The sequence below is a fragment of the Schistocerca serialis genome, chromosome 6 (genome assembly GCF_023864345.2).
Source record: "Schistocerca serialis cubense isolate TAMUIC-IGC-003099 chromosome 6, iqSchSeri2.2, whole genome shotgun sequence".
NCBI classification, from domain to species: domain Eukaryota; kingdom Metazoa; phylum Arthropoda; class Insecta; order Orthoptera; family Acrididae; genus Schistocerca; species Schistocerca serialis.
Genome location: NC_064643.1, coordinates 717692226 through 717764314, shown reverse-complemented (window position 1 = coordinate 717764314; position 72089 = coordinate 717692226). Strand labels below are relative to the sequence as shown.

Below are 72089 nucleotides of genomic sequence, written 5' to 3'. Positions count from 1 at the left end.
GATGAGACATCAAGAAAGCGAGTGTTAACTATTTTGGGGACACTATACGATTTCCACAAAGTCGACTCGGTTCTTATTTTTTACATAGTCACGTGACATGAGTATAAGATTGAGAATATTGTTAGAGGTGTTTGCGAAGGTTTGTAGCTACTCTGTCATCAATGGTAAAGACATGTGCTGCCTGGAGATGTCTTGCATATGAGGGCTGCGTGAGCAAGCCTTGGAGTTCTGTGACGTCAGCATAACAGCGACTGTATACTCGAAAATAGAGGCAACTTTCACATGTGTATGGTGGCGGCTCGCAGCTGTGACTGCGCGCGCATCAGGTTTCGTCATCAACGATGCCTAGGTGATGACGTATTTCGCGAGGAATTTCTCAGGTGTCAAGTATGAAAGGGGCACCACCACATCACGCGTGCAGGACCTTAGCGAGCATATATTTATGTGGTTTATCAGGTGATGGCCATGTCACTTCACCGTGGATGCCGTTTACTTCCTGTGCTCTCTAGTGGACAGGGGGTGGCTGACAGTGCTTGCATGCATTTATTGCATGTCTGTTGCATAATTTTGTGAGCAGATCTATAGGCTGTTCTATGCATTATTTGGACATTTTTTGATTTCGTGTCTGCACATCACTCTGCTGCATTATTGTTAGGAGTTTTGAGATCTGTACTGAAATTATTTCGATGTAGTAGTTTGCATATGTGTAGGCTGTGGATTGCATTACTTTGACAGTCTACAATTAGTGAGCGTGTCTGTTGCATTATTTATGAGTAGTTGGAATGTCTGTAGACAGTGTATTCTGACCCCAAGCACATCAGGGCGAGTGTTTTGTGTCAGTGTGATAAATATACTACATCCATAAATAAATTGTTCCAGAATAAATAAAGCACAGTCCTTCCTCTCTCCAGCAGCCCAGCACAGGCTGAGTCATTTTACCACCATTCCCTAGGAGGAGGTGGCGGTCAGGTGACTTAGGTTAGTGGAGGTGAGGTTTGTTTCCCGCAATTTTCTTGGGTTGGTAGAGAATCCCCAAGTGACCTTTCTTTACCGCCAAAATTCAAACTCTGAGCGAGTTCCTAGGATGTGGTGGTGTTCGAGTGACTTACGTTAGTGGGGGTAGCCAAAGTGATGTATTTTCTTAGGTTAGTAGAGATAACCACGGTGTGATGCATTACCGTGTTGGAATTTGAACTCCCCGCCGTTTTTTGTGAGGGAAGCCAGGGGGGTATGGCACTTGCATCATCAACTGACGTCGCAGCCGCCATCTTGGATAATGTCATGCTCTGTGCACGTTAGTACACGTTAGTGCACGTTTGTACACATCAGTACACCTTAGTACACGTTAGTCTGTCAGCTTGGGGTTGGTAAAGGGACGTGGCGGTCCATTGAGGATCGTGGTGGAAGCTTTAACTACTTCCTTTTAAGTGAGGGTGGGTGTGGCATTCACGGAAATTCATTCCAAGTCCACGATAGCGCTCTCTGGTGGTGTCAATATTTACTAGGCCCTGTGGTAAACATCTTGTTTGCCGCCATCTTGGATAACGGTACTTGCGTCATCATGTGACATCATGGCTGCCATCTTGGACGACAGGGCCCTCTGGTGGTGGCACTGTGTACTAGGTCAATTTGAGTCCAGACCTCGTGGCGAATGCACTGTTTCCCGCCATCTTGGATTACATCACAGATGAGAGCGTCCTCTGGTGGTGGACTTTGTACTAAGTCAATTTAGTCTGGAGCTGGAGGTGAACACAGTGGATGACTGTGCTGCATGAAATTGTTTAAGTAAAGACTGGTACATGCAAAATAAAGACTTAGTCCAGCAGTGGTCGATTCCTTTTCCGACGAATCCTTAGAAGGAGGTGGCGGTCAGGTGACTGAGGTTAGCCCAAGCGCCCTTTTTTGCGCCATTTTCTTAGATTAGTAGAGATACATGAATCGACCTTACAGCCAAAATTCAAACTTGGCGCCAGTTCATAGGAAGAAGTGGCAGTCGGATGACTTAGGTTAGTGGAGCTAGCTCAAGTGACCTATCTTCCCACGATTTTCTTAGGTTAGTAGAGATAACCGTGGTATGAAGCATTATTGTGTTGGAAGTTGAACTTCCAGCCGTTTTTCTGGGAGAGGGCGGGGGGGGGGGGGGGGGGGTTTGTGGCACTTTCCCGCCAAAAGCCACCACCTTGGATAACGGCACTTGCGTCACCATCAGACGTCATGGCCGCCATCTTGGATGACGTCATGCGCTGTTGCCCAGTCTACATGCCACCATCTTGGATGACGTCATTGCTGCCATCTTGGATACATCTGGCAATAATGCAGAGTGCTCCAGACCTGGATTTTCCCCATTACTAAAAACTCGTCGAGCCATGTTTGAAGCGCATTTTCAACCGAAATGGAAGTTTCTTGGATGTTGTTTAATAGAGAGCAGAAAAGGTGAAAACTGAGGGGGCAAGATCAGGCGAATAAGATGGGTGCACAATTACTTCCAAACGCAACCACTGTGTAGTGTTTTTTGTCAGACTGGCAGAATGTGGGTGGGCGTTTTCGTGTTGCAGCATCACTTCACACAGTCTTCCTGGTCGTTGTTATTGGACTGCAAGGCGTCTCACTTGTTGACAGTAAATGTCAGTAGTGATGGTTACACCTCAGGGAAGCAAATCATAGTACACCACACCGTCGCTGTTCCACCAGATGAATAATATTATCTTTTGTGGGTGTGTTCCTGCAACAAGTCGTTGCTTTCTTTGGGTTCAACCTTTTATTTCTTTTCCTTGTGTTAACTTAAAGACAACTTTTTTCGTCTCCAGTAATGATACCGGACGGGAATCGTCCATGTTGTTCGCGAGCCCAATTGAATGACGAGTAAGCAGAGATGCACATATGGTCACCTGCTGATTTTTGTGATTTTGACTTAGAACATGCTCTTCCCACACACACACGATTTTTGAAACCTCTCCACTGCGTGCAAATATCGCACGACGGTGTAATGATCACAGTTCATCACATTTGCCAGTTCTCGAGCACACTGACAGGGATCATTATGGATTAATGGGTTTAAACGATCTTCATCCAACGCCAAAGATCTTCCTGAAAATGGAGAGTAATTAGTGTCTAAACGATGCTCCTCAAAACGAGAAACCATTTTCTTAAGTGCACTGTCCAAGGGCATTATCCACATATATGGTGCAAGTGTTTCTGACTGCCTTCGATGCTGTCACCCCTCTATTGAATTTGAACTGTCGAAAATGTTCCGATTTCTCCACTTAACACTCCATTTTCTAGCGTCCACAGACAAAATGACAATATGTAAACTCAGATAGCAACAGTGAACTACGAATAAAAAATTACAATCGATAAATAAACCAACAGCAATCAGAATACCAACATGCAAAGCAAAAACGCTATGACCTTGCACCAACCTAATACTTTTTGTGGTAACAATTTTAACCGTATTCCCGAGTCTGCGTATAGAACCCTGTTATATAATATGCAAAACTCAGAAAATTTTTAATAGGTTTAATGAGCTTTCATAACGCTGCAAGCGAGTCACGGATTTGCCACTTAATTTTCGTAAAATGGCAATTAAAAATCAGCTCTGACATAAGTTTTGGTTTCCCTGTTGCATTTCTGTAATTCTATCCTTACAATTATTCTAAATATCGAATAAAAATGCCCGGCCTTTTTGTATGGCAAATTTGAAAATTTTGGTGCTAACATAAGAACAAATTCAACTAGTATAAACCACCCTGCTGAGGGCGACAGTTCTAGCTGCAACTGCTGGTGGCTTCCTGTGGTGCTGCTGTGGTCGTCATCTTTGGTTGGTACTGTGGTTGGAACTGCTTGGACTGCTATGACGTTGCGAAGAGTAGATCGTCAGTTAAAGTTACGAATGAAACTGAGGCTGTTGTGAGGTGTAGAACCTGATGAATCATCGAACTCAATGACCAGCTAGCAGCCAGGCAGCGTCTTAAGTACGTGCCTAGTTGATGGATAGCGGCTGTTCTCTTCTCAGTGGACATGTGACAGGCAGACATTAACTTGCGCCTGCGAATGCAGTGCTGCTGATGGTGATATGCGTGCAGTGGGTGGCAAGCCTGGCACCATATACACTCCTGGAAATGGAAAAAAGAACACATTGACACCGGTGTGTCAGACCCACCATACTTGCTCCGGACACTGCGAGAGGGCTGTACAAGCAATGATCACACGCACGGCACAGCGGACACACCAGGAACCGCGGTGTTGGCCGTCGAATGGCGCTAGCTGCGCAGCATTTGTGCACCGCCGCCGTCAGTGTCAGCCAGTTTGCCGTGGCATACGGAGCTCCATCGCAGTCTTTAACACTGGTAGCATGCCGCGGCAGCATGGACGTGAACCATATGTGCAGTTGACGGACTTTGAGCGAGGGCGTATAGTGGGCATGCGGGAGGCCGGGTGGACGTACCGCCGAATTGCTCAACACGTGGGGCGTGAGGTCTCCACAGTACATCGATGTTGTCGCCAGTGGTCGGCGGAAGGTGCACGTGCCCGTCGACCTGGGACCGGACCGCAGCGACGCACGGACGCACGCCAAGACCGTAGGATCCTACGCAGTGCCGTAGGGGACCGCACCGCCACTTCCCAGCAAATTAGGGACACTGTTGCTCCTGGGGTATCGGCGAGGACCATTCGCAACCGTCTCCATGAAGCTGGGCTACAGTCCCGCACACCGTTAGGCCGTCTTCCGCTCACGCCCCAACATCGTGCAGCCCGCCTCCAGTGGTGTCGCGACAGGCGTGAATGGAGGGACGAATGGAGACGTGTCGTCTTCAGCGATGAGAGTCGCTTCTGCCTTGGTGCCAATGATGGTCGTATGCGTGTTTGGCGCCGTGCAGGTGAGCGCCACAATCAGGACTGCATACGACCGAGGCACACAGGGCCAACACCCGGCATCATGGTGTGGGGAGCGATCTCCTACACTGGCCGTACACCACTGGTGATCGTCGAGGGGACACTGAATAGTGCACAGTACATCCAAACCGTCATCGAACCCATCGTTCTACCATTCCTAAACCGGCAAGGGAACTTGCTGTTCCAACAGGACAATGCACGTCCGCATGTATCCCGTGCCACCCAACGTGCTCTAGAAGGTGTAAATCAACTACCCTGGCCAGCAAGATCTCCGGATCTGTCCCCCATTGAGCATGTTTGGGACTGGATGAAGCGTCGTCTCACGCGGTCTGCACGTCCAGCACGAACGCTGGTCCAACTGAGGCGCCAGGTGGAAATGGCATGGCAAGCCGTTCCACAGGACTACATCCAGCATCACTACGATCGTCTCCATGGGAGAATAACAGCCTGCATTGCTGCGAAAGGTGGATATACACTGTACTAGTGCCGACATTGTGCATGCTCTGTTGCCTGTGTCTATGTGCCTGTAGTTCTGTCAGCGTGATCATGTGATGTATCTGACCCCAGGAATGTGTCAATAAAGTTTCCCCTTCCTGGGACAATGAATTCACGGTGTTCTTATCTCAATTTCCAGGAGTGTATATCTCGTGGCAACAGACACAGGCTAACTCCTAAACAGATTAGCGTGTTTTGGTCGTCCAGTGGTTGATATAGAATCTTGTCTATGTTGTGGTCGATATGCTTACCTGCTGGCCTGCATTCTGTGATTCCTTGGTGTGAAAATCTGCTTGTCTCGACCATGCTGCTGTGTAATTGTGGTTGCAGGCGATAGCCTGGAATACAGCATCTCTCTCTGCTACAGGAAAGAATGTGGAGCCATCCTGATGTCAGACAAAGATCCTGTATCCCTCTTCCCCCTACCCCCAACTTTCCTGTGAGAAGAGGTGGCAGCGTCATCAGAATGTCAGAGAAAATGGTATTGAAATGGTGTTCACATGTATGAGCTACTCTGGGTCATTGAAGAGGAAGTTCATGGATGTGGGTTGCCCTAATGGGTGTATTCTTGTCTCTGGAATCCTTGACCTGAGGTGTTGAAAAGTCTTCCAGATGATGGAAAGGACAGCCCAGTTGTGTCTGTGAATGCTGGGGCTGGCTCAAATGAGAACCATCTGAAGCATAACTGAAAAGAAGAAAAGGCAGTATAGTTCTTGTGGAAGACTGACCTCATTATAGAAGTTAACAGTAGAGGCATGCTCTGGCATGGCCATTATTTGTATTTAAATTTCTGTGAGGGTGCAACAGAAGAGTCAGGTGTGTCCTCATGGTCATCCTGAGAGGTTGTTCAAGAAAGAGAGCTAGTCACGCTGTGGTAATGTGGGAGGTCCCTGTGGTCGAACGCATTTCCATCGAACTGAGGAAACATGACATATGACCATTACAGGTGTGATTCATGGCATGGAATGTAGGCTGGCATGCTGTGTCTTGCACAGTATCCTTTCTGAAAACAATGGAAGAGCACTGGATGTGTATCTGTGATGGAAGAAGGTATCACAAATTCTGTCAGAAGAGGATGGGTGTCTGTGATGTGTTCGAGCTTGTCGAATACTTGAGTTGTCTGTGAGAGTCAGACTGGCAGGATGCCAAATGAGTTTCATGGATAGTTGAGCCACCAAGTTGTGAATTTAAATGCCCATAACTGGAACATCCAGCTTGGAGAACAAATCCTCGAATAAGACTGCCTGAACTGGAGTAATCTGAATGGGTGCCATGTACGACATTAACGCTGGAACACAATGTCTTTGGTCTATCTGGTGGGCATCGGCTGAAAAAGTGTGAGGAGGTATGTGGTTAAAGAAACTTCCTCCTCATCTGTAGTATTGTGGAGCACATTTACTGTTTAGGAATGTGGATCGTAGTCACCAATTAGCACTGAAACTGATGTCGGTGGCACCAGGGAAATATCCAACACTTGGATGCTATACAGTCCTGGGAGACCAGGAGAGTCTAATGTGTGACAGTTGGATATACACACCACATCCGGAATGGAAGCGTCCTGTAAGGTTGTTAATTCAATTGGAGAAGTGTGCAGAATGACATCTGCAGAAGGAAACAATGGCTCTACCAAGGATATGATTTCTGTAGTTGAAAATCCTTGTCCATCATGCTTACAGATGCATAACAGGCAGTCAGGTCATCGAGCCATGCAGGAACTCCACTACTGCATGGAGTAGGGTGGCCATGGAGCTTGCGTGTGCATTGGGCACAAGAAACAAATTTGTGAGAGAGACAGATGGTGGATCTGTGATTGTGAGTTAATCTGTTTTGGTAAGGATGGTGTCCTTAAACGGCGCAGCAGGGGAACAAAATGCTATAAACAGGTAGTGCAAGAGAACCTTGTACTACGAACTTGTAAAATTGTAATGAGAGGAGGACAGATCTGGGTTCTGTGGTGGCTGAAGCGCTCTGGGTTTCTCGTCTGTTTAATAGGATGAAGGACTGGCAGGGCATCCTGGCATCGTGGATGACGTCACAATGTTTTTTGTGTGTCTGAGCACTTAGAATTTTGCATGAAGCGTAATAGGAGTTCAGTTGTGCCTTTAAATGAACATGTGACTGGGTATGACGATCTGCAAGAGAGTGAAGTCACTCAAAAATCTGATATGTCTAAGCAGCAGAGTAAGCTAAGAGAAGAGGTCGTCGTCAATTGTTAGCTTGAATTGCTTTTCGAACCTTGTGATGAAGGCTGCCATGACTCCTTCTCTACATTAAATGCTTGCAATGGTGGAGGTAACACCATCCTCGCCTGGGGGTAAAGAGGCATGCGAGTGTACCAAGGTTTTCAGAAGAATCTTCTGTTCTTGTTGAAGTTGCTGTAACGAAAGCAGTACCTGCTTCCACAATGTATGTTGCCATACTGGAACGAGAAGCATTATTGGCATGCATGCGACAGCATGTGCTACCGACATGTCCCGCAACGCCGCACATTAAAACTGGATTTTTCTGGTGTTCATACTTCGCATTCTGTTGGTGACAGAAAGAAGGTCCAGTGTTTTGGATAGCCCTTGCGCAGAAGGATTGTCCTGCTGTAAGTATCCTACGGTACAGGGTCAAAACTTGAATTCACACAATACCTCCAGCTTAGGCAAATGAAGCAAATTGGTTGGCTCTTTTTACATTTGATGTGGTCTGCGTTGAGTCTTAAAGGGCTTGTGGAAGCACGATTTAGTTAATGAGCGTTCCTACGAAAACCTGAAAAAACCGATTTTCACCATTTTTTCCCATCAGCACCGGATGTCTAAACAACTAACAGCATAAAATCACATAAATTTTAACCGTATGTTCTGCAGACATTTATCTACATGTGTCATCTGCACGTTTCCAGAAACCTGTATCTTTTATAGAGAAACACCCTACAAATTGGTTTTGGGTACCAAAACCGAGCCACGGATTTGCGGCGTAACCAACTGGCTGGGAACAATAACTGTCAAATAAAAGTAAATCAAAGTAAAAATCTTTACAAATGTTAATCTTGTAAAACATACAGGGTGAACAGTATTTAAACCGACAAACTCTGGGAGGTTGTAGGGGACATCAAAACAAATATTTTTCCCTAATGTCATTTTTCCCTATGAGGATTATTTAAACCAGTGGAGGCCGTACTATGTTCGTCAGTTGTTAGAGGCCAAATTACGATCTTCAGTTGTTAGAGGGCGTATTACGCTCTTCAGTTGTAGGCAACTGCTGTCCACCAGTGTAGTAGTGCGTTGTCTCTGTTTACTAATGGAGCGATACACCTGGAGTGAGTACATTGATATGGTTGGTGCGTACTACATAGCGCACCACAACTGACGAGCTGCACAGTGTGTTTATCAACAACAATATCCTAATCGCCGTATCCCGCATCATACGACCTTTGCTGCTGTGTACCAACGTCTGTGTGAGACCAGGTCATTTAGCAGATTACCTGTACAGGGAAGCCGTCGCACGGTAAGAAAGCTGCAATTTGAGGAAGCTGTCTTGCAGCATGTGCAGCAGGATCCTTCAGTCAGTGCGGTTCTTCGTTAATGGGGGAGGGGGGGGGTGTTATTGGGGACTGTTTAATTGGGCTGTATCTGCTACCTAAGCCATTAAATGGCAGGCACTATTACAATTTTCTCGCCAGAGCTTTGCCAGAAGACGTCCCGCTCCCTACAAGACAACGCATGTGGTTCCAACATGACGGAGCGCTGGCACATTTCGGTCGTCGTGTGTGTCGAGTCTAGGACGTACGGTTCCCAGTAACGTGGATTGGCAGAGGTGGTACTGTACCATGGCCTGCTCGATCCCCAGATATGTCCCCTCTGGACTTTTTTGTGTGGGGCTAGATGCGCAACCCTGTTTACGCAACTCCTGTTGCATCAGAAGAGGATCTTGTTGCCCAGGTAGTAGCAGCAGCAGGAACAATTCAGGATACTCCTGGGGTTTTTGCTTGTGTCAGACAGAACATGATCCGATGGTGTAACCTTTGTTTACATGTCAATGGGGGCATTTTTGAAAATCTACTGTAACTGAAATTGGGTTGTGTTAATGTATTGTCTCTTGGTCATAAAAAAATGGAAAAGTGTTTGTTGGCTTAATTAATTTGCGACCAGAGAAATCTTCCTCTACCGGTTTAAATATTCCTCATAGGAAAAAATGACATCAGGGAAAAGTATTTGTTTTGGTGTCCCCTGCAACCTCCCAGAGTTTGTCGGTTTAAATACTTTTCATCCTGTATATGAACTAAAAAGTTCTTGACGTTGGACGGGTGTAACTCAGACTATGTAGGGAAGCAGCCTACTCACACTGTAGTAAATTCACATCAGTCTTTCCATTGTGTGCCAGCCAGTCCGCTGTAACTAGCTCTGACGTCATAAATGTTGCGCAATACTTTAAAAATCAAGTGAATAACCTGAAATGTTTCTAGCATGTCAGGAGTAATATTAAATTAATATTTGTTGAATATCAGTTCGATAACTTTAACCATATTCGAAATTTGGACTTTTTCTGTAAAAATCATTGGCGCAACAGAAAAGAGCTAGAGATTTAAAAATTTATACTTAGATTCCTTTTCAATGATAATTTAATAGAAACAGTACTTTGGATCTCACAAATTAATATTTTAGTTGAAATTCATAATTTTCTGGTTTTTGTCTTAAAACTTAAGGAAGCAAGATAGATTAAGTATGCTAATAAATAAGGCTAGGATGTTTATATTTAAGTAGAATGGAGATCCGCTATAACCATTAAATGTGATAAGTTTAATTTGAATAACTATAAAACTATAGCGATAGCGTATCTCCAAAGGGCAGGTTCAGAGCTCGTCTACTGCGTGTAGTGTAATTAAATTAATTCTCTCGCCCAAAATAATTGACTTAGCCACGTCAAACTTTTATTATGATTACTTACCTGTGTGATGAATGCACATTTAAATTAAGAGCTTCATCGGCCATCAGCAAAAGAAGCTATGATTTATTCGGTAACTTAATGTGGTGCATTACTAGCCCAGCAGCTAGTCGGGAGAGGCGATTTGATCAGGCGTTCCCTTAGCCGTCCGCACCGCGGCTTTATATATAAGAACGCTGCGCGAGGAAGCAAGGCCCCAGTTCTCTCCAGACGCTGAACAGCACGCCATCTGTGTCGGGAGTCGCGTCGCGTCGGTATCATTGCTACAAACAGCCTCGGATGCCGTATTAAGTTACTCGGGATACGCGTAACCATGAAATCATTTTCGAGAGAAGTGTTAATTCTGGGATGACTTTAATGATATATCTTCAGTTTGCGTATGTCGTATTTTCACGTGCCGCCGCGGGACAAACATTCTACCATTATTTAGCGTGGCGTTTGATGAGCATATTCATCAAATTATGGCGAGCATTCATTCAAATATTTAATTTGGACAGTTATAGTGGCATCAGCGCATTAGACTCTGAACTGCTCTGTTAGTTAGATTGTGTGGATTCTTCTTTTTTTTTCATCTGTGACTTTCAAAATACAGAGAAAGTTTTTTTTTTACGATCGTTTTTGATTATGAATCCCAGACAATCTCCTAATTCCTCTGAGCTATAAGTTGCAGCTATAAGTGTGTTTCTCAGATGAAGTGGGCACTAGGAATTCTAACTACAGGCTTCACGTTTTGCTAATCACTTTCTGGTTGCCAATATTGTAGTTAAAGAGCCAGTGTTGAGAACGGCAAACAAAAGCATAAATAATAGGAACATCTATACAACAGTAAATTTTCTAACCGCCGCCCCACAACTACCAAAAAAAAAAAAAATATGTTGGAGAGTACTTAACTCCTTTCCAGACTGCAGTTGATTGATTCTGTAAATTTCTTAAGGGATGATGGGCCAGAGAGAACCATGGTCCTCTAATAGCGTGAAAAGTCAAAAAAAGTTCTAGGTGTACACGAATTTATTTCACGTTGCGTCACACAGTGCAGCTCTAAATCTCACATTGTATCAGTTCTCCCATACGATTTCTCGCTGGCCTTACATACTCTCGCAAACAATTTGAACATTGTTACGTATAGTAAACTAGTTGATTACAATCACAGAAGCTGTTCAGAACTACATAATTTGTTATCATTTGGAAATCACAACTGAAATAGGATACAAAGTCAAAAACATATCTATCGTGTTCATGGAAAAGTAAGTAAAATGATTCAGATAAACAATGCTGATTACATTTTTGTTAACTTCGCTAAAACTACGTTATCCCAAGTGTGCCTATCAAGTTTCCTGCTTCAAATGTGACAACATTATTTTTTAGTGTAAACAGAATTTCAATATATAAGCCAATAACCTACATAACCACTTTGTTAACATTCTCAATTAGTTTCGTATTGTGAATTTACAGTATATTTGGTACCCAATTGTTTGTAAATGAAAAGTCCTAATTGCAGTTAAACGAATTGACGATGCATGTCCCTACCAATGGATGGATGTAATATTAGCCAATATGTTGCCAAGAAGTTATTGAAAGTCACACTGCAGATTTCAAAAGGTGAAATTACGTTAAGGGTCCTACCTAATGACTTGTGAGAGTCGTTAACGGTGTGGATAGGATATAAGTGAGGCACGACTTACACTTTACTGAACAAATACATACACAGGTAAGGACACACAACTGTATGACATGGACGCCAAGTTAGAACTGAATTCTCTGGTAAAGTCAGAGAAATTGTACTCAGCTCAGCAGCGATGTATATCGTAGTATGTGTCCCACACAGACACTCCCCCATGGTGGTGCAAAACATTGTTGGTAAGGAGAGTGTGCTGACAATTCATTGTCTTTGCACATATTTGCCAGACCAACCATGCCATGGTTGGAGTAGGAACAGGGCACAGCTGGACCATTTCTCGTAGGTGTGAATGTCTTCTGACCAACAGTGTCATGACACGGTTAGGGACCAGGCATGGCTGGACCATTTCTCTTACATGATGCTGCGCAGATGACCGGTCATGCTGTTGCTGGCACCTGTAGAGACAAGGCTGGACTGTTCCTTGATATGATGTGATGCAGATGTGCGTGACCAGTCGTGCCGTCCTGGCACTTTTGCGAGAACGAGTGGACTATTTCTTGACATGATGTGGTGCAGTTGCGCATGACCACTTGTGTCGCTGCTTGCACTTTCAAGAGGCACGACTGGGCTGATTCTTCATGTGATGTGATGTGACACGGATGCGCGTGAATAGTCATGCCATCTCTGGCACCTTCGTGAGACACAACTGGGTCATTTCTTGAAGTCGCGGTGGGCGTGGTATGAGCGTTAATTAGGCGACATAGCTGTGGATGACATGAGAAGCAACCGGTGTGTCCAGACGGGAGGTGACTGAAGAGATAGGCATGGGGTGTGAGTGGCGAGGATGTCAGCAAGTTGAGGTCACAGGTACCAGAGGGACTTTAATCTGATCAAAGTGACGGTGTACGTTGAGAGCGCAGTGTGACTGATGTGAGCAACAAATTTATTAGGTGGTGCAAACTCTGATGGTACTGGCCCGTGAGGTGACTGTCTGTCATGGATTAGAGGCCAAGACGAATTAGGAATGTTGAGTACCACTCCGTTTCGTGTACCTGTTTAAGTCGGTACAGATGGAGATGCAGTCATAGAGTGCAGCATTGTTGTGTTGAACTTGTGTCAGAAAGAGGCACCGAAGTTGTCAGTGACAGCTGGAGACGAACAGCATAGCTGACAGTGGTCGAACTGTGGCATTGTATCATCTCTTCAACCTGTGGTAGGTGTGCTGTAATCGAATGTGAAAACCACTGAATGTGGTCGGTGAGGTCGGTGTCGTCCTGTGATAATCTGCAGCAGATGGTGATCGAGCTACATTCCAGTGAGTCATGTGGAAGAGAGATGGCGACAGTGTGCTGTACAGCCAGAGGGGCATGCCTGGTGGTGCCAGTAGTGGAGTAGCCGACAGTGAGGACAAGCACAGTGTACCGTCATGTGTGTTTTTTGTAAGTTCTGGGTGATCAGTTACAGCATGTGTGACGGGTGGAGGGGCGAACGGGCATGGTTAGACATCGGGTGGGTGTGGGATTGGGATCATGTGTGTGCTCCCTCCGTCATCGTCATGACAGTTGTGTGTCAGGTACACGACCTGCTCATGCGAAAGGGCTGGGGGAGTTGGTGTGTCGTTATTATTCTGCGGGAGCAATGTGTTTTCCTTGTGGAGTGAGTCCAATGATGCACAGCAGCCAGCACAGCGTTGATGTCGTTGGATGTAGGATTTATTCTTGTTGTTTGTCTTGAACGATCAATGTACTAGGTATGTTTGGAGGCCCCAGGACGAAAGGTTCTGGGATGCAGCGGCAGCTATCAGAGTACAGGAATACGGCCTGTTATACTACTGAGGAGAGAGCTGAAATAAGCGAAAAAATTTCTTTGTTAGGTCTGTTTTTATTATGTCCATAAAAGAAATGTCCATGAATGCAGCAAGACAGAGACAGCAGTGGGTTCTGGGTCAGGCATCCGTTTACTGCAACTGACAAACTGGCAGCTTTATGCAGTTGCAATGCCATAGATTTGTCCATTGTCGATGAGCCATCAATTGGTAGTGATCTGATGTCTGCCGAAGATATGTCAGAAGTGGGACGAGCAGCTGTGGAAGTGCCATAGAACACTCGTCAGAATCCGAGTTAATGAGAAGATCACTTTCATATGTGCAATCAGAGATGTGAAATCCAGTGACAGGTATAGTCAGTGGCGTGAGAGAAGAGTCAGTGTCACATGGGACATAAAGGCAACTAGGATAGTCTTCCTGGGCAGGTGAACTTGTTGCAGGCACTATTGATTAGTTACAAGATAAGCGACTGTCGCGCTCATTGTCAGTGAACTGCTCCAGTGCAGACGTGGCATTCTGTGGGGCGTGGTTGCGTGACGTGCACTCATGTGTTTTGACAGGATGCAGCTATGTCGAGCTGTGGTAGGGATGGAGGTGCAAGTTGCTGGGCTGAAGCGAATCTGCTGGGGTGTACCACAGTTTGTCACGTGGAGCTGCTGTTTGGATGGGGCACAGCTGTGCAGGTGAGAATGCAGTGTGTTCTGTGGCGTTCTGCTCAGGCCTAAGCACGACATGGATGGGAATGGTCCCCCCAGGCATGGGTGTGGCAAGTGCAATGTGGCTGGGGTTGTATTCTGCAGGTGAGGTCACTGTGTGTGTCATGGGGGGTTGGGGTTTGTTATGTGTGATGGCCTTCGCTCCAGCCAGGTGCACTGACATACGTGTCAGATGTGATGATCCTCTTTAATCTCAACATAAATCATCCCATCTAGTTCTTTACAAGGCATAACATCATCATGACTTTCGACATCAGTAACATCATCAACAGCATAATTATCCAGATCACCATCAATAACATCACTATTCATAGCACAAACATAATGAACATCATCACTATCACCATAACTACTGCCTATCCCATCTTCTCCCCCCTCAGGTACATGATTCTCAGTCTCAACACATTTAATCTAAGCACAAGTAAGTTCCCACTCCCCTCCATATCTTCATCACTCATTAATGTCACAAAACCCATCTCATCACGGTTATCATCACCAGTATCTTTGATCAAAACTCTGTTATAGCTACAAGATTCATCAAATAAATTTGTGAAGACATCATCATCATCACGATCAACTTCATCTCTCTACTTCCCATTTTCTTCATGTTTCATTTCCCATAATATATCTTCCTAAAAATCTCTGCTGAACTCTGTCCCATTTACATGGTGTGAACTACTGTAATCTCTACTATGAAAACCCTCTGAAATTACCACCGCCTCTTCTAAATTTAGTAGGCTAATTTTGACATCTATGTTGTCTTGCACCAAACTAACAGGCTCCCTATAAAGTGCAGTTTAGTCTTCCAATACATTTCTTCTATTCTCAAAATTCCTGTTATCACACCTTCTTGGGTACATTCCCATTGCCTACTTCTTTGCTCATGATCTCTTTCATCATCCCTTCATCTATCATTCCAATTCTTATTTCTCCTGTCATCATCTCTGTATCTATCATTCCAGTGGTTGTCTATACTATTACTATTATCGTGACAATTGATCCTTTTATTTCTGTCTCCACGGTGATCATTGGGCTATTCCCATTCTGACAAAATCCATGTCACCTTTGACTATCCCTCTGTCTCTCATTTCTTTCTAATGCTACATTAGTTTATCAACATATTTTAAAAACTGTTTGGTAGAGTCATCTGGTCTGTAAATTAACTCACAATTTATCTTATGTGACAAAGGCCTCTTTGTTGCATCTTTTTGTATTATCTCATCTAATAGTTTATCTAAGTGTACAAGTGTTTAAAGTTGCTGTTTGCAAAAAAATTTCACTTGAAAACTACCTTCTTTTCTACTCAAGAACTTTAATTCAATCTTAGCTTGTTTGGTTTCAGATCAAAATTTGTTAAAAAAACATCTTCTGAATTCTAAAAAAGTCATACCTGTACATATGAGTATCTTCTTATTAGCCCATGACAGTTTCTCCACATCTAAAAATTTCTGTACGAATTTAATTTTCGAGTTGTCTGATTATTATACTATACTATTAGTACAATAATGCCTACACTGGAAAACGAAATCCATTGGGTGGAGTTTGTTTTCCCTGGAAAAGTTCTTTATGTTCATACTATTCCTACCATCTTTCCTACAAAAATTTCATCAGTTTTAACAGCTGACATTTCTTTACTAAATATTCTGTTTCATTCATTCAGTTTCAAGTTAATACTGTCACTTTCATGTTTAATTATAGATTGTAAGGTTTTTAGGCTCCTGTTATTTCTCTCTATCTCACTGATCAGATTGTTTTCTACCTTCTTGGTTTTATTTTCTACAGAACTAATAAAAGTTTGAATCTTACAGTGTCCTGTATTTGCATGCCTTTTAAAATCGTTTAAATCCACTTCTAACCTCTCAGTTATCTTTTCAGCTTTCTCTATCTGAATTTGACATCATCTAAATCTTTTCTGATAGATTTTAGTAAATGACCTCTTCGCACTAAGTTTTTATCTAAATGGCCAAATTTTTGTGTGATTCTCCAGTTTGTCCCAGTCTGGCTGTCTACCCTCTGATGTTGTTTATCTAATTTCTCCCAAATCAGTTTTGCAGCATATTAAAAAGGTTGCTACTATCACCAATTATTTCCTCAGCACTGAACCTTTCAATTGGTGAACAGATACTGTCTGAATCTTCACCTACTGCTTCCCCTTCAGACTGTAATCACTCACATTATCTTCAACCACCTCCTCATTGTCTTGCATCGGATTTGCCACCTCCTTCACCTCTCGATTGTTGGCCCCACAGTTGGCATACATTATGAGAATATACGAAAGTAACATACAAGAAAAACACCCCTGAACAAAAAGCACAGCCTACTACTTTGATGACAATGAAGACAGATGAAATAAAAGTACATGATACACCTCAGTTGTTGTGAAGCCCAAATTGGTTGTAACCATTGGTACTCACAGTTCCACAGTCCAATTTCTACGTCCACAAAATCTTTTGGTTCCATAATGTTTCAGTGTCCAGTTTAAAATATTGATTTTGAAATAATATCGTTTTTCAGTCTTGATGTTGGAATGGTACACCTGAAACTCACAGGTTGACTTCAGCACTTTGATCCGAATTAAATCACTATCCCAGCTCATTCCACCATATTGTGGTGTAATTTTCAAATAAATGTAAATCAAAGTAAAAGTCTTGACAAATGTTAATCTTGAAAAACACGGGTGAACAGTTTTTGAAGTTGGATGGGTGGCTCAGATTGTTAAAAAAAAGGGTGAGAACTGAAATCCTTTATGTTGCTCCACTGCAGCTGATTGTTTTTTAAAATTTCGTAAGTGATAACGGTCCAGAGAACACTACAGTAACACCACAGTTCTCTAATAACGTGAGCAGTCAAAGAAAGATTCAGGTGTACATAAATTTATTTGAAGTTACGTCACACAGTGCAGTTCGAAATCTCACATGTAGTCTAAGATGCTGACTTAAACTGACCTGCCCCTTCATCAAATTTCCTAATAAAATGTATGTTTTATACAATATAATGTATAAATAAACAAAATGTGCTAGGGTTGCAACCATACCCCCACACAGCTATTTTTAGTTAAAAATAATTAATAAATAAATAATAAAATTTAAAAATAATGATTAAATAAAAATAATAAACAAAAAATAATCCCAATCCTGAACAATCTTGAAAATTTTGTTGATATCTTTACATGTTTCTGAGATGTTGTTATTGTTGTGGTCTTCAGTCCTGAGACTGGTTTCATGCAGCTCTCCATGCTACTCTATCCTGAGCAAGCTTCGTCATCTCCCAGTATTTACTGCAACCTTCATCCTTCTGAATATGTTTAGTGTATTCATCTCTTGGTCTCCCTCTACGATTTTTACCCTCCACACTGCCCTCCAACGCTAAATTTGTGATCCCTTGGTGCCTCAGAACATGTCTTACCAACCGATCCCTTCTTCTTGTCAAGTTGTGCCACAATCTCCTCTTCTCCCTAATTCTATTCAATACCTCTCATTAGTTATGTGATCTACCCATCTAATCTTCAGCATTCTTCTGTAGCACCACATTTCGAAAGCTTCTATTCTCTTCTTGTCCAAACTATTTATCGTCCATGTTTCACTTCCATACATGGCTACACTGCACACAAATACTTTCAACGACGATTTCCTGACACTTAAATCTATACTCGACGTTAACAAATTTCTCTTCTTCAGAAATGATTTCCTTGCCATTGCCAGTCTACATTTTCTATCCTCTCTACTTCGACCATCATCAGGTATTTTGCTCCCCAAATAGCAAAACTCCTTTACTACTTTAAGTGTCTCATTTCCTAATCTAATTCCCTCAGCATCACCCGACTTAATTCGGCAACATTCCATTATCCTCGTTTTGCTTTTGTTGATGTTCATCTTACATCCTCCTTTCAAGACACTGTCCATTCCGTTCAACTGCTCTTCCAAGTCCTTTGCTGTCTCTGACAGAATTACAATGTCATCTGCGAACCTCAAAGTTTTTATTTCTTCTCCATGGATTTTAATAGCTACTCCGAACTTTTCTTTTGTTTCCTCTACTGCTTGCTCAATATACGGATTGAATACCATCGAGGAGAGGCTACAACCCTGTCTCACTCCCTTTACAACCACTGCTTCCCTTTCATGCCCCTCGACTCTTATAACTGCCATCTGGTTTCAGTACAAATTGTAAATAGCTTTCGCTCCCTGTATTTTACCCCTGCCACCTTCAGAATTTGAAAGAGAGTATTCCAGTCAACAATGTCAAAAGCTTGCGCTAAGTCTACAAATGCTAGAAACGTAGGTTCGCCTTTCCTTAATCTAGCTTCTAAGATGAGTCGTAGGGTCAGTATTGCCTCACGTGTTCCGATATTTCTACGGAATCCCAACTGATTTTCCCCGAGGTCGGCTTCTACTAGTTTTTCCATTCGTCTGTAAAGAATTCGCGTTAGTATTTTGCAGCCGTGACTTATTAAACTGATATTTCTGTAATTTTCACATCTGTCAACACCTGCTTACTTTGGGATTGGAATTATTACATTCATCTTGAAGTCTGAGGGTATTTCACCTGTTTCATACATCTTGCTCACCAGATGGGAGAGTTTTGTCAGGACTGGCTCTCCCAAGGCCGTCAGTAGTTCTAATGGAATGTTGTCTACTCCTGGGGCCTTGCTTCGACTCAGGTCTTTCAGTGCTCTGTCAAACTCTTCACGCAGTATCGTATCTCTCATTTCATCTTCATCTACATCCTCTTCCATTTCCATAATATTGTCCTCAAGTACATAGCCCTTGTATAGACACTCTATATACTCCTTCCACCTTTCTGCTTTACCTTCTATGCCTAGAACGGGGTTTCCATCTGAGCTCTTGATATTCATACAAGTGGCTCACTTTTCTCCAAAGGTCTCTTTAATTTTCCTGTAAGCAGTGTCTATCTTACCCCTAGTGAGATATGCCTCTACATCCTAACATTTGTCCTCTAGCCATCCCTGCTTAGCCATTTTGCACTTCCTGTCAATCTCGTTTTTGAGATGTTTGTATTCCTTTTTGCCTGCTTCATTTACTGCGTTTTTATATTTTCGCCTTTCATCAATTAAATTCAATATTTCTTCTGTTACCCTAGGATTTCTACTAGCCCTCGTCTTTTTACCTACTTGATCCTCTGCTGCCTTCACTACTTCATCCCTCAAAGCTACCCATTCTTCTTCTACTGTATTTCTTTCCCCCATTCCTGTCAATTGTTCCCTTATGCTCTCCCTGAAACTCTGTTTTTGAGACGGAGGTTCAGTTTTGTCTTATTTTTACACGTAAAATATGTACATAAAATCCAGTTTGAGGCGAAAAAGCAGTTTGTAAAGTGATGTAGCATAGACAAATGTGCTGCAAAGCGTCTTTGTTGCCACAGGAAGGAATTTGGGAATCCCTTGTTGTAGTACCAAAGAACATCCAAAATTATTGTGCGCTTAGAATCTAGTCTGAGGTGTAAAATTAGTTTTGTGTTATTTCAGTTTCACATAAGCAAACTATCAGAGTTTTACTGGCACATAAAGCTGTTTCCATATGGGTGCTGTGCCCTGCTGTAGCAGTAAAGAGAAGGGAACTGGCGGAAAAATGCTTCTACTGGAGCACAAAAAAGGCGAATATGCTCCTGTTTAAACTAAAAGACTCTAACTGAAAAATAGGATACCAGCTGTCTCGTACTACTTGTCTTGGCACCTTAAAAGTTCTAAAAATTTTGGCATGTGAATATATTCACACTTTTTATGTTGAGAGAGAAGATGACAGTGGCAGTGGGAAAGAGATCGAAAAGTAATAAACACTGGAAGACTGTAGACACTGGTTGTGGTATCGAAAGAGCGATGGAGACAATGACAGTGTGAGAGAAAAAGAGGGACACCATGGCACTGCAACATAGTCAACAGATGGCCGCTGTGGACGAGCGGTTCTAGGCGCTTCAATCCGGAACCACGCTGCTGCTACAGTCGCAGGTTCGAATCCTGCTTCTGGCATGGATGTGTGTGATGTCCTTAGGTTAGTTAGGTCTAATTCTTTCTAAGTCTAGGGGACTGATGACCTCAGATGTTAAGTCCGATAGCGCCTAGAGCCATTTGAACCATAGTTAACAGTGACAGTACAGTGGTAGGAAAAGGAGATAGTGCCAGTGGGCAAGGAATAAAGAGAAGGAGAAAGTGGAAGAGGTGAAACACAGTATTAATGAGAGAAGGAATATGTGACAATGAGAACAACCAAGAGAGAGACAGAGACAGCGAGGTGATACAGCAGCAGTGGAAATGAATGAATGAGATAGCAGCAATAAGGGGGAGACAGTGACAGTGTGAGGAGAGTAGTAATAGGCTCACTGTGGAACACAATTACCAATTTTTATTGTTCTCCACCTTCCTTTCTTGTTCAGTAGTAGCCACATGATATGTGCAGCTTTCATCTCCATGAGAAATTTCATATCCTACTGTGTTTGGCTGATATCTCTATCAACTAATCACAAATGGCATGTACACAAAAGCCAGTGTTCTGCAGTTATCTCAACTGCTTTATTTCTGCGAATATATCAGTATTTTAAGCACAATTATAAACATTCAAAGATCTTACTTCCCTTCCCAAAGCAGCAGATGTTGACTGTAGTGATATTCATAAAAGTACCATCTCTGTGCAACATATCGTCAAACACCTCCATGGAAGTAAAAAACATTAAAGGTCATAAAGGCCAATCACAGAATATCTTTCCCAAAACTCTTAAATTTAATGTTTTAGATTACTTTATAATCAAAATTAGTGCTTTAATACAACAGTCTTTAGTAACATTGCATTATTTCACTGTATTGGCCATAAACAAAATAAAATGTACATCTTTGATTTGTCTACATCCCAAAGATATTATCCACAGAATATGGCTACTGTAATGTAAAATGTAACAAAACTGTAAACTATGACAAATTGTTCATCAACAAGATACATGCCAAAATAGCAGACTGACATTCCAACTGCCAGAGTTAGGAAAACAAACACATAAGTTCGCAATTAAGATCGAATCCCACCTGATTGAATGCAACAGGAGAAGTGAAATATACAAACATTACAGAATGTACTTCAAATTGTGGTAATTGCACAGCTCAGTGACAGTGTTGTAGTTTACTCGCACAGGAAGTTCAATTTTTGCTGTATGCGCTTGTGTTGTAGTAGTGGATTTGTGTATTCTTAAGGCCAATTCACAGTGGCCATCATGACACTTCACATACCATCCCTTCAAATCATTGCGCAATGCATTTCAAATTGCGGCATCCACAATGGCCATCCCATCCTGTCATGTCATCAGTGTGCGATTTGCAGGGGGGGATGGGGGGATTCCCCCCCCCCCTCTCTGCATCAGACCATCCCCTCCTCTGGTTTTAGTTTATGCATCCCAACCTGGGATATTTATTTCCCACGCACTGGAGTAAAACTTTACATATAATTTAAATTTGTGGAGCCGAACACTGAAAGTTTTTAATAAGTCTTACTATTAATACTATTAATATGTTTCAATTTTCTATCATCGAAATAAGTACAGCTTTTCACAAATGTGCCTCTACTTTTTGAATTCTCCTCGTATACTTGTATATAGATGATCTTGTAAATAAGCTTTACCTATAATGTACTTTTAAAGATATAACAAGGGGTGGCCTTTCTGATAGTGCATACGCGTGAATAGTGAGTTTCGGCATTAACATCTATTTATAAATAGCTGTTTAACCATGCATAACGCCATGGTTCAAGCTAGTAACATACATGATTCTACTAACCCCCTAAGACATCCCCCCCGCTGGTAAAAGCACAAATTACACCTTGCATGTCATGTCACAGCACCGTCAACGTTTCTCGGGAAGAAAGTTTTACCAGCTGACATCATCCATCTGTTGTTGATCACATGACCCAAAAACTCATTTTCCCTAGGTACACTGCCAAGCACAGATCTACTTATATCACTGTTTGTGGTTTTTGTGGTTAATACCAGTTGTTTTTTGCTCATTATTCATTATAATTTGTTTCATTTCATTGTTTCTTATTATAAGCGATGAAAGGTTAACTGAAGCAGTGAGGCAGTGATCTGAGTTGTACGACAAGAGCATACAATATTACTTATCCTCTACTACATTTATAAGGTTGATTCTTATATGGATGACACAGTATTTAATATCTTACAATGAAATGTACTGCACTTGAAGTGAAAAAATTGCTATGGGTGTAATCAGATTGATTGTTGCTGGAATTTATTTGTATGTTGTCAGGCATGTGTGCCGTTTCAAAAAGAAATAGACTAAAACATTTAGTTTGTGGCGTTTGTTTGTGGCAGGCTTATTTGCTGTTAAGTAGCTCTCTGGATTGTGTGTGAAACAATTTAGCAAGTACCAGCAGTAAATATTTATATGGTTTCAGCGGCTAGCCCCAGTACAAACAAGGCACTCGAACTATTAAATGCCAAGTACAAGACATAAAGAAAACTTATGAATATCGAAGAGAAAGGTGTTGAGGGACATATGACTATTGCACAAAAATTTGCACTGGACCAGCAACTAAACTTAACCTTAAACAAACCAATTTTTCGTGGGGTGTGGTGGCAGCTTGTAACACTGTGTTCCTTTTAATAATTCCAGGTGTAATTTAACGTGATGAATGAAGAAACTGATGCTTCAACTTCCTAAAACATAAAATGAAGATTCTTCTTCCTTGAGCTCTTTGTATAGTATGTGAAATTCCCCTTTGTACCACTTAATAACTATTTTCCGACACAAACTCTTTTTTGCGTTGTTTTGCACTTCTGTCTTCTTTCTCTAACATACACAATATCCCTGCAAGTTGAACCCAGTAAATGTCATTTTCATACAAATTTTGACTCCAGCATCCACATACCTGAGCTATCACATTTTGTATGTGCTCTTCGCACGTAAAAACACGTGGAAACCATTTTCTGAAGATAGCAGTTCCGATGGAAAGAACAGAGAGGACAGCCATGTGAGCTAAGATCACATGACTTGAATTGACTTGACGTGGTGGACAGTGTGAATACAACTTGACATGATAGTGCTGAGATGTAACGGTGCTGTGACATGATGGTGCCTTGACGAACAGTGTGTATTGGCCTTTAGTCATTACTCCATAATTTTGCTTTATTTTCATGAGATGTAGCAACTGTTCCTTGACGAATTGGATTTTTTTCCATTGAGTGGTCTTTCACAGAAGAGGCCAGATATCTGCAAGCAACATTTGGACCGAGAAAAGGCATACAAATGCATCAATAAGAACAGAAATTTATACTTTCATTAAATCGCCTTTTTTAACAATGAGAAAGTCATCTCCATTAAAGGAGAAAAATACAGTTGTATTTGAATGGTATTCTGTACTTATAAGGAAAAACTCAAAAGCTAAAGTAGTGGTACTATTTATACCAATCTAAATATTGTCTTTTTTATATTTGTATGTATATATCTACTATAGCAAATAAATGTCGATGATTTGAAATGTTTGGACAACAATGTTTGTGCTCTTTCACTTCTCAGCAATTTACCACATATCTTTAAGATGAAATCTATTATAAAGCACAGCCTGCCATTCCATTTCATTGTGTTGATTTATAATGTGAATCACCCTTAATTTAATGTATAGTCAGGGCAGACCTATGATTCAACAGTTAGATTTTTTGGAAACGCCACCACCAAGAGTGGCTCACAGGAAAGGAATTTTAACAGGTAGAAAAAATCAAAAGATGTCCTAAAGGTGGTCTTAAGTTCTAATTTAATTTAATTTGTTGCATATGTATGTGTATTTGTGTCTAATGAATTTACTATGTATTGTATGATGGACAAGCTGTATTTAGGTCAGCAATATTAACAGCTAATTACGTCTTATATTTTTACCAAAACGTACATGCATCTACAAAATGACATCAGTTACATGTCTTTGATTAGTAATGGACATATAAATACGTAAATGCTCACTTATAAACTGTCTCTTTCTTTTGTAAGATTTAATGGGAGTTGTCTTGTCACTGACAGTGTTTTTATCCTGAACTGCTTATTTCACTGAATCCGTCAACTCATTGTATTTACATGCCACTCTTTTGTTTGCTACACATTTACACTCTGTGGATACAGTTCTCTCATTTTTCTACCACACTAGCTGTCTTGTTTTTCATTCCTCTTTCCTCTAGATTTATTAATTTGTGCTTTTCCTCAATAATTTTTGGAGTTTCGGAGTAGTAATTCACTTCATGTATTCAGCTCCTTCTGCAAACCTTCTGCATTCCACTTCATTCCACTTGTTTATATCACTCACATGACATGTGTCATAAAGACCTAAGTATGATGCTACTCTAAGGAAGGCAATTGTACTAATGTTTACTTTGATACATATAAAATCACAACAAATCTCGAGCACCCACATGACACAATTTCAGTCTACTGCTTGCCTGACACCTTTCGGTCTAGAAAAGAAATTTCAACAATAGGTGGCTATGCTCATCAAAGAAAATTTCAGTTCAACACACACACACAATGCAGGAACGTCTTCAGTGGTCTGTGTCTACAACTAGTTTTTCGATATAAATAAATAAACGCAAAAAAAGTTTGGACTGAATTAAACAGAAAGACAGTGGCTCCTTAAGCATAAGGAGTTTTTATATATTAATTTAATTTGTGAGTTACAGGATGAATTATTAACCAATGAACATGAAGGGATACTAACCAATTTCCTCTGAGAGTGCCTCTCCAAATTCGTCCTCAGTCATGTTTCTGCTGGGTATCGGTATTCTCGATTTGAACAGAATGTACAGAAGATCAAAATTCCAAAAACGTGGCTTGTATATTTGATTTGTCCCTGGTGCCACAATGAATAGATTATGTTGTGAGGATCATAAGATCGATTGGTCGAAGTGCATTGTGCAGTGTAGTGGAAAGTGATATCTCTATATTGCTGGTGCCTTTTGTGTTTGTAACATGCTTATGTTACCGGTGTCTCTTCCAAGGTGCATTTCCTGCATAAATTGTTATCTTATACCGTTTCATCATTCGCACTTAGGATAACATTATGGAAGGTATCCCACATTGGTGACTTTCCAGCTATTTCACCCAAAATATTTACAAATGGTGTCAGCATTTTCGTCATCATAGACAATGGATAGTCCTCCTAAGACATCTTCTACTTTATCAAATACTGACAACTTTCGCTCTGTACTCCAGCCCTGAAACTCCAACCAAAACTGTGCGATCGACTTCTCATTCTGATTCGAATCAGCAAAATGTTTCTTTTTCACCAAACACTGATAATGTGAAACTTTCACCATTCCGGTCAACAGGCTACAAATTGCGGTTTCTTCAGGTGGAGACGATTTTTCACAAGCACAAGGTACACAGTGATTTCCACAGATATGTGTGAAATACACAGAAGAATTGATGACATTGCCTGCCAGTGGACATTGATTTAAATCAACAGGATTTAAATCAACATAGATATGAACCCACGTCTCCTGCACCATACACTGAGAAATACATGTTATCTTACAGAGGCGCAAGCTAAATGGAGCTCTGTAGATAAGGAGCCGCTCACTCTGTACCAGGCCATCAAACAGTTCAGTCCGATTTTGGAGGGCCAACATTTTGCTGTTTTTGAGATCTCTCACCACTCACTTCTGTTTTACAGTGGCCAACTGAAGTTGTTTCCCCATGTCAATGCCATCATGCCAACTTAGTGACTCAGTTTAGTACAGACATACACCACATCAAGGGCAGGACAAGACCATAGCTAATGCCAGCTTAACGATGGTGGAGTGGTCTAAAATTGCAGATGACCAGCTGGTGGATGCATTTGTACAACAGTTCGTCTTTGATGGCGCATCTTCATCGTTTCATTCGACTTGTGTGCTAGTGGATGGATCTGGGAACGGTATGAGGAGCAACTGCAGTGCTGCTGTCTAAGGCCTTTATTCCTGCAAAAACATTGCCATGATGTCTTTAATGCCATTCACAACTTGTCTCACCCTGGCATCAAAGCCACAATGAATCTTGTGCCAAGCAATCTACATCTACATCTACATCTACATCCATACTCCGCAAGCCACCTGACGGCGTGTGGCGGAGAGTACCCTGAGTACCTCTATCGGTTCTCCCTTCTATTCCAGTCTAGTATTGTTCGTGGAAAGATGGATTGTCGGTATGCTTCTGTGTGGGCTCTAATCTCTCTGATTTTATCCTCATGGTCTCTTCGCGAGATATACGTAGGAGGGAGCAATATACTGGTTGACTCTTCGGTGAAGGTATGTTCTCGAAACTTTAACAAAAGCCCGTACCGAGCTACTGGGCGTCTCTCCTGCAGAGTCTTCCACTGGAGTTTATCTATCATCTCCGTAACGCTTTCGCAATTACTAAATGATCCTGTAACGAAGCATGCGGCTCTCCGTTGGATCTTCTCTATCACTTCTATCAACCCTATCTGGTACGGATCCCATCCTGCTGAGCAGTATTCAAGCAGTGGGCGAACAAGCGTACAGTAACCTACTTCCTTTGTTTTCGGATTGCATTTCCTTAGGATTCTTCCAATGAATCTCAGTCTGGCATCTGCTTTACCGACGATCAACTTTATATGCTCATTCCATTTTAAATCACTCCTAATGCGTAATCCCAGATAATTTATTGAATTAACTGCTTCCAGTTGCTGACCTGCTATTTTGTGGCTAAATGGTAAGGGATCTATCTTTCTATGTATTCCCAGTACATTACACTTGTTTACATTGAGATTCAATTGCCATTCCCTGCACCATGCGTCAATTCGCTGCAGATCCTCCTGCATTTCAGTACAATTTTCCATTGTTACAACCTCTCGATACACCACAGCATCATCTGCAAAAAGCCTCAGTGAACTTCCGATGTCATCCACAAGGTCATTTATGTATATTGTGAATAGCAACGGTCCTATGACACTCCCCTACGGCACACCTGAAATCACTCTTACTTCGGAAGACTTCTCTCCATTCAGAATGACATGCTGCGTTCTGTTATCTAGGAACTCTTCAATCCAATCACACAATTGGTCTGATAGTCCATATGCTCTTACTTTGTTCATTAAACGACTGTGGGGAACTGTATTGAACGCCTTGCGGAAGTCAAGAAACACGGCATCTGCCTGTGAACCCGTGTCTATGGCCGTCTGAGTCTCGTGGACGAATAGTGCGAGCTGGGTTTCACACGACCGTCTTTTTCGAAACCCATGATGATTCCTACAGAGTAGATTTCTAGTCTCCAGAAAAGTCATTATACTCAAACACAATGCGTGCTCCAAAATTCTACAACTGATCGACGTTAGAGATATAGGTCTATAGTTCTGCACATCTGTTCGACGTCCCTTCTTGAAAACGGGGATGACCTGTGCCCTTTTCCAATCCTTTGGAACGCTACGCTCTTGTAGAGACCTACGGTACACCGCTGCAAGAAGGGGGCAAGTTGCTTCGCGTACTCTGTGTAAAATCGAACTGGTATCCCATCAGGTCCAGCGGCCTTTCCTCTTTTGAGCGATTTTAATTGTTTCTCTATCCCTCCGTCGTTTATTTCGATATCTACCATTTTGTCATCTGTACGACAATCCAGAGAAGGAACTACAGTGCAGTCTTCCTCTGTGAAACAGCTTTGGAAAAAGACATTTAGTATTTCGGCCTTTAGTCTGTCATCCTCTGTTTCAGTACCATTTTGGTCACAGAGTGTCTGGACATTTTGTTTTGATCCACCTACTGTTTAGACATAAAACCAAAATTTCTTACGATTTTCTGTGAAGTCAGTACATAGAACTTTACTTTCGAATTCATTGAACGCCTCTCGCATAGCCCTCCTCACACTACATTTCGCTTCGCGTAATTTTTGTTTGTCTGCAAGGCTTTGGCTATGTTTATGTTTGCTGTGAAGTTCCCTTTGCTTCCGCAGCAGTTTTCTAACTCGGTTGTTGTACCACGGTGGCTCTTTTCCATCTCTTACGATCTTGCTTGGCACATACTCATCTAACGCATATTGTACAATGGTTTTGAACTTCGTCCACTGAGCCTCAACACTATCTGTACTTGAGACAAAACTTTGGTGTTGAGCCGTCAGGTACTCTGTAATCTGCTTTCTGTCACTTTTGCTAAACAGAAAAATCTTCCTACCTTTTTTAATATTTCTATTTACGGCTGAAACCATCGATGCCGTAACCGCTTTATGATCGCTAACTCCCTGTACTGCGTTAACTGTTTCAAATAGTTTGGGTTTGTCACCAGAAGGTCTAATATGTTATCGCCACGAGTCGGTTCTCTGTTTAACTGCTCAAGGTAGTTTTCAGATAAAGCACTTAAAAAAATTTCACTGGATTCTTTGTCCCTGCCACCCGTTATGAACGTTTGAGTCTCCCAGTCTATATCCGGCAAATTAAAATCTCCACCCAGAACTATAACATGGTGGGGAAATCTACTCGAAATATTTTCCAAATTATCCTTCAGGTGCTCAGCCACAACAGCTGCTGAGCCAGGGGGTCTATAGAGACATCCAATTACCATGTCTGAGCCTGCTTTAACCGTGACCTTCACCCAAATTATTTCACATTTCGGATCTCCGTCAATTTCCTTCGATACTATTGCACTTCTTATCGCTATAAACACGCCACCCCCTTCACTGTCCAGCCTGTCTCTGCGGTATACATTCCAATCTGAGTTTACGATTTCATTACTGTTTACGTCTGGTTTCAGCCAACTTTCTGTCCCTAGTACTATATGGGCGTTGTGACCGTTTATTAATGAGAGCAGTTCTGGGACCTTTCTATAGACGCTCCTGCAGTTTACTATTAGCACATTAATATTGTTATTCCCTGTCGCATTTTGCCTACTCCTACCTTGCCGCATCTCAAGAAGCGTCTTGTCAGGCCTAGGGAGGGAATTCTCTAACCTAAAAAACCCCCATGTGCACTGCTCACGTACTCCGCTACCCTTGTAGCCGCTTCTGGCGTGTAGTGCACGCCTACATTTCTCCACCCGATAGCGGTGGTCGAGAAATTTGCACCCCAGATCTCCGCAGAATCGTCTGAGCCTCTGGTTTAAGCCTTCCACTTGGCTCCAAACCAGAGGACCGCGATCGGATCTGGGAACGATACTACAAATAGTTGTAACGCCGGAAATGCATATCCTCCTATTTCCATCTATTGTACTATTATTTTTTTCCCTGTTTTGTTACCTCAAGATATGACATTTCTGCCTCTTTATATATTGTAATTGCTTTACTGTTTGGATATATATATATATATTTATGCACTTATGTCGATGTATAATTGGTTTGTTTCGTAAATATTATTTGTATTCTTACGCTGGGTCTTGCCTAGGGAAAACTGCTATCGAACGATTACATCGATAGGTCGTGTGAAGACTCAAAGTGTGTAGGATCTTTGGTAGTGGGAACTCTGCCGCGTGGAGCGCGGGCAGGGCAGTGAGAGTCTGGCGGGAGTAGCGAGTGGAGCAGGTGTGTTGTGTGACGCTCCCGCGAGTTGCCGCGCTTTCGGGGTTTGGCAGCATGTAATTGCGCTCGACTCGCGATGATAGTTTCTGACATGGTGTCGCGGACGGGAAGCATTAGCTGGCGCACATCAAGAGCCCGTTTCGCCTGGTGACCGTGTCGAGAAGAAGGCGCGCCAACATCCAGCTACTGCAACAGCGACGGCCGACAATGAGTGACTGTCGCCACCTCCTCGATCGACGGCTTCAAACCTTCAATCAACCAACAAGGAAGACTAAAAGCACGTAAAGTTTCAGAACTGTATGGCAGACCTCAGCTTTTCAAATTGTTCCATTTGCCTCGCAAAATTACAGCAACTTAGCATGAACCTTTGTTGCTCATTGTCCCAATTGCATTGCCAAGCAGGGTCCCTTCCTTTTCCGAAATGAACCCGAGTGTCGTTGAAATTCAAACGCCAGCATTAAAATAATATAATTAGATTTCACTGCTTTAATTTCAAAGTTCAGTAGCTGGCTACAATATTTAGGTTACACGAGCACAAATTTAGAGTGCGAGTTTTGTTAGCATATTTTAGCTTACCTGTGACTGCAGCTCAGCTTGGTGCGTACTAAATTTTACTATTGTTAATAGTTCAGAATCATTTAATTCAAGTTCAAAGTTAAATCTCTTGTTTCTAAATTGCGTAGAGTCAAGTTGCTTTTGAAATGATTGTTGAGGTAGTCCAAGACTAACCGTATTTTACTGGATTTCGATGTGCTTCAGAAAGAAAGCTCACTATTAACTTCAGTCACTAAATTAACTTTCGATTTTCCGGTTTTATTAATTCTTTTGCTAAATTAAGTCAGAGTGTAGCGAAATTTATTACTTCTGACAAACTTTCAGTTTTCACACTACACGTGTCAACCTTCAGTTGCCACGCTTCTAGTGTTAATTATATGTGTAATAACCTTTCTTTTTCAGTTACTATAGTAATTGTCCTTAGGACTGGCGACCGTGATTTCCCCCAAATCTCAAATATCTAATTACCGCTAGTTAATTGTTAACGTAACGGCCGCACATTTACTTTCTTTATTATCTTTACCCCTTTTCAAAATTAATTTCCACCAGTTTCATTTGCATTTTTCCTTTCATTTAGATGTAACCCTTTCCTCCCTCTTTACCGACAGATTAACTTCGGTGACGATTGCTTTTCCCAAATTTCCATTAGGTACACGCGGTTTAATTTTTCACTGTCATTAAGGTCGATAAGTGAGGGGGGAGGTTACACGTGGCGACCTGGTGACAGGACAATCTTCAGTTTTGAGGTTGTTCTGGACACGAATTTTGTATGGTGTAAATCTCGTAACAAAGTATTGGTTACGAACAGGTCGTTACGTCAGCGACATTAAGTAGTGGGAGTAAATCTAATTATATTTGAGATTTGGCAGTTATATTGAAAATTATTAAAATGAGTGAAGGCAACAATTGCCAAAATTTGGTAGACTTGGATACGGAACAATCGGTCGAACAGTGGGAAACGCGCGCCGCGGTACCCATTGTTCAGGGGCAGCCGGCTAGCATGAAAGACGCGACCGCCGAAACGCAACAAAGAGCAGAAATGGAATTCCAAAGTTTAGAAAATATTTCGGAATCAGAAGTGAAAATCAAATCTGAATCCCTTGATGACGAATACGGGGGGACAATTAAAGAGGAAGCCGCTACGGAAGTAAAACCGGTGGTTTCCGGGAATTTAACTGATTTATTGAACGTTTTGATTAACGAAATCAAGAGTCAATCGGTCAAGCAAGAAGCTCAGTCTGAAAAATTTGAACGGATGCTAGACAATCAGAACAAAGCTATTAACGTTGTTAACAACAATGTTGGAGTTGTTAACACAAAAGTTGATAAAATCAAAGAAGATATTGTTGTAATTAATACCGAAATCGGTAATCTTAAACAGGAAATGATAGGCGTTCAGGCGGAAATTGCGAGCATAAATACTCGTTTTAATTCTGAAATTAGCAGAATCGAGAAAAGTGTAGGAGAATCAGTTGCTCCGATCATCGAGAATAAGGTGACGGAACAAATTCAATTAGTGAAAAAAGAGGATCAAAAGAAGGTGGAAACTTTAAAGGCTTTAGTATCCGAAGTAGATACCAAAGTGACGAAGCAGGCTAATACCTGCGAAGAGAAAAAGAGGGAAGTGGAAACGCTTGCGACAACCACTTGCCAAGTGATTACGAGGGTGTCGGAATTAGAAAGGAAACTTGACGAAAAACAGAGCTATGTGCCAATCTGTGCACATAGTTCGGAGTTGTTGACGAAAGAGGAGCGGTTCGACCCCTTGAAAAAAGGCGGTATACACCCGACGGATTTCATTAAAAATTGTGAAAGAGTTTTACCCAGATCATGGACTAATGAGAGAAAAATTAATGCGGTTATTGATGTGCTGGCTGGTGATGCCAAGCGTTGGGGCTTAAACCTCAACATTACGAACCTGACTTTTGACGAGTTTAAAAATTTGTTTCTGGCTGAATACTGGTCAGAGCAAAAACAGCAAAGTGTCTGGCGCGAATTTGTCGTATCGAGGCCTTTCGATGCGAATTCGCGCGGTTCGATGAAGGAGTTTTGTGAGGGCTGGATCCGCAAGTTGGAATATTTGCGTGACCGCCGCTCGGAATCCGAAATAGTCTGGGAACTCTACAAAAAGCTTCCAGATGATACAAAACGCTACGTAGGAAGCAATTACAGGACAATAAATGATTTCCTGGAAAGAGTGGAGGACGAGGACAATTGGCGCAATAATCGCGACAGTGGTAGAGGCCGTGGTAACAACAACGGGTACCACAGCAACCACACCAACGATAACCATGGGAATAATGCATACCGCAACCATGGCAGCAATAACAATAATGGTTCGGACCGTAATAACAATCGGTACAATGCAAATAATAACCGGAATGACGGAAACCAGTATCATACTAGCGTGATACGGGCTGCGCAGAATAGTAATAACGCCAGAGGGTGTGACCAGCCGCCTCAGCAGTATCCGGGGAGCGTATCTGCTGGGACGAGACAGGGAAACCATTAGCCGCGCCGGTGAGGGGCCGAGCGGGCGTGGAGAAATTTTGGCGGCCCAATAACAAGAGAAAACCCAGGTGTCGCCGTTATGAAAATTCCGTATGGAATAATCAACGGCGGGAGAGTGTGCCAGTGTTAAGAGAAAGGAGTGCGCCCACAAGTAGTAGATCAGCAGTATACACGGCAGTAGGTAGTACATTCACTGTCAGTGAGAACAATTTAAGTAGTGTTCCGGAAATCGATTATAAAGTGGCAGCTGTAATACCCACAGCGGAACTGGAGATTGAGTTTAAGAATGATTCGCAATTGTTGAGAGAAGATCAGATGTCGGATAAAACATCCGTCATCGAGCGAGGGGATGCAGAGAGGGATGAGGTCTGGTTAAGGCAGTTCGGTCGCTTATACGACGAACTAAGAGATTATAGGGGCCTGTATGGGAGAAGCGTTTATGGGGAGCGCGTGAAGGATTTTCCGCGTCTCGTCCCGCAGGAAGATAGTGTTTGTGAAATGATAGAAAGTTCTGGCCCTAATCGGCAGACTTTACTAGAAATAGTTGATGTTAAGGGGGAGCACGAGCAAGATTCGTCGTGTTTCGTCCCGCAGGAGTTAGATGTTGAAGTAGTAACGGAAAGTTCTGGCCCTAACCGGCAGACTTTACCGAAAGTTGTAATGGTAGAAGTAGCCGACCCATCCGACGCGAACATCCAGTTTAAACATTGCGAGAGTATTAAGGAGAAAGATTACGAAAATTTTAGTGATAGCCGGACACGATTGGTAGAAAACCACGTAGATTCCAGTGGGTATGAGGTTAGAGCTGACGTTATACGGTCAGACGATAGCAGTGTGGGTTGCGCAGATCCAGAGGAAGTAGTTGCAGATACTACTGGGCACATGTCTCCAGGTAGAGTGGCAGATGAGATCAATCTGACCAAAGAGGAATCAAAGAAGGTGACAATTAATGAATTGATAGCAAAGCAACACTCACTAGTTGACGAGTTACAGGAAAAGGTTTCGGTATTGGAGGCGACGCTGCAGACTAAGCCTCAGGACAAACGTGTTGAAATAAAAACTGTATGTGAACAGAGGCTGAAAAAGCCGCCAGATAAACCGGATTTAGGATCAAAGCCGGATGGTTTTTTTCTGGAATGACCTGGATATAGACGAGGATTTACTGTGGGAAAATAAAGAAACAGTCGAGGACAAGTGTAGACAGATAGTAGTGTCTGTTAATATGCACGACCTACAACTAAACGTGTTGATTGACACCGGTGCAGAATTGAGTGCTGTATCTGGGAAAATATTTGAGTTACTGAAAGACAGACCTGGCATCGTAGTTATGCCAGTAACAGGAGTGAAAATTATCGGTGCTACTGGGAAGGCCAGTAAACCGGTCACAAAACAGATTTTTGTCAACTTCGAGATATGTGAGGCACGATTTGAAGAAGAGTTTGTCGTCGTGCCAGACTTAACTACGGAAGTAATTATCGGGTTAGATTGGCTATTAAAGTACCGTGCAGTGATTAACTGCGAAAGCAAAACTTTGACGTGTATGTCACTAGATAAAACGATAGTAGTTAGCTTTGACGAGGCAGGAGACGGTGTGCATAGGCAATACCAGCCTATACACATTGTTAACTGGCCGGATGACATTGACGTAGGAATGAGTTTGAACTGCCATAACATGAGGAATTTCGGCATTGACAAAAGTGTAGAAAGTGAATTGGAAGAGATAATCAAATTCCCTCCACGGATTAACATTAGTATTGGTGTGAAAAAAGATCGTTTGCGAGAAGTAATGAAGCTAAAAGCCGATGCTCGCATACGTCGTCATGACGCTAAAGCGCGTTTTGCTAAGTTTGCAATCGGAGACTTAGTACTTGTAAAAGCTCATGAGAAATCGAGCGAGATAGACCATGAAAACTCTAAATTTAAGTTTGTTTATAATGGACCATATAAAGTCATTGGTATGCCTCACACAAATGCTTACGGAATATTGTAGACTTGAAATTGTACCAACCTAGGATCGATTAATACCACACAATGGGTAATTTATACAGTATGTAAAATAGAGTGTAAGATTTAACGATTTGCTAGATTGTCATGCTTTTGACTGACCAAGGTCATTAAAGAAGTTGTAATTAATAAGTAATTAATTTTGATTAATCAAATTAATTTTAATCAATTTAATCATGATCTAATCAACTGAAAAATCCAAGCTGCTAGTTTAAGTTTTCAGCTGAGTCACAGTAGATTAAGGAATGTAAATATGATTTTGTAAATAGCTGTAAGATTTCATAAATATGTGATTTACTAGTCATTGCCGATGTACTTAGACGCTGTTTTAAGTTTCAGGCTAGTACATGCGTGTGATGATGGACAGTGTTGAGTTATCCACTGTGATAGTATTAAGGGACTCCTTGAGATTACTCGGGAGTGAGTTGTTCCTAAAGAATTCAGTGAAACGGACGTTCTGGAAACGCCGTCATAAGGGCGAGTGAGATCAAGCGTGCCGCACACGCGGGCGCAACAATACTGGCGAGGCGAGCCGCTGTCGGCTCTTGTGCCGCTGTTGGCTCTTGTGCCGCTGTCGGCATCCTTTGTAATCGCGAGTACGGAATGTGGAGTTGCTTTTCTTCCCGGACAGCTGATGTGAAAGGATTCTACTGTCAATATTTATGTTTTTTTCGATCTGATGTGTGTTATTTTCTTGCTTAGCGTTTAATGGACTCCCATGACGAGAATATTAATTATGAAAGGGTTATGTAAAAATGTGTATTCTATGTAATTAATTATTAATTTGCGTATTTTGATCTACCTGTTTTTATGACCATGTACTCTGATTAATTTTGTAAATAGTATTCCATTTCTTGATACTGTTGGGAATTTTGACAATTTTAGAATAACTAAACCATTTTCTATGTTTTCTATGAATTTTAATATGTTGTCAACCTGTTTTATTTTGTTCAAGAAGACAGAGTGGAATAAGATTAGGAGTGTCTCCACTCAATTATTATGGTCTAAAAAAATTTATTTATGCTTAATTAGACGAATGCTAAATTTTGTTGATGTTTTGAGCATATGCATTTCCGCTGTTTCTTTTTTGGGACATTTTCTGAGTCTGTTTACGTTACACGAACATCCTCAGACAATGTGGGGCACGTGTAACGCCGGAAATGCATATCCTCCTATTTCCATCTATTGTACTATTATTTTTTTCCCTGTTTTGTTACCTCAAGATATGACATTTCTGCCTCTTTATATATTGTAATTGCTTTACTGTTTGGATATATATATATATATTTATGCACTTATGTCGATGTATAATTGGTTTGTTTCGTAAATATTATTTGTATTCTTACGCTGGGTCTTGCCTAGGGAAAACTGCTATCGAACGATTACATCGATAGGTCGTGTGAAGACTCAAAGTGTGTAGGATCTTTGGTAGTGGGAACTCTGCCGCGTGGAGCGCGGGCAGGGCAGTGAGAGTCTGGCGGGAGTAGCGAGTGGAGCAGGTGTGTTGTGTGACGCTCCCGCGAGTTGCCGCGCTTTCGGGGTTTGGCAGCATGTAATTGCGCTCGACTCGCGATGATAGTTTCTGACATGGTGTCGCGGACGGGAAGCATTAGCTGGCGCACATCAAGAGCCCGTTTCGCCTGGTGACCGTGTCGAGAAGAAGGCGCGCCAACATCCAGCTTCTGCAACAGCGACGGCCGACAATGAGTGACTGTCGCCACCTCCTCGATCGACGGCTTCAAACCTTCAATCAACCAACAAGGAAGACTAAAAGCACGTAAAGTTTCAGAACTGTATGGCAGACCTCAGCTTTTCAAATTGTTCCATTTGCCTCGCAAAATTACAGCAACTTAGCATGAACCTTTGTTGCTCATTGTCCCAATTGCATTGCCAAGCAGGGTCCCTTCCTTTTCCGAAATGAACCCGAGTGTCGTTGAAATTCAAACGCCAGCATTAAAATAATATAATTAGATTTCACTGCTTTAATTTCAAAGTTCAGTAGCTGGCTACAATATTTAGGTTACACGAGCACAAATTTAGAGTGCGAGTTTTGTTAGCATATTTTAGCTTACCTGTGACTGCAGCTCAGCTTGGTACGTACTAAATTTTACTATTGTTAATAGTTCAGAATCATTTAATTCAAGTTCAAAGTTAAATCTCTTGTTTCTAAATTGCGTAGAGTCAAGTTGCTTTTGAAATGATTGTTGAGGTAGTCCAAGACTAACCGTATTTTACTGGATTTCGATGTGCTTCAGAAAGAAAGCTCACTATTAACTTCAGTCACTAAATTAACTTTCGATTTTCCGGTTTTATTAATTCTTTTGCTAAATTAAGTCAGAGTGTAGCGAAATTTATTACTTCTGACAAACTTTCAGTTTTCACACTACACGTGTCAACCTTCAGTTGCCACGCTTCTAGTGTTAATTATATGTGTAATAACCTTTCTTTTTCAGTTACTATAGTAATTGTCCTTAGGACTGGCGACCGTGATTTCCCCCAAATCTCAAATATCTAATTACCGCTAGTTAATTGTTAACGTAACGGCCGCACATTTACTTTCTTTATTATCTTTACCCCTTTTCAAAATTAATTTCCACCAGTTTCATTTGCATTTTTCCTTTCATTTAGATGTAACCCTTTCCTCCCTCTTTACCGACAGATTAACTTCGGTGACGATTGCTTTTCCCAAATTTCCATTAGGTACACGCGGTTTAATTTTTCACTGTCATTAAGGTCGATAAGTGAGGGGGGAGGTTACATAGTTAGCTCTGATTCCACCACGCAAGCGAGGCTTTCCGCCTTCACCAGTTCCGCCAACCAACTGTACGAACTGAGGAAGACCTCTGATCCCAGACGGCAGGAGTCATTGGTGCCAACATAAGCATAATTTGCAGTTGGGTGCACCCAGTGCTCTCTATCGCCGCCGGCAGTTCCTCCTCCACATTCTGGATGAGACCCCCCGGCAAGCAGACAGAGTGAACACTGGCCTTCTTCCCCGACCTTTCCGCTATTTTCCTAAGGGGCTCCATCACCTGCCTAACGTTGGAGCTCCCAATAACTAATAAACCCCTCCCCCCGTGTGCCTGCTCAGACCTTGCTCAAGGAGCAGCCACGTGTCCACTCACAGGCAGAGCGGGCGATGCCACACGGCCAGCCTCCACATTTACCCTCCACCTCGTGCGTCGCGAACGCCGCTGAACCCGCCACTCCCCTTGGGGAGACGGTGGCCCAACCACACCCGGTACCCGTGAAGATGTCTCGACAGCAGGGACAGTGGGTGAAGCATGTAACACCTGGGGTGTACCATGCGACGCACCAGACTCCCCACTGCCGCTACACTCTGAGGCAGCAGCCTGAAGACGGCTGACAGCGGCCATCAACACACTCAGCTGTTCGCGAACAGTGGCCAGCTCCTCCTGCGTCCGTACACAGCAGTCACACATCCTGTCCATCCTAAGGAATCAATTTACTGTAGAGAGTTAATCAACTTTTAACTAGACTGCTAATTCACTAAAGGCGGCTGATTGTTGACTAAACTGTGATTGCTAGCCACTTCTTGTAGAAAACAATGTGTAGTCCTGTGTTAAAAAAGACAGCCTCATGTGGTCATGTTCCTGTGTCTTGTGCCAGAAAGACACAGTTTCATGGTACAGTCTGCAACAATTTAGGATTTTCCTCTCTTGACAGCATGTTTTGCACACATAAATCTGGATCTCAATGGCTCATTAACCTATATTGATGGTCACTGCTGCTTATGTACTACCATTGATCGTTATGCCAGATGGCCAGACGCTGTACCACTTGCAGACGACATGGCTGAATCCATTGCCAAGACACTTTTGGGTGCCTGGTTTTCCCACATTGAATTTCACTTGAAATCACTATGGACTGCAACCATCAGTTTGAGGGTTCTCTGTTCAACAATCTGTCACCTTTGTGTCAGTCATCATACTCATATCACAAGCTATCACACTGCCAGTAATGCCGTGGTGGAACACATACACTACTGCCTGAAATCTACTCTCATGTGCCACAGAGATGCTTGGATTGATTCATTGCCATGGGCTCCGCACAGCCTATGGACAGCTGCAAAGGATGATTTGTCTTTCTCGTCGGCACAGTTGGTATTCGGTGAACAGCTGGATATTCCCAGTAATTTTATCCCATCAACACTCTATACAGCACAGCCGCCCTGTGATGACACTGATTTCCTATAAAAACTTGAGTTGCTTATACAAGAACTTTGGCCTTATAACTCGCAACGCCATGACCAATGTCATCCTTTCATTGTCAAAGATTTAGAAACTGTAACACGTTTGTCTGTGTGATGACATTGTTAAGTCCTCCTCTTACACCTCCATATTCCAGCTTATATGAAGTAATATCAAGAGGAATGAACACCTTCATCATCTGCAAATGCAGTGTGCATGAAGCAATGTCCACTGAGCGACTTAAACCTGCTTTGCTCGACAGTTCGACAAATGTAAATAAGAGCAATTTCTCGGTGGTGGCACTAACACAACAGCAACATGCAGCAGCAGCCATGCCCCTCTGTGCACTACATCCGGCAACACGCGTGCAGGGTCAGTCGTACTTTCCTCCCCGTCCTTCCCTCCCTCTCTCTCGCTATATATATATATATATATATATATATATATATATATATATATATATATATATATATATATATATATCCTGTAATGAGCAGACAGACTAATCATGTGCAAATACCTGGATGTTCCAGGCGCAGCAGGCTATCGTGCGGACAGACACTGACAGGACAATGTCACCAAGCTAACCGAGATTCTTACCAATATTTCTGTGCTGTCTGCTTGTCGCTTCCTTCTTCCGCCCTCGACTCATTCTGAAATGACCCAGCTATGTCCCGACCCCAGCGGCCTACCATGGGCATGTGTTGTTTGCTTCCTCATAGATACTTCAATAAATTCAGCAATGACGCTCTAGAGCACTGGCGCGTATCGACCATTTCAGAATTCAGTGAACACGCCAAGACGAGCAGTACTGCACTGAACGAAAATCACGTTTCGCGCGCCAAATTCGCAGCGATATCTAGTCCACAAGGTATGCTTGCAATTCATATCTCTTTTGTCTTAATTTCCTCCCGATAAATCTGAATCAGATGCTGTGTGTCCGATTTCTGATGAGGATATCATTTCGATGAACATTTATGATCTATACGATTTTAAATATGAAATCCACTTATTAATTCTTTGAAGCCAGATAGTCAGTCACAGATGTGGAACAGCCTCCTAGTACGGAATTCTGACACAGCAGCAGCACGCGCACCCAATGAAACTCTATGTTCTAAGCACTGTGAAGCAAAGGCTGCACTCCGTGGCACAGTCCTTTCGCAGGGAGTCCGCCATTGTTGGACGACCGTGTTCGTTAGTGAGGAAGGAAATCCATAGTAATCCAACATGGTAAGAAAGAATTCATCAAAATTAGCACTCTTTTCAGAAGATAACATTTTACTTAATTGGAATATATTATTCTCGATGACTATATCTATTTAATGTGTGTTGTGCGAGTGTCCGTAATGCTACTAGTCACATTGTGTCAGACAGAATGTCATAATGCATGTTTTAGATAATACTAGGTTGAAGTTGAGGTCTAGTAGGCTTGTACAAACTTTATGCAGCTCTAATGGTTATGTAGACTGTCATTGATTAGACTTACTAAAATTAAAGTAGTCGTCGTGAGAAATATGGCTGTGATTGAACCATGCTTTTTCTTGCGCACTATTATCGATCATACTGCTGTGAAATATTAAAATTTCTAATTTATGTTAAATTACATACTTTAATCTGTGCGAATTCGTGGTCATTTTGTGTTTTAAAATAGTTTTCATGGTGTTGTGCAATACATCTTACACTTCATCAAATTTCAGGTGAACTTCACGGTAGATGAGATTCGTGTGATGATGGACAAAAAGCGGAATATCCGCAATATGTCCGTCATCGCACACGTGGATCACGGAAAATCAACACTGACAGACTCCCTGGTGTCAAAAGCTGGTATTATTGCAAGTGCTAAAGCTGGTGAGACACGGTTTACAGATACGAGGAAAGATGAACAAGAACGCTGCATTACCATCAAATCAACGTAAGTAACAAACTATGTTGAAAAAAATGTTTAGAAGTGAACTTCCCGCACGAACATAGTAGCAGCTGTTTAAAGTTATTAACGTTCGTTAGGTGTAATACAGTGTATATAGTGGCAACTATAGGGCTATTGCCTTGTACCAGTGCCTTTGTGATTAATGCACCTGGATAGGAGTTTTAATAGAAGCATGTTTGATTCCAGTGCAATATCTATGTTCTTCGAGCTTGAAGACAAAGACTTGACTTTCATCACAAACCCTGATCAGCGAGAGAAAGGAGAGAAGGGCTTTCTTATTAACCTGATAGATTCTCCTGGACACGTAGATTTCTCAAGTGAAGTAACTGCAGCTCTCCGTGTTACTGATGGTGCCTTGGTTGTTGTGGATTGTGTGTCAGGTTGGTACAGAAATTTCTAATGTTTAATTAAGAAGCCATTTAAATCTGGAAATTTAATTTTATTTGTGATTAGCAAGAGGAGCACTACTTAAATTGTGTTCAGCTAATGGAATGGCCATAGCTCTGTTTTAATCTGTAATGGCTCATAAGAGTATTGTGGATAGGGAAAGCATGCGTGTACATGGGAGGAAAAACTGCATTACCATTGAAATGTTTCCACTGGACCTCAAACTTTGTTCAGTAGTGGATGCTGATGTGGTAATGTTATACAATATAGGTTGAATATAACTCGGCACCCTTTGTTGGGGCTGGTAGGAAGTAAACCCTGCTGTTCTCTTGCAGTCTGAACAGAATATATGTTTCGTGCTGTTATGAAAGCAAAACACTTTTGTCTAATTTGAAATTGTGCAGGGATTACTTATAACCATTATCTCTAATTCTTATTGGCAGCCTCGGAAAACTACTAATTTAGTTTCAAAACACATGGTAGTTTACGCAACTCATAGTATCTCCACCGAAAGAACAGACTGTGGATACTAAGCATGAAAAAGCTTTTCCTGAAGTGACAAAAAATCATGTAACTGTAAACAGTAAGATTGCATCAGGTGACTTGCTTTACCTATTTTGAAACTTACTTTTGTGCTTATCAAAACACAAAGCTGTTGCTTAGGTTAAGAATTTTTGGTTGCAGTTTTTGATGCTATAATCTGCAGAATTTCGCAGTTACCATACAATGGTTGAAAGTAACATTTTTGGTATTGTTTGAGGTGCATTAATCACCCATTAGTATTTGATGTTAAACTGATAGCACTTTATAGTTTTCCATGACGATTGGTATATTCTAAAATTTCAAGGTGAAAGTGCATGCAAACTGACTTACATGATAAGTAGTTATAAGGTTCGTTCGAGCAGTTACCAGAAAGCGCCAGACAACAGGCTGTACTGCGCGTGCGCAGCTACGATGACATAGGCAGCCCGTGCTTGGTGCTTGCTCTGCTCATACGCTTTTCGTCGTATTTCTGGTGGGGCATCACGTGACCATGTGTAGCCGTGCCACCCGTGCGGCATGTTGTTGAGAGGACATACTGAGTTGTACTTACAGCAATTGTTTTATCATATCCCACACAGGTAAAGGATGCAAATAAGGAAGCAGTTCTTGGCTTTTGAGTCATTTCAAAATGAGACTCCACTGCTCGAAGTACCATAAAATTTTGCTAAGGGATGACTTTGACAGGTTGTTTTTTTAATTCTTACTCTGCAATATTATGTAGCATTTCCAACACGTTTACATCTACACAGCACTGCAAAAAGCTACTAGGATGGAATACAAATTACTTGCAACAAAAAAACAGTTTCTTGTGTAGCTTACACTGGAATAAAGGACAATAATATTTCAAAATATGAAAAAATTAACATGGTTGTCTGTGAGGCAAAGAAACTGTACAACTGACAGTTTATATTGTACTCTAGGAATAAATATGAAGCCATGTGGGGAGTTAAAACGATAAAACATGGTATGCTGCCAGTCTAAAATTTAGCACAGAATGGCATTCTATAAATTTAAGAGGTAAACACAAATTAAGAAATAACTTCAGGCCCAGAGGAAGTACTAGACAAGTGCCTTGTGATCGAAAAACACTTTCACAGAAGGCAGATCTATAAAATTCTGCTACAGCTGTCATTATATTTGAAACAAAATATTTAGTTCAAAACTACTGACCAAATTTTCCTACTTTGCTTCGTCTGTTTACATATGTTCGTACGTATATAGCATAAAGAGATCTTAGTGTCATACAAGGAACGGGACATCAGAGACTACTCCAGCAGCATCGGAATTTCATAAACCATACTAAAATGCTTCATTCCGCTCTATTTGGACATTTGTATGTCCAGATAAACTCTGAAGTACCTGATATTCAGCTTTTCATGTGGTTCTCGCGATACCAATTTCTCATGTTTGGTTCTTTATTGTGGTATAACGTCATTCGTCCCAGAAAATGAAAATTTGCACTTTAAATTGAACGAGGTTGAAAGTAACCAATAGTGCGGGATGACACTTAGTTTCAAATAAACAAACTGCCTCAGCAGAAAAAAAATTTAACTGAAGCAAATTTCTCTATAAAACAGCCAGAATAGCTTCATTAAGACATTAATGGTTGATTGCTAATAACCTGGAAATAATATAAAATCAGAAAATTGAAACTACTAACTTATTTTGGTCTTTCATGGTTATGAGAATGTATATTAATTCACTTGATGGCTCCTGGCCACAGAAAGACACGGCCACAGGTCACGTGGGGAAGGACCCCCACTATAACTCAGCTTGCTCTGCGCATGCACGAATCCGTCAGCTTGGGCGCGCCAGGAAAATTTTTCCGGGTAGCTTCTGGCTACTTGCTGCTACTGCTCATACACCAAACAGCCACGCTCCAAGTAGCCAGAAGCGGGTGGAAGGCACTGCTCATACGCGAATTCAGCTCTGCGCACGAGCACGCTGGCAACTGCTCATATGAACCTATAATGTAGATACCGGTTGTACTGCACATTTTGAAGACAATGGAGTTCTCTGGATGATGACAAATATTTCAAATTTACACTTACGTAGTTATCAATGTTGTGCCATATGTTCCTGAATGAATGGGGGCATAATGTAGTTAACTAAGTTGATGCTTTCTCTCCCTCGGGGAGGGGGGGGGGCTGAAGACCTTGTGTGCCAACACCAACCTTGTCATTCCCTCTGGTAATGCCAGTGGTTAGTTTCTGTACTTAAACTATCTATGATTAGGTTGACTTTCTGCATTGGTGCTACCAGTAAATAGTAAATTCATTGTGGGTGGCTTTATATTCAATGCATGCTGACAGCAGTGCTATTCTCAACAGATTTTGCAGTAGGGTTTCCGCATTTATCAAATTATTAATTAGTAAAAAACTTTTGCTAAATCTTTCAGGTGTGTGTGTACAGACTGAGACTGTTCTGCGTCAAGCAATTGCTGAACGAATTAAGCCTGTCCTGTTCATGAACAAGATGGACCGTGCCCTCCTTGAGTTGCAGTTGGAGGCTGAGGAATTGTACCAGACATTCCAGCGTATTGTAGAAAATGTGAATGTCATTATTGCCACTTACAGTGATGATACTGGTCCCATGGGTGAAGTGAGAGTAAGTAAACATTTTGTTTCCTTGTTGTATTTTGTATTAGAAGTCATGTGTGGACTGTTAAGATTATTCGGTTAAGCACATTGGCAGCTGGTGGTATTAGGAGAAGGTAGTGTAAAAGGATTTGTTGAAATGTAAGAAGAGGATGCCATTGGTATTGATTTTCAGAAAGAATGTGATACATTAAGGCAGCTAGTTAATTTGAGGCCAGTGAACAGCAAAGTGCTTTATTGGCTGGGATTTACAAAGTTGTGTGTGTGTGTGTGTTGGCGCGCAAGTCTTAGCCAACACAGCAGTTGGCTGGGTTGCTGTTTGGGCTACTGACAGTAACATCAGTGTTTGCAGTGGGGTGGGGGGGGGGGGGGGGTTACAACCCACTTTCCCAGTGTGGACGTTTTTTCAGTAGTGAGTCAGACTCAAAATTTCCCAAGAAGTCGAAGCACTAGATACGGCATAAACATTGTTCGAACAGTCACATGACATATGGCTTGTGTAGTACTAATGCAAGGAATACATGAGGACCTGTGAACTAGTCACTCACACTTTGCCCTACTTAAAACTTCATCGTTTTCCAAAACAGGATGAAATAGTACTGTAGTCTGTCACCTCAAAACTGTAGTATTAGACCATATTTCCAATAAATTCTTACGTATATTGTTTCTGTGTACAAATGTTAATGCTGCTGTCTAAGTAAAAGGTAACATTCAAAAGCAAATGTGATGGTGAAATTTAGATGAAGTGAGGAAGATGGGCCCTGAATGAAATAAAAGAACTGTAATTGTGGGAATAAATTAGTGGCAAGACCTGTTGTGGAGATAGCACAAACAGATGTTAAGAGTGGGATGAGCAAAATTTTGAGAATTAGATCCGTTTATATATTTATTGCTGTTACATATGACTTGCACTGTAGGAGATATAGCAGTCAGTGTTGCACTGGTGCTCAACACTGCATTACAGAAGTGTTGGGGGGGGGGGGGGGACGACATTGGTACCAATTTGGCAGAGAGCATGATGAGTAGGGGGGGGGGGGGCAGCAGAGAGCAGGCAGAAAATTTGCCAACGATGGGAATTGAATTTACTTTAAAATTGTACAAATGCTTGACAATAGTAGTCATTTCTGCAAGACAGTCTTGATAGATGCCATGGTGTACATGTTTCATGCTGCAATATTGGCACTCGCCATAGCTTAGGATGGGAACAGAGTATCAGGTACTGGTTTTATGCAGTCAATGGAAGAGCAGTGTGCAGATATGTTTGGATGTGCTGCAAGAATTTGTGGGTCTGTTGGAAATGCTGTCGTTATCAAAGAAATGTGGGAAAGGGGAAATATTGGCAATGAAACTAAAGTGATCTGCACATTCTTCACTTCAAAACATAGAAAAGAACTCCACTATAATATTGGATAGTGCATCATATCATTGTGTTCAGTTACAGTCCCTACATGCATAGGCAGGATACAGTGGACTGTCTAGAGTGGCATTGATTCATTTGATAGAGAAATGAAAAAGCAGAAATAGTGAGACCACATGCATGTTGCACAATGTAGGAAGAGATTAGAGGTGAAAGCAGGAGTGAAGATAATAAACATGAATAGGTGTGGCTAACATGTTGTCTATCCTTTTCCATGAGGAGGTGGTATGTGATGCACTTATGCATTAAAATATGTACTGAAACATAGTAATCTTTATTTTGATGTAATTTCTAAACTTTAAATTCTTTAATTGTGTGAAAATTTTCTGATGTAATATTTGTAGTTGGACCATCAAAAGTGCAACAGAAAACAGATATGGGGTAGGTGCTGTCTGCCAGCCATTGTTTTTTGTGTATTGACCATAATATACTACATTCCACAGAATGGGCTGTGGCTGTAGTCTCTTAATGTACATTGTAATGTGCTTCAGTTGATAAATTAAAGACAATTTTCAATAAGTTTAGAAATAGCTTAATTTGTAATGTTGGTTACCTGGAATAATTACAACCCCCAAGATTTTTTGAGGGATATCTTCCAGCACATTCTGTGTCATGCTTGAGTCTTGGCGTGGGTTGCCCTTGCTATTGACAAAGAAAGTAATGACTGTGCATATGGAAGGAGATTAAAACACACATGCTGAATGGCTGTCATTGGACCTCTATCCTTATGTCCTACAAAGGCAGCTGAGGAATGTGTGTTACAGTTTGCTTGAAAATAAATTTTCTGTGCATAAATATGCATTTACAGTTAAATTAAGTGAATTCAGATATTATTAATGATGAAAGCAGATGGATTCCAACAGCACTCTCACAATAGTTTTGTAGAATCTAGAATTTTAGATCTTGAATTGAAAATCGAACTGGAAACTATAATCAGTGATTCTGGAAGAGGGAAAGTCAATTTCAAATCTGGAATTGCATGACAGGTCATTTAGCCTTTCGAAATATGTAATTACTGCATTTGTGGTACTGTTTTTATACTCTTTAAGTATTGTACATATAATTGGAACTGCTGTGGATTTGTTACAGGTAGATCCCAGTAAAGGAAGTGTTGGCTTTGGGTCAGGATTGCATGGTTGGGCCTTCACTCTAAAGCAGTTTTCAGAAATGTATGCTGAAAAGTTTAAGATCGATGTAGTAAAGCTAATGAACAGGTTTGTAATTTATTTACTAATATGTTGAAATCAAATTTAATATAGCAGTGATTGGAGTAAGCTGTGTTCCTCAGGTTGTGGGGTGAGAATTTCTTCAATCCAAAGACAAAGAAATGGTCAAAACAGAAGGAAGTGGACAACAAGCGTTCTTTCTGCATGTATGTCCTGGATCCAATTTACAAGGTAAACATGAAACTATTCTGAAATGAATATTGCTTTAATGATGATAAATACACAGACCTGTTCTGATAAATGTTGAATGATAATACTATCTGATAAATGTTTAAGATATTTCCTTATTTATTAAACCTGCATTCTCTGACACTATAAGATGGTTCACAGGTATTTGATTCAATCATGAACTATAAAAAAGAGGAAGCTGCAAGTCTCATGCAGAAGCTGAATATTGAACTTAAACCTGAAGATAGGGAAAAAGATGGCAAGGCCCTCCTCAAGGTTAGTCAGATTTAATGCTGTCATTAAATATATGAAAATGATGATGAATGTTCATTTTCCTATTGTTGTTGCTGGATAGAAGAACGGCCAGCTGAAATAATGATTAAATTATGTATAATAACTGAACATGTTGTTTGGTGTGTAACAAAAACAAATGTTTAGGTTGTGATGAGGACCTGGCTCCCAGCAGGTGAAGCTTTGCTTCAGATGATAGCAATTCATCTGCCATCTCCTGTGGTTGCACAGAAATACAGAATGGAAATGTTGTATGAAGGTCCCCATGATGATGAAGCAGCAGTTGGTGTCAAGGTTAGTGAGAAGTTATATACAGTTAATGTAACTTCTTTCAGATGTCAGTGATTATAAGACAATTTTTTAATTTGCAGAACTGTGACCCCAATGCCCCATTGATGATGTATATATCAAAAATGGTGCCAACATCTGACAAAGGTCGTTTCTATGCCTTTGGTCGTGTCTTCTCTGGAAAGGTAAGACAAAGTACAAATCTTTTTCTCCACTGTCAAAATTACGTGGTGCTAAGGATTGGTACCATAATGCATGTCAGTGGAAGAGTAAAATGTTCTTGGTTTTGGTAGCTATGCTGTGTGGTTGCCTGAATAGGGGAACATACATTTTTGTTCGTTCCAGTTGGGTACTAGACTTAAGCTTTACAATATGTAATTATAAATGTATGATTATAGTCATTAAACTGAGTACAGCCTGCGGTCACTGACAGTCCTTTCAAATGTTTGTGTCAAAGTAGTTACTCTTAAGCCTGAGATTAAATAAAGACAATAAGTGTCTGAAGCAATTGGAAGTGTCAAACCACAGTCTGGGATGGAATGATGACAATATTATAAAGATTGGTACTCGCCATGTAGAGGTGATTTTAAAGTAGCAGACTGGTGCTCATTTGAGCTTTTGGCCAAAGGATATTCTAAATTCACACTATGCATGTTTCCGTAATATTGTTGTAATTCAATATGTTTAATTAAGTGTGCCGAGTTACGTGTGACAGTATTCCCTCCTTTATTTCTTCTTTGCTATCCTCGGTTTTAACATACTGGTGGAAAAAATGGGGGTTGGAAGTGCAGTACTGTCTACTGTAAATGATGTAGCTGACAGGTGCACATTTGGGTTACATAGTTCTTTACATTCACTTTTCCTGACCCCCCCCCCCCCCCCCCCACCAACACCACCATATAAGCATTTAACATCACCAGTGCACTATTGCTTAACTTTTGATCAGCCTTATTAATAGGTAGCAGGTGAACATCTAAATATTGCTACAGTAGTTTACTGTTGAGCAGGAAAAACCTAACCACAAAGTTCACAATTGAGGAAAAGGTACATATGGAGCACACACTATTGTTTTAACATACAGCCTGTTGGTGTAACATTTATTTCACTGTTAAGTTGATGCATTGTCAGTCTAACCAACAGTTTCCTCGTCTGAAACTATGCTGTGGGCACAGTCTCGTGACCAAAAATCAGGCCCTTATATATCCTCATAATAATAGGTACTGAGACTACACATTGTTTGAAGCTAAATTTACTGAAATTACAATTAAATCATCCATTAAATTAATGGAATACATTGAAAACTTGGGTATGCAAACAAAACTTTAGAAAAACTGTTAATTACTTTGGACTTAAGGGCTGGCTTTGCTAACATGTTTTCAAATAGAGCCAAATAAAAACTTTAAGATCACTAGTATTTTGTCTTCCAAATGTTTGTAATTAGTACAGAATTTGTTTATAAGTCAACAATAGAATTAAAGTTATGAAACAGTTACTGATTTCATCCTATAACAAAAATTACTAACTAGGAATAGTTGAATTAAATTAGGAAATAAATTACATGAAACTTAGCACAAAATTAATCTGGTGTTCTATTCTTTAAAACTGAGGGCCAACCTTCCTCTTTTATGAAATTGCAGATTATACTCATTTATGTTAATGTTAATTAGTTAAAAGTAATGAAATGTATTCTAAGGAGGCTGATGGCAAAATGAGAGGGGGAAGTAAAAGGTCCCATCTTGCTTTGTCACAATGTTGTCTTTGTGTACTCCTTTCAGATTATGATATTCACTTTTCCTAGGCATTGGTAGGGTTGAAACAAGTACTGTCAATACTTTTTGCTTTGCAATGTTTCGTTGGTTGGAAGTGTTTGTTCAGTGATTTCCGAGGTTTGGAGGTACGTGGAATGCTAATCGGTGTTTATTGCACACAATGCATAATTTGTTGAAATTGTTGAGCAAAATGTGAAGTTTCACAGGTATCCCCAGTAATACTTTGTGGTTAAAGGACAGTGAGAAGCAGGATCACCAACACCATTTGTTTGGAATGGAATTCCACTATTGGCTTCGGTATGCATTGTCTTACAGAAAAAAATGTTGATTCTGAAAGTGCCAAAGATTTGGGTTTCTAAGATTTACACATGCAGGTGTCCAGTTGCCGTTGAAGGAGCCATTCTAGTTTAGTCTACAGTAACAAGACCTCATTGCAACAAGGCAAACTTCATTTCTTGTCCTATCACCACAAGACATTTGATCATTTGTGTATCACTGATCATGCCTCTTATGGTACTTAGGAAAGCGCTAAGTAATGTTAACATTATTATGAATTACCATTTGTTAATGAAACTCTTGAACAGTAGTAAGGTGGTACAGTTACTAACACTTCATTTTCTTAGAATGAAAACATGGTCCAGGTATGGCTGTTATTCTTCTCACTGTTTGTGATTTTGAAGCTTGTATCATAAACTTTCAGCTTCATTTTATGTTGATATATTGTTGGTACAGGTAGACGTATTCTTGAGATGTATTCTTGTCCACATGTAGCAACAATGTATTAAACTGCTAAATGAAGTTTAGAGCTTAAAGATAACAGGTTGAAATTTGGTGATTGCACAGAAAATAAAGAATACAACCTACTTAGACAAGTTTCTTACTCTCAAAACATGTTGAGACAACCTCACCCAAAAAATTGTTTAAGAGACTATTTGAATTCCAATGTTGTGGATGTTACACACAAAATAATGCATGAGATGAGATTTGAGGTCCAAATTTAGACCAGGCATAAGACTGTCAGCTCTGGTGTACATAGTGGTTTTTCCTTCTAGTAAAGTACTCTTAACTTAGATGCAAATTATTTAGGGACTAGAGGATGTGGTTGAAATAGTTCAGGCCACTACAAAGTTTCTTCCTTCTTTCTATTTGAATTAGGAATTTCCTTCTCTTCCTCTTGAATAAGTTAAGTTATAGAGAATTGCAGTCTCTTCTAAACCTTGTAATTTTAAAATAGGTGAAACACCTCACTTAACTTCACAATCATAGCATTTGCAGAATAAAAATATTAGCTTTACATTTGATAATGACACATTCAGATGCCCTGTAGGACATGGTTTCTTTTGCCAGTTGGTACTTTCAAACTTCCAAGGATTTTGATTGACCTAGGTCTGACATAAATGGGGTAATGATTTTGTCTTGGTCTGCATAACTCTTAGGAAAGCAGCCCCAGCCTCGGCAATATGGTCTTTGCATTAGAATGCACCTTCTGTTAAATTTTCGGTTCTTGAATCCCAAACGTTCGATTCCCGGTGGGGTCAGGGATTTTATCTGCCTCGTGATGACTGGGTGTGATGTGATGTCCTTAGGTTAGTTAGGTTTTAGTAGTTCTAAGTTCTAGGGGACTGATGGCCATAGATGTTAAGTCCCATAGTGCTCAGAGCCATTTTTAAATCCCAAACCTTTTAGAATCGTTATTTAAATGGTAGCCCCCCCACCCTCCCCCTGTGAAAGCAATCTTCCAGAGCTGTTCTCTGCAAACAGCTGTGAAGTGCATGGCAGAGGGTACACCCCATTGTATCAATTACTAGGTTTCTGTCCCACACAATTCATAGTGTGGGAAGAAAGATCCTTTGAATGCCTCTGTGAATGCTTTGATTATCCTAATCTTGCCTTCTTGATCCCTGTGTAAGAGATGTATGTGATTGTAGAATATTCATAAAAGCATAATTTGAATCTGACTCTTGCAATGTTTGTAGATTTTCTTGGGATAGTTTACGTTGTATCTTTTAAAGATACTACCAGTTCAGTTTTGTAACATTTTCCTATGTGTCAAACAAATGTAATCATTTGTGCACCCTTCTCTGTATATGTGGGTATTCCCTGTTAGTCCTATTTGGTATAGGTCCCACACATATGAGCAATAATCTAGAACCAATCTCCTTTGTAGACAGACTGCACTTCCCCAGTATTCTACCAATAAAATTAAGACTACAGCCTGTTTTACCCGCAACTGAACCTATGTGATCATTCCATTTCATATCCTGACAAAGTGGTAAACCCCCAGGTATTTGTAGGAATTTGCAGATTCAATCAGTGACTCATTGATACTATTGGAAAGTTAGCTTTCAGTCCGAAAGGCCTTTGTCAGAAATAGTGAGCATATGTGCCACACACACACACACACACACACACACACACACACACACACACACACACACACACACACACACTGTGTGTGTGTGTACCTGTCATTTTTTCCCCCTAAGGTAAGTCTTTCCGCTCCCGGGATTGGAATGACTCCTTACCCTCTCCCTTAAAACCCACATCCTTCCGTCTTTCCCTCTCCTTCCCTCTTTCCTGATGAAGCAACCAATGGTTGCGAAAGCTTGAATTTCGTGTGTATGTTTGTGTGTCTATCGACATGCCAGCACTTTCGTTTTGTAAGTCACATCATCTTTGTTTTTAGATATATTTTTCCCACATGGAATGTTTCCCTCTATTATATATATATTCTGGCTGAATATTTATGTAGTTTCTTTAAGACAGTACTCTGTTATAGATAGCTGCATCATCTGCAAAAAGTCTTAGGTAACCATTTATACTGTTCACAATGTCATACAACATGAACAGTGAGGATCCCAACACATTTTGAGGCACACCTGAAGTTTCTTCTACTTTTGATTACTACTGTCCATCCAAGGTAATATGCTGTGGTTTCCTCTGTACTAGAAATTCCTCAATCCAGCCATAGGTTTTACTTGATATCCCATACAATAGAGCCTTTGACAATAACCTTAGGTGTGGTAATGTCATATGGTTCTTGGAAATAGATAAGTACTGTATCTACAGACTGCTTTGATCCATAGCTTTCGGTATATAATGAGAACTGTGGGTTGGGTCACACGTGAGCGATATTTTTGGACTCCATGCAGATTGGCATTGAGGTCATTCTGTTAAAGGTCCCTTGTTTCTCAGATTGTTGCAATATTCTAGAAAAAGTTGTCAACGATATTGGACCGTAATTTTTTGGATGACTTCTATTACCCTTGCTGTAGACGGGTGTTACTTATTTGTTCTTCCAACTACTGGGCATGGTTTTTATTAGAGGGATGTAATCTAGATCATAGTAAGAAGAGGGGCTAACTTGACCACTACTGCAGTATAGAATTTGATAGGGATTCCATCGGGCTGTGGAGCTTCTGTCAATTTTAATGATTTTTAGCTGTTTCTTGGCACCAGTGACACAATACTTTTCATTCATCTTTCAGTGCTATCCGGAATAAATTTGAGCAATTCTCCTGGTTTTTCCTTTGTAAAAGAACATCTGAAAAGTGTTAAGGGCTTAAGCTTTTGCTTTGCTGCCCTCTTTCAGTTAGTCTCATTTGCTAGGGGCTGGACACTTAACTTTCGTGCCACTAACAGCCTTGTGTAAGACATCTGCCTTCTGCCTTGTAGGATGATTACCATTTACAAAATTCCACTGCAGTACAATGAGCATCTTCCTGGAAAGTGTCCAAATATGTTGTGGCCAGTTTCCCATTGATCATTCTTTGGCAGAATCTATACTGTGTGAAACATCTAATGCCTCTGCAGTGCTGGCAGAATTTCTTATAGGCTGACATTGTAGAAATGAAGAAATTTTTATATTTGACAGGATTCCCTTACAATCTTTACCTTTAAATTACCATTATAGCTCACGAAAACTACCAGTATTTCCAGATTATAATCACTGCTCCATTCACAAATGCAGACTTGCTTGCAGTGCATACTCAGGCAAATACAGTGTAGTGAGTGACAGTGAAGTTGCAAAGTTTTACCTGCAGCAGCATGAATGAATTTCAGCACTGCCACATAAACCTGTCGACAGGTGGTAGTTTCGTAATCATTGCTTCTTTGTGTGACCTGAATGACACGAAGTAGAACAATGCTATGGCAACAGGATGAGCTTATTCTTGGACTCAGCCATAGCAGAGCAAAGGCTTTTCACTGGTACTTACTAATTGTAAGGAAGATAAGTGTGAGATCTGATGCAACCCTTGCAGCTCAGCTGCCATTTTTGCTGCTATCTAATGTAATGAAGTGTTTCCTACAGACGGCATTTTTTTGGGTATATAGGCACATATATAGGGTATATAGGGTCATTCCATGTCAAAACACACGTATTTTACCTCACCATTTTAGATTTTGCTAAAATTTAGCATACTTTTAGTGGGTGCTGAGACTAAGAAAAATTCCAAATTTAAATTTTTATCTCAAACAATTCCTGAAATATGGCTATGTAATATATTCAAAAACCTGCCAAAAATGTGTGAATGGACTTTTTAAATTGCCCTAGGAGCTGCTCTAATTGAGCTACAGAGCTGGGAAAGGTGTCATTTTGCATGCTCTTTCCAGGGATACACAAAAACATAGTTTCTAATTAATAACCTTTTTCAAAATACTATTTAATATTTTGATACAATTTTTACAGAAAGTACGTAATTGAAAATTTTCAAAATATTTCCATAACTACTTCATACTGTTGTAAATCACATGGCAAAATATAAATGTAGGATGATGGGCTCATTGTTTAAAAAAAATTCTGGAGTCTTGTTTTAACTGACGTGTAGTTTGACCAAAATGACCTTTAATAAATAGGAATTTCATTAAAATATACTGAAAGGTAAGTAAAGTATTAGAGATATCAAAACATCACCTTATTAAAACAAAACTAATCAGCATATTTTATAATTGATTGCTTATTTTAATTTCATACAACTGAAATAAAGTATGAAAAAGTAAAAGTATTTACATAATAGTTCTGGTCCATTATGTTTGGAATGAAACAATTAAAAACATAATGCTTGTCTTTGAGTAACAGGTATCTATACATAGCTAAATTTAACACAATAGGTACTAACAGTAATTTTGAAACTACTTTCTATAAAATATACATTAACACTAACCTGAGACAGAAATTAAGTTTAGAGTTGGAAGCATTTTCCCAATAAATTGTCTTGGAACTTCACTGATTACATTATAATAAAGCCATCTGGGTTTTGTTTACATCACTTTAAATAAGTGTATGTTCTCCCTGTTGGAATAAAACGATTTTTTGTGAGAACATCCACAACTGACATCCACAGGACATGTACATATGCAGGATAGGAGAATGACTTAGCTCTGGTCCACATTGAAGTTATTTGAACTCATAAAGTTTTTTTCTAAAATGTACCCAAGCCACCAGTTTCTGCCATGTATGGTGATGACATAGCCTCATAGATTGTCTGGTGATGTAGCTACTTCCCTCTCCCAACTCTGCATATCAGTGCGGAATTGCTGTGTTCCTTTGATTGTCCATACCTCTTAAAGCTGGATTTTTAATATTATTGCTGAAGCAGCATAGTCTTCTTGAGTGAAATCCGCAAAATAAACATTTTGAGTGAAATCCGCAAAATAAACATTTGTGATTTTATCTATTGCTCACTCAAATAGTTCTTGTGGGGTTTGGATCTGATTTTGGTATGGCCTTTGCAAACTTGCACAATCTGCCAGTCTCTTAACTGAGCCCCCTAGTCCATCACAAGGCCCTTTCACATGTGCTGTGGCTGAAAAGTGCCACTCAGCTGTTGTGCTGAAGTCTTCCTCATGAAGGCAAAGGTTCAGGAAGTTTATTTTTGTACTGAGCAGCAGAACTGTCGGAATAATAGTATCTTTTTTGGAAGCTTTTGAAATTTGTTAGATAAGAAATAAGCTTATTTTGAAAGGTGTAAACAGCAACTTTGTGCTCCAGGCAATCAGAAACGATGATAAAGCTCATATGCTCAATTATGTACTCCCGTTTGTAATACATAACAGGATGAATGGTAATCTGTTGTGTTGTCCAGTGGTAACTCTGAGCTTCATCCTATAGAACTAAAATATAATTTTCTGAAAAATCACAAATGACAACAAATTCAGATTCCTTAAGGTTTTCTCTTGTGGAGTTAAGGATGTTCGTTGTTGCTTGACAATGAAGTCCTGCCAGATCACAGTGGTCAGCTGACATCCTCTGTTGGAACTGAACTCGTTCAATTAAGTTTTCATCAAAATAGTCTTGTAAAATTTTACGTATGACAGTTTCTCCTGGGCAGTATTCAGTTTCCCATGTTGCACTCAACTGATGGATTGCAAAGAATTTCTGCGTGTGCGCATGCGTGCATGCCGCTCCAGCCAGCAAATAGTGTTGGTCTCAGCTCAGCAAATTTAGAGAAACCTATTTTTATGTTAGGAAACATGTCTTTAAAATGTTTGTAAGCTGCTTAAGGTTTCACAAAATAAGTCTTTTTGATAGTTTTGTTTTACTTGCACTTGTTTCTGTAACTGTCACACAATCTTTAATGCCTGGCATTGCCCGGCTAACTTAATATTTTTCATAAAATGAATGTACAGTTTTGACAGTTTCTGTTGGCAAACACTTCCTTGGTTTTGGGTTTGGACCTTCCAGGAATCCTTTCTCTTTCAAAATTTTTTGGACTGACAATGTAATTAGGAGCATTAAATTCCCTAATTTTCCTGACACTACATTTTTTCAGGTAAACTTGTAAGAATTGTTAGTTTTTTGCTCTACTTACAGAATTATTAGTTTGTTTTGAGATTTTGAAGAACTGTCATCAGTATCTGACGAAGTAGTTTCAGCAGCAACAAAAGTTTACATGTCACAGAGATTTTTTCACTTTTGATTTGGTGTAACGCCTAAATGTTCCTTTTCTCTTATCAATTGGACTTGCCTAGTTCTGGAAGTGATGTGTTAAGTGTTTGAACCGCTGAAGTTTCAGTTAAGTCAGGGTCTTTCTCTGGGATGATTATATCTGATCCACAAGAGTCTTGAACAAGTATCACTGATGGGCTCTGGTGTATTTTTCAATCTTTCCTATATTTGTCACAAATCCTGCCACCACTAGGTATCTGGAAATAATTTGGGCATCTGTGCTGTGACCTTTTTTGTCTAATAAAATGATTTGTCTTCTTTAGTGGATTACAACACTACACTTTTTACTTGGTTTCATGTTGATACAAAAACTACCTACAAACTTTCCTTCAATTTATAGATTCACTTGTAAATGAACTATTAAATATACTAGATAAAAACTCGTCTACACAGAGGTAACAATTGATTTGTACTAAAACCACTGTGCACAATAATGCTGTAGGCACACCAAGCCTTAGAAGGTAAGTTTTATATCCTCTCAACCATGGCCCCAGTCTCTGATTGTACAGACATCAAGCACTGTGCTTGTTTCAACTTGTTCAGCCTGCTGCATACATAGACAGGAACCCAAGCTTGTTCAGCCTTCATACAGTGGCTAGTCTGTGCTAATGAAATGTGCATTTTTGTACCAGAAGTATTACATCAATAGTCTACTTAAAAGTTTTTCACTCATTATTTAAATCTTAGCTACAGGTCCCACACTCAACATTTCATTTTGCCAGTTAAGACTATTAGTTTAAACTGCAAGAAACTAAAAATATAAGCAATCAATTATAGAAAATGTTTAGTTTTGTTTCAAGAAGGTGATACTTCGATATTTTTAGTACTTTTCACTTACCATTCAGTATATTTTAATGAAATTCATGTTTGATAAGATAGGGTGTGTCAAACTACAGCTGTTAGCGAAAAAACAAGAGCCCAGAATACTTCTTTTTAACAATGAAACCATCATCATCCCACATTTGTATTTTGCCATGTGATTGAAAACAGTAGTTGTGAAAATATTTTGAAAATTTTCGGTTATGTACTTTTGTAAAAAAATTTAAATCAAAATATTAATTAGTATTTTGAAAAGTTATTAGAAGCTATGTTTTGTTGTTTATCACTGGAAAGAGCATGAAAAATGCTGCAAAATGACACCTTTCCCACCTCTTTACCTCAATTAGGGCAGCTCCTAGGGCAATTAGTCAGTTTACATGACCATATTTCAGAAATGGTTTGAGGTAAATTGAAATTTGGTATTTTTTTTAGTTTCAGCACCCACTACAAGTATACCAACTTTCAGCAGTCTGAGGGTGAGGTCAAATTTTTAAAGTGTGTTGATTTGACATGGAATGACCCACCCATGGTATTTCCATATTAATTTTTCATTTATAGTAGGCATAGTGTTATTGGTGTAATTATAAAATTGGTTCAAAAAGATGTAAATATTGTTAACTGCTCAGTGATTTGTGAATTGGATAAGTTTGAAGTTTCAAATAATTGGTTATGCTTTGCACAGCCAAAAAATTTCCTGCAAGAATCTTACTAATAGTGTTACCTACATTAAAATGTGGGGAAAATGTTATACAAAAAATGTTCAGTTACCCAACTTCCTTGAGTCTGAATTTGTAATTTTTCCTGTTCATGTGTGAAATCTTACAAAATTTGGGTGGTGTTGGTAGTAGAAAGTAAAATGTCTGCTGCTGCTTACTAGAAATTGTTCTAGTGCTCATGTCACCTCCCCATGATCTTCCAAAAATGCTAAATGCTTGTTGTTTGTACAAACATCACCCTTAGTAAGAGGAATTCAGAAACTTTGAGAGTAGCAAAACTTTGTGTGATTAAATTACTAAACATATGTTACTACTTTCTTAATTGTTTGTGCTTCCAGGTTGCAACTGGCATGAAGGCACGCATAATGGGACCCAACTATATTCCAGGAAAGAAGGAAGACTTGTATGAGAAAGCAATTCAGAGAACAATTCTCATGATGGGCCGTTACGTTGAAGCGATTGAAGATGTTCCAAGTGGTGGGTATTTGGTGTGATTACAGTATCAGTTTGTGAAATAGTCCCCATTGCCACGCTTTGAATTCCTAAATGAATTCAAAAGTGCCAAAATCTATTTGGGGAAAAGTAAATGTCTCCCAGGAAGCATCACAGTTTTGTGATTGTTGATGTGCCGATGAGGAAGACTACACTTACGTTTAATGTACTTACTGTGTATGAAATATCATATTGCTTTGCTGTGAGTATGTAAAGTTTAAGCCAGCAGAGGTGGTACTTATGTTTGCTGGGGTTTTAACACTAACCACTCCTGTTGCATGAGGAGTTTGTATTAAGAGTTTTTATTTATGCATGTTAATATTGAAATTGTTTGTTTATATGAAGTACTCGGGTTCCACAGAGCTATTACAGAAAATAAATGTGTAGTAATATATTGTAGCATTAATCTAGTTGATAACTAGGCAAGTGAAAAGTACAAACTTTTATGGGGTATGAGTGTTAAAAGTAATTGATGGTATGAAACTTCCTGGCAGATTAAAACTGTGTGCCTGACCGAGACTCGAACTCGGGACCTTTGCCTTTTGCGGGCAAGTGCTCTACCATCTGAGCTACCGAAGCACGACTCGCACCCGGTACTCACAGCTTTACTTCTGCCAGTATCTTTAATCTGCCAGGAAGTTTCATATCAGCACACACTCCGCTGCAGAGTGAAAATCTCATTCTGGTAATTGATGGTACTTCAGTCTGATTGGTAATTAAATGGTTTCTCAACATTTTTAGTCTAATATCCTCAGTGTTCCTCTAAAATTTTTAAGTTCTTGCTTCCCATGTGAAGGTACCCACATTTCTAGAATGGAATATGTATTTCAAATAAGCCTATAACCTTGAAGTAATTAAATTTGGTGTTTCATTATATAGGAAATATCTGTGGTTTGGTCGGTGTTGATCAATTCTTGGTGAAGACTGGCACAATTACCACGTTTAAGGATGCACATAATATGAGAGTTATGAAATTCAGTGTATCTCCTGTTGTGCGGGTAGCTGTGGAACCGAAGAACCCTGCAGATCTACCAAAGCTTGTGGAAGGTAAGACTGATAGACAATAAACCATTGTCATTATGATAAATTTTACCGGAGAGTTAATTTGTTTTATTTTCCAGGTTTGAAGCGCCTTGCAAAATCAGACCCCATGGTGCAATGTATCATTGAGGAGTCTGGTGAACACATCATTGCAGGAGCTGGTGAACTGCACTTGGAAATTTGTCTGAAGGTACACTTGTGAATTAACTAAATCAAGAAATTAAAATTTAATTATTTCAGTGTTCGGCAGTTTCATATTAATGTTGTTGAAAGTGAGGTATATATACAAAAATTTGAGCAAGAACCTACACCATTCCAGTGTAGAAGTGTAATGCACTCAGCCTTGGCTTCTAATGTGAGATCCTCAGCAACTTGATAAACTTGTGCACTATAACTTGTCATAGGATGGCTGCAAGTGTACAGGTTCATTTTTCACAAAATGAAAAAGAAACTGCAAGAGTTGTTGAACAAATACAAATTTTTGACATGTTTCAGAACAATCTCATTTTTTCTGGCTTACAATAAAGTGGAAACAAACTAAGGTTGGTTGCAGCTGCTGTGGCCAAGCAGTTCTAGGTGCTTCAGTCCGGAACTGTGCTGCTGCTATGGTCACAGGTTCAAATCCTGCTGTGGGCATGGATGTGTGTGATGTCCTTAGGTTAGTTAGGTTTAAGTAGTTCTAAGTCTTGGGGACTGATGTCAGATGTTAAGTCCTGTAGTGCTTAGAGCCATTTGAGCCAAACTAAGGTTGTCATCCTCACTATCTTGGATCATCTGGCCACACTAACAGGAAAACAGTAAATGCTGTGTAAAGTTTGCCTGTTACAGTGTAGCCAGATGAGCAAGATTGTGGTTGCTATTACTTTTCTGCATTCCCTGTGTAATAAAGTGGGACATGGGACTTAGTTTGTGCTGCAGGTGACAGTGTGGAAGACAACCTTAGATTTACACTTTATTGTATGCCAGAAATTGGAATTATCATTCTCAAACTGGTTATAAACAATAAAATATTTGTGCAGCCACTGTTGCGGTGTCTTCAGTTTGTGAAAAAACACAGTGCATTGCACCTAAGCTGTTCTTTACACTCTGCTCATGGGAAATAAAGTGCCAGCAACAATTTGGGGTGGCAGAAATCTCTCTGGAAGCATCAGTTGTATACTGCTGGTGTGCAATTGTTGAGACCACATTCTATCAGATAGCGCAAAAAGTTATCTTTTCTGTTCCAAATGTAAACATGAATTTAGTTGATAAATTCATTTCATAGACGTTAATGTACACACCCTGTGTGAACATAGTTACTGTAATGTAAAATTTCTTTAACCATGCTTAAAACAGATATAAACATTGTTGCAGAGAATATCTGTATCTGTACTCCGTGAACCACCATGAGGTGCATGGCAGTCATTACATACCATTGCACCAGTTATTAGGAATTCCATTCATGTATGGGGCAGGGAAAGGATTGTTTGAAGAATGTCTCGGTGCAAGCAGTAATTATTCTGATCTTATCTTCATGGTCCTTGGTGACCATTATGTAGGAGTTTGTAGTATATCCATAGAGTAATCATTTAAAGCCAGTTCTTCAAACTTTGACTCTTGGGATAGTTCTGTTTTAATGTGTCTGCCATTTGTTTCTTCAGTATTTCTGTGACTCTCTCCCCTGGATTAAACAAACCAGTCATCATTTGTACTGCCCTTTTGTTGCTCTCGTCTGGTACAGGCCCCACACACTTGAACAATATTCTAGGATGGGTCACACACACACAGACAGACTGATAACATTTCTTTCGTAGAAATCCTTGACGTGTGCTGTTTTCTTTCAACAAGGATTGCCAAATGTGCACAAACTGCACATATTATGTTGACCCATGGCAAGGCTTTTGTCAGACTTCAGGAAATGTGTGCTCATTATTACATTTAAGTGGTTTGTTGGTCAATATGTAACACTCAGTAGCAAAGTTCAAATAAGTGGAGAATCCAGGCTGGAATGTAACAATATTATGAGAAGGAAGATTGCTACTCTATAACAGATGTTGAGTTGCAGATAGGCACAACAAAAGATTCTCACCCTTAAAACATTCACTAATAAGCCAATGTGAAGCACTTAATGATCCCCCATACACTGCTGGCACTGTCAGTGATTCCTTCTCTTCCTAAGAGCTTAGTGCCAAAACTCTTGTTGTACAGAATGTGTTGGGGCTGTATACTAACTTGGAGCTTAAGAAATCAACTGGGATCAGTAGTGCTGATGAATATGGCTGACACCTAATGTGTGGCGTGCACATGTGTGCTATAATTTTTGTTACTACTCTAATCATTGACATCATTTTTAATGTTAAAATGTGTTACCGTGCTGGCTGTTGTAAATTTGTTGCATGTGATATTAACTAATCATAATTTTTTAAAAAATTTCATGTATTAAGACGACAAAGTTTCAGTTGATTTTAATGCTTTAATTGGCCTGATACTTCAGAGCTTTCTTGTAGCACGCTGACTGAGAACTAACACAAATTATGCAGGATATCATACCCCGAAGCCACGCTTCATTTTCTGCTTTGGAATTTGAAGTGCCAATAGTATTTTGGGGGAAAGGAATGTCTTTTAGGAAGCATCACAGTTAGATACTGCTGGTGTGCCAATACAAAGACTACATAAAACTAGCTCTGTGAGTAAATTCGTTTCTGTGCAGTTATGTTACCATATGAAGACACTTCAATTTCCATTTCTTGGCATAATTATATATTTTTACTTAACTGACTTCAATTGAGAATACTGATCTTCAGAACAGTATACAGAATTATCTAATACGAGACATTATTCTCACTGAATGGCCCTCAACAGGGCTCAGGCTAATATGCTGCTTATTGATTTGAGAATGTATTTTTGATTAAAAAAAGCGGCTACTGTAAATATGCTCATGAATTAGTTTTTACTGCCGATTTCTTCGTGTGAATTCGCTGCACGAAAGTGCACTGGATTACATTCACTATAAGAAATTACTTTTAAAAATTGATGATTTATGGGATTTAAACAGATTGTTGCATGGCATGGTGAATTTTGGTGTTTCTAGGATCTTGAGGAGGACCATGCTTGTATTCCCATTAAGAAGTCTGATCCTGTAGTGTCCTATAGGGAGACTGTTTCTGAAGAGTCAGATCAGATGTGCCTTTCAAAGTCGCCCAATAAGCACAACAGGCTTTTTATGAAGGCTGTCCCAATGCCAGATGGCCTTGCAGAAGACATTGACAGTGTAAGTTGATATACACACGTCTTCATTTTCCGTGTAAATAAAATGTGCTCTTCATATTTAACTTTATTTTTATTTTCAGGGAGAAGTAAACCCACGTGATGAGTTCAAGGCTCGTGCTCGTTATTTAAGTGAAAAGTATGAGTATGATGTTACTGAAGCCCGTAAGATCTGGTCATTTGGACCTGATGGAACTGGTCCAAATCTGTTGTTAGATTGTACTAAAGGTGTCCAATACCTGAATGAGATAAAGGATTCTGTTGTTGCTGGGTTCCAGTGGGCTACAAAGGAGGTACTATATTTTGGCTTTCTTAAAGTATTGAAAAGCACGGTGTGTTATTTCTGCTGTTGGTTTTTACTGGGTAGGAGCTAATTTCCTGATAATTGTTTCATTATTTTCCCAGGGTGTGCTTGCAGAAGAAAACATGAGGGGGGTGAGGTTTAACATCTATGATGTCACCCTTCACACAGATGCTATACACAGAGGTGGCAGCCAAATTATTCCAACAACAAGACGATGTCTGTACGCTTGTGTCCTTACCGCTCAACCTAGATTGATGGAACCAGTGTACCTTTGTGAAATTCAGGTCTGTATTTTAAGTTACTTGTAATAATTTTTGCTGTAATGCTGACGTGTAGTTCGTCAGGTGGTAGCAATTTTGAGTGCTGTTCATAACTGTTACAATGTTACTTAAATTTCAGTGCCCAGAGGTTGCAGTTGGTGGAATCTATGGTGTGCTGAATAGGCGACGTGGCCATGTATTTGAAGAAATGCAGGTAGCTGGTACACCCATGTTCGTTGTGAAGGCGTATCTTCCTGTAAATGAGTCTTTTGGTAAGTGCCTAGACTGCAGTGAGTTTTGTGTTGACCTTACTGACAGCATAGTGAAATAATGTTCTGTTTTCTCTGTTCTGAAATAATGTTTTGTCTGTTCAGGATTCACTGCTGATTTGAGAAGTAATACTGGTGGCCAGGCGTTCCCACAGTGTGTATTTGACCACTGGCAGATCCTTCCGGGCGACCCACTGGAAAGTGGTACCAAGCCATATGGTGTTGTGCAGGTACAGTGCAAATTTAATGTCTTCAGTTTTACAACAAACTGAAGAGTTACTATAGTAAGTAATTTGCAAATACTTAGACATAAGAGTAAGGCAGGTGTGCAGTTATAGAGGCATCAGTTTTGGAAATCTAGTTGTATGGATAAAAAATCTAATTACAAAGTGGCAGCAGGGGCAAATGTGCTCAAAATTTAAGGAAATGAGCAAGCTTTTGGAGCCAATGGCTCCTTCTGTCAGGAGGGTTAAGGGAAAGGACTGGTGAGAATTACAGATAATTCTCCCAGAACCACATTGCAGGGGAGACCTATTAGATGGGATGAGGACTCTCCTTCTCATACCATCCGGTAATTCTCCTAGTGTGGATTTGTCAGCCCTTTCCCTTCACAAGCAGATGTTTAATCTATTCAGTTATATTGAGCTGTCCTCAGTAATTTTGCAAGTTGCAGCTACCCAAGAGCTTACATTGAACCAGTTTTATGGTGTATATCAATTACTATACGCCCGCTGGCGAAACATTGCACTTGACAGTTCGCTTTTTGTCTAGTTAGGTTGGCTATACTGTAATAGCGATGTTGCAACAGCAGCCTCTATACACACAGCAGACGATACAGTTTCCCGTCTCGTAAATGCAAGCAATTGAGCAGTTACAGTGTATATAAAAATTAGTTTTTAGTTGTACTACAATGACAGGAAGTAAACAACCGTATAGTAATGCATGTAAAAGCATAACAATGCGCACCCTTTCAATAACGGAGCAAAGAAATACAAAAAACAAGCATCTGACGACTGGTACTTTCAAATCAATAATGTACGTAGTTTACAAAATAAATAACTGAGATTGCAATAAATAACCAATATTAGTAATTTACAGCGATAATGGCGCAATTCCATCCAGCTCGCCATCGTCACTGTTGTCAGACTCATCGCTAAAACAGTCATCAGCAAGACAAATCATTAATTGTTCATGGCCACTGATAATGCCTTCTATTGTCTGTGCTGCTCGTATAAGCTTCTCGACGTGCTCTGCTTTTTTTCTCCATGAGGCTGCATCCACAGTCACAAGAGCTTCACGCAACAGCTTTTCCACCTCTGTTATTGTAAAGGACTTGTTGTTCCTTAAATACATTTTTACATCACTCCATATTAACTCAATAGGGTTGAAATGGCAGTGATATGGTGGCAGCCTTATTACAGTATGACCCTGCTCCTTGGCAATTTCGTCTACTACATATGTAGGTGTCGTAGGCTTTGTTCTGTATCACCGAATGATATGGAGCATTGTCCATTACAATTGTTGTAGGGACAGGAAATTGTTTTAAAAGGTTCCTGAACCACTCAACAAATCGTGTGTGATCCATATCTTCATGGTAATCACCAGTCTTTTTCGATCTAAAAACTAAAAGTGTGTCAGGGACAAAACCACTGGAGGAGCCTGCATGGACCACAATTGATCTAGCTCCTCTTCCCGCCGGCTGATGGCCGCTACTGCTGGGTGTGTTATCCGTCCAACATTTACTGACAGCTTCCCCGGCATTAACCCATTTTTGTCTAGCCAAATTATGGAATGAATGTGTCTGCCCACGAGTTTGTGCAAGAAAATGCTACGAGCGGTAACAATATGTGCCCTCTCTAACAGTACTTTGCGTCCGTCTAGTGTTTTGTAACGGAAACCCATATTTCTTAGCACAATTTTTAGTGATTTTGTACCACCCCTGAAGAGTTCACTTTCTTTTAAAGAGATTAATAACTTAGCTACAGTCGGATACTCTTTTCTGCTGTAGTAAGCATAAACATGCCTATGAATTGCATCAGTCTGGAAAGAATCTGAATCTGTGATAGGACTAGGCTGCTTTTTCTTCTGTCCCGGGGTTGATAAAAATGTATTTGATCCAGACAGCTTGGAATCAATACGGCTCACTTCAGTATCTTTCAAGTTTTGTAGTAATACTCCCTTACTTACTACGGTTCTTGCACTAATACCAAGAATTTTCGACGTACGTTCCACCACTTTGTCGGTAGGGATTGATGGCTGTCCATGAATGCTTACGTAGTTTTTCTCCTGCTCGTAAAACTTGAGAGTTCTGCGTAATAACTCCAGTGCCTGGCTGTTTAGCGGCACCCCTCGACGCAAAGGATTGTCACTAGGTGAACGAAGTTTTTTCGGTGGCATTTTCCAAGTATGTACACTCACAACGTAACAAGTCACAACGCTGTAGCACACAGTACAACGAAAACACGCGGTAAACATCATACAATTCACGTTCTATACACATTCACTAAACAAAGCTGGCAACGCGGGAACTTTGACGTCACAGCACGTGAGTAACAGCAGTGCTCACTGCGCTGTGATTGGCTGGCGCCCCACGCTGAATGCCTAGCGCCTATCGTTCTTCACTTGTTACTCTGTTACGCTGCCAACTTCATACGCAAACGTCAAGTGCAATGTTTCAGCGGCCCGGGTATAGTGTTGACTTCAAAAAAGTGTGGAAATGAAAGAAGAAAATAATTTTTTAAGGGTGAACATGCAATGTTAAATAAGCCTTAGCAAAAAATTGACAGATGCTGGAGTGCCAGGTGGCAAAGCGTTAAACAGATGGTTTTGGTGCAAGTCTGGCAATACGTGAGCTGTTTATTAGTGTAGTTGCCAGGCATTAGTTTGTGCAGTGGAAAGAGTACAAAATGCTAATTGGAAGGTTGTGGATTGGAGCTTCTATTAACTTGCAAGAAAACTGAAATGATGCTCAGTGTTGTATTTTCCCATTTGCTTTAGTGTGTTTCTTGAGAATATTAAATATATTGAATCATGTGGTTTATTTGCAGTGTAACTGATGTAAAAATTGAAAATGTTCTGTGTAATGACTCTACAGCCATTGGATTAGTGTTGAATGCTTTTGCTGTTGTGCCAACTGCTGCCTGCTGCCTGCTGCCTGGTAACTGCACAAACATAAAGGACTTAGTGGCCTGTGTCAACAATGCTATTTTTCTAAAGGCTTGGTGGCCATCTAGAGCTACCACTTCTGTCACTCATACCTGGTAGAGCTTACATACACCATAAAATATGTATGAAATAGCATACATGGAAGTAGATTCAGTCACTGTTAGATCCAAAATTGAAGTTCTTACATTGTCAGCTGCCAGATAGTATTTGAATGCCCCTCAGTTGAGTTTGAAATGAGAAATGGCCAGTTTGGGGGTCAGTCTGAAGGTAGTACTAATTGACACATTTTTGAGTGCCAGATTGTGTACACTGTTCAGGTTTTGACATGTTTTGCACCTTTAAGAATTTCCTTACAATGTATCTGTGGAATGGAAGTATCACCTGTGAATGAACACATCATTGTTGCAGATTGGCAATGATACATCTGCTCCATGTTGCATTCTCTTCACTGGGGAACTCAGTTCAAAAAGTGTGGTGTGAAGTATATAATCTCGTGTGTGTGTGTGTGTGTGTGTGTGTGTGTGTGTGTGTGTGTGTGACATGCAAATGCAATTTAATTTATTCTGAAATAGTAATGTAGCTGGTATGCCAACCCCATAACAAATTTAAATATAATGTGAAATATTGATAGTGGCTCACCATTAATTGCTGTGTCAAAGCTTACCAAGTGTTACTCTTATGAAACATTCTTTGAAGCATGAAAATAGAATAGATTGGAATTAATTATAAAACTGTTAAATTTTTTGAATTCATGATGTACATTGCTTATTGAAAAATCTGTTGCAGGACACACGTAAGAGGAAAGGGCTGAAGGAGGGTCTTCCTGACCTTACGCAATACTTGGATAAATTGTAAAGTTTGAGCAGCTTAGGTGTATTATAAAAACATAATTTAATCAATCAACATTGCTGTTAATTTCATCCTCATGAACAGCAAGTAAAGAGGGCTTTCCATTCAGTGATAGTTTATGAAGTTTACAGATTGCTTGAAGATTCTATGCAACTGTATGAAGCTAAAAGCTGATATCATGTTCCCAAATAAAATCGGTGGAAATGTGAATTATTTTTCTTTCTGTACACACACCATTCCTGTCAGTTATACATTTGAGTGGGCACTTCAGGAAAAGAGGTAATTTGTTATTTGTAAGAACTGTTTCTTTTTGTGATCATTTATGTTGTGATAATAAAAACATTTTATTTACAAGCATTTGGCATATTTAATTGTGTGAAATAAATTAATTTGTGCAATACTTACCAAAACATTCTGGTAAGAACAAGTCAGCTTCATTCAAAACTCTTTACCAAGTAGAGCTTAATAGTTAATTTGATAGTTCATTTGATAGTTAATGGAGTTGAATCATAAGATTAGAAATTATCAGTGGAAGAAAATTTGGATACAGAACAAAAGTTTATGTACAGATACTGGAATTCCAGGCTACTGCTGTAGTTGTATTTTAAAGTTATGTCAGTAGCCCTCAACTAAATTTCAGAATCCAAGCTAAACAAATATTAGGTCTCACTTTAAATTCCAGCTGTTTGTTTAGAAATTTTAAGTCATTTTGCCATTATGTTCCTGGTGCACAGTTTTTGACAGCTTAATAATGTTAAACAAGTTAAAAGGAATGAACTGTTGGGAATCTTATTTGTGTATACTCCCTATCAATGTAGAAATTTTATGGATGAAATAAGATTCACTTCTTTTCAGAAAAAATATTTAACATCTGGTCAGTTTTTATTCAGAATGTTGCAAATGAATAGAAGAAAGGATGAAAGTGCTAAAGCATAGTGCAAGAATTGAGGGCTGTAGGCTTGTGTAGCAACTATTTTAGTAACTTGTCAGTCATGTCAGCAGTTTCTATTTCGAGATGGAAAATAAGAACGGGTTTACACTAGCCTGAACATTCTGTTGGGAGCTAAAACTGGCAAATTGAAGAAGTGCCTGCCCCCCCCCCCCCCCCCCCCCCAAATCAGTGGTTTGATGCAGCCTGCCATAAATTCATCTCCTGTGGCAATGTATTAATCTACAGAGTAGCAATTGCCCTGTAAATTCTCAATTGTTTGCTGGATATATTGAAATTTGTCTTCAGTTTTTACCCTGTGCAGCTCCCTCTAGTACCATGGAAGGTATTTTGTGATATCTTAACATGTCCTAGCAGCCTGTCCTTTGTCAGCATTAGTCATATGTTCCTGTCTTTGCAAATTCTCCGGAGAACCACCTCGTTCCTTATCAGTCCACCAAATTTTCAACGTTCTGCAGCACATCTCAAATGCCTAGATTATCTTATGTCCCAATTTCCCATAGTCCGACCATGTTTCACTACCATACAATGCTGTTCTCCAAATGTACATTCTCGGAACTTTCTTCCTCAACATATGGGCTATATTTGACACTAGTAGACTCCTCTTGGCCAGAAATGCCCTCTTTGGCAGTGCTAAGCTGCTTTTGATGATTGTCTTGCTCCATCCATTGTGGTTTACTTTGATGACTAGGTGGCATAATGCCTTAATTTCATCTAGTTCATGATCCCAATCCTGATTAGTTTGTGACTGTTCTCATATCTGCTACTTCCCATTACTTGACTGCAGTTGACTCTATAGACACACTCTCTGTACTTAACGCTGTTTATTCCATTCACCAGAGCTTGTAATTCACTTTCATGGAGGATAGCAATGTCATCAGTGAATCAAATCATTGATATCCTTTCACCTTTGAATTTTAATTCCATATTTGAAATTTCCTTTTATTTCTGTCATAACTTCTCAAGAGCAGTAAGGGCAAGATTGCATCCCTGTGTTATATTTGTACTTCTTTATATTGTTCCCTCTTGTTTCTTGTACATATTAACATATTAACTATCTTTCCCTCTAGCTTACCCCTATTTTCTTTAAGAGTTTCAAACCTCTTACACCATTTGACATTGTTGAAAACTTTACCAGTTTACAAATCCTGTGATTGTGTCTTTTTAGTCTTTCTTCCAGAATCAACTGCAGTTTCAGAACTGCCTTTGTTTCCTTAGGCCAAACTGAGCATCTAACACATCCTGTTTCCTTTCCACTCTTCTGTATATTGTTGTCAGTAACTTGGATACATGAGTTGTTAAGCCAATTTGCAATAATTCAATTTGACAGCTCTTGCTTCCTGTAAGCCTGATAGTACATTGCCAATATGTTCTACATACCATGAATAGTCTTCCCCAATGATATTAGAAATTCTGGGCAAATGTTACCCATCTCTTCTGCCTTATTTGATCTGAAGTTGTCAAACTCTTTAATTCTGACTGGTACCGGATCCCTAAATCTTACCTGTTAACTCTTGTCAAATCATCAGATAAGGCCCCCCCCCCCCCCCCCCGCGCAGAGATGCTCAATGTACTCTTGCCATGCTCACCCTCTGCATTTAACAGTGGAATTCCCATGTTGCATTCTTGATGTTACTGCCCTTGTGTAAGTTTTGCTGAAGGTTTAGAATTTTCTATGTGCTGAGCCTGTCCTGACCATTTATTTTTAGATTTATTCACATTTTTCATGCAGAAACTTAGCCTTCCTGCACTCACTCCTAAGTGGGTTGTATTCTTGGGTTCTGTGAATATATTGGTATTTTTTTTATAAGCTGAAGTATTTCTTCTGTTACCCATGGTAAGTTGCTTTCCTTGCACTTAGTTTTGCTTTCCATTTCTGTGATGGTGTTGTCAGAGATATCCATTCCTGTTGAGCTGAACTGTTATCAATTTAGTATCTCTCTTCATTCTTTGGAATGGAATGGGATGGGAAGGATATTTGTTACTCACCATACAGCAGAAATGCTGAGTTGCAGATACGCACAAGACTCACAAAATGACATTGAGGCTTTTTTTGAAAATAGGAACATGCAAATGCAACTCTTAAAACATGCATGACCAGTGTGTCTGGCAGTTGCTAGAGACTGTGACTCTGTGTGTGTGTGTGTGTGTGTGTGTGTGTGTGTGTGTGTGTGTGTCAATAAAAGCCTTGTTGGCTGAAAGCTTTTTTGTGACAGTCTGTTGTGAATATCTGCAACACAGCCTCTTCACTATATGGTGAGTAGGTTCCTCGTTCTGTAATATTTCTGTATCACATTTCTGTGTGTGTTGGTTCTTCCTGACTAGTATCCTAAACTTAAGTCTACTCTTCATAATTACTAAACTGAGCTTAATCTATATCTATTCCTGGGTATACTTTACAATCCAATATATGCTGTTGGAATCTGTGCCTGATCATGATGTAATCTAATTGAAATCTTCCTGTATCTCCTATACTTCTCCAGGTGTATCACATCTTGTGCTTCTTTAACAAAGTATTTGCTATTAGTAGCTGAAATTTATTGCAGAACAGCCTTTCTCCTCTTTCCTATTACCAAGCCTATATTCTCCTGTAACCCTTTCTACTACCTCCTTCCCTTCAACCACGTTCCAGTCCACTGCAACTGATTATTTCCCTTTATATACTGAATTTCCATTTTAGTATTATCTTACACTTTCTCTCTTGAGCTTGTGACATCAGAATGTCTACCTGAACTATCATTGTCTGTGTTTGTTTGCTGTCTATTCTGATAACTCTATCACTGAAGTATTTATAGTAAGTTTGTCTTACCTTCCTATTCAAAAAATATCCTCCTGTTTTACCATTTTCTGGTGCTGTTACTACACACTATTTTTCTGAGCAAAAATCCTTCTTTCCATTTCACTTAATTGACCTCACTCTATTTAGATTGAGCTTTAGCATTTACCTTTTCAGGAGAAGAAAGTAGACTTGTAAGTCGGAAAAATAAACTTATTGTGGCCTTAACACAGGACAATTTTGGGTTCAAACTGATCTCAATTTTTTTTTTTTGAAAATACAAGCATTGTGGCGGCCGAGTGGTTCTAGGTGCTCAGTCCGGAACCGCGTGACTGCTATGGTTGCAGGTTCGAATCCTGCTTTGGGCATGGATGTGTGTGATGTCCTTGGGTTAGTTAAG

At 40.3% G+C, this 72089-nt stretch overlaps 1 protein-coding gene across 1 annotated transcript; it reads left to right on the top strand.

Annotated features, from left to right (window-relative positions):
* The first annotated feature begins 40316 nt into the window (after nt 1-40316).
* Nucleotides 40317-68174, top strand: LOC126484600 (translation elongation factor 2). Its single transcript, XM_050108166.1, has 18 exons — nt 40317-40471; nt 40939-41153; nt 41355-41548; nt 44497-44705; nt 47202-47326; nt 47401-47509; nt 47669-47782; nt 47945-48091; nt 48169-48270; nt 58677-58815; nt 59710-59877; nt 59952-60061; nt 62942-63121; nt 63201-63410; nt 63523-63705; nt 63821-63953; nt 64056-64180; nt 67902-68174. The coding sequence occupies exons 1-18, from the start codon at nt 40469-40471 to the stop codon at nt 67968-67970; spliced, it is 2535 nt and encodes an 844-aa protein (XP_049964123.1). The 5' UTR covers nt 40317-40468; the 3' UTR covers nt 67971-68174.
* Nucleotides 68175-72089: the final 3915 nt, after the last annotated feature.

Bases quoted from the DNA above. Each gene is read 5' to 3' on its own strand.
- LOC126484600 (XM_050108166.1), top strand. The intron at 47,327-47,400 runs GTTTGTAATTTA...TGTGTTCCTCAG, and splicing joins GTAGTAAAGCTAATGAACAG to GTTGTGGGGTGAGAATTTCT. The intron at 64,181-67,901 runs GTACAGTGCAAA...AATCTGTTGCAG, and splicing joins AGCCATATGGTGTTGTGCAG to GACACACGTAAGAGGAAAGG.